Below are 72089 nucleotides of genomic sequence, written 5' to 3' on the forward strand. Positions count from 1 at the left end.
TGGCAGTGGCTCAGGGGTAGAGTGGCTGCTTGGCAACCAGAAGGTTCTCAGTTCGATCCTGGGCTCCCCCAAAGTTACTGTTGAAGCATCCTTGAGCTGGTTGGTGCCTTGCATGGTTTTCCCTGTCATTGGTGTATGAATGTACAGTATGTGTGAATGGTTGGATATAATGCACAATCTCTGTAAAGCTCCTTGGATAAAGGAGATACACAAATTTACCATTTACCACTACATCTCAGATCCAATTATCATACTTTTACTCCACTACATTTATTTGAAAACTTAAGTTTATTGGTTACTTTGCAGATATACATTATTATATTATTATAAAACATACATAAACCACTTTAGCCCTATTTTATACCTTTACTATTTGAAATTAGCCGATTGTCGCATCGCGACACATTGTGAGCTTATAGATTTTCTATTTTCATACATTTTGTACTTTTACTTTTGGTACTTTTAAGTACATTTTGATGACAAAACTTTCATACTTTTACTCAAGTACATTTTGAATTCTGGATCTTTACTTGTAACAGAGTATTTCTATATTGCAGTATTGAAACTTTTACTTAAGTAAAATATGTGAGTACCTTTTCCACCACTGCAGTTTGGATTCATTCATCCAAAATGGGCCAGATGAATCTTTAGGTGCACACACCATGTAGGATAAGTGCATTCTGCAGCACACTATAGACTTCACGTCCTGGAGCAGTGAGACAGGTATTGATGATGTGATGTATTTAACGAATGCTTAGTCACTTTGTCCAGACAACTTGAGCATCTATGTCACACTGTGTTACATTTAAGGCGTGTGAAAGTTTGCTATACAATTAATGCGTTATGTTTATGTCTGTGTTTTTGATATTTAAATTACGTGGAAAAATTTAGAATAGTGATGTTACCCCCTCACCTCCTGACATTAGGGCCTGTTGTAGCGATAAGAAAATGTTCTCCGTAGTGGATAGGGCCTGTAGACAAATGCAAAGAAACAGGCTGTGATTAAAAAATGTTTTCACTGTAATGTTTACTTTTCTTAAATGATTTCAATGAGTGGTATTTATGCTCAAACCTTGTGATCTACATGGCGTCACTGGCATGCAAAAGAATTTGTCTCCAGTTACTAATTTTGAAAGGATGCTCAGTGGAGCGCAAAACTCCACCAGGAGGCATGACCCTGCCAAGCTCCATCATTGTCTGGGTGGTGCATGACAATGTCTTGGCATTGTGTGAGTTAGTGAGTATATGAAAAGGCACAAGATAAGCAAGGGAGGCGGGGTGCTATGAAAAAGGATGCTGATCGTTAATATCCTGTGTCAATTATGTTTGTACAGGGACAAACTGGGGAAACAAATCAGGGTGGGAATGTAAATGACAGCTCCCTGCTCCCCCCATGTCAATGTACAAACCGTAACGTACTTGCACGGTCTGCAAGTAATAATAATGATGTTTCCACTGGGGACTGAATTCCGTCTTACCATTTATATTACAATTTATATTATAGTAATAAAAATGGTATGGAGCACTGGCGCTTTGGCATGGGATCAACTTTCCCTCTGCGTCCTAAAATAAATCTTGGCACTTTGGCTAGAGTGTGTGCGGCCGCTTCTTTGTCTTTTAAAGACTATTAATGGGATCAACTTTGACCAAAAAATGCACAGTTGGACAAAATGTGTCCATATTTTCCCAAATATGGAGATGACTCACATCTGACATCATAGATGTTTGATGTCATAGACCACATGAGACTGACACAGTATGTCCATATATGGGCATTCCCAGATATGGGCTTATATTGATGACATTGTCCCAGCTCATCCATATTTGGGAAAATATGTCCATATTTTGACCAACTTAAACAACTAACCACAACACGAGTCACACTTGCAAAGAGGTACATGTGATGATGATGTACAGGTGTCACGCACTGTGACGTACATGGGCTTAATATTGATGACATCAGGGATCTCCATATATGGGCATAAAAGAGACAAGGATGGAATTCATTTGCAACATCATTGTGATGTCAGAACAGGTCAGCTGTATCCTTCTAGTGAGCTGGGATGATAGTGATGACATCAGGGATCTCTATATATGAGCTTAAAAGGGACAAGGACCGAATTAATTTGCAACATCATTGTGTGACATCTGGGATGACGTAATAATAATATAAATGGTATGACGGTATATATTATTATAATATCTCCTAATTTCTGACGTCATAAAATCTCTTGCAGGGATTTTGATGACGTAAACGGCTGAATATCTATTAACCATCTTTGCAATGCAAGCTGGAAATAAGTACTGTCCTAAGTACTCTTACAACAAGTCTTGTATAGACTATAATGGGGAGGGCATGCGTTCCCTTCGGGCAAACTGCCAGGGCATGGTTTCCATTCCAAAGAGCATCGTTCCCAACTGGCATTGGGATAGTTCTTAATGCTACACTGGCCCTGCACTTAGGTCAGGGCAGGCTGAAAGACTCACAGCCTTCCTGCAGGGCAGGGCCACTGAGAATCTACTCATTGGCAAAATATTGGCCCCTCAACACTGGCCTTGCACTCCTTAGCCTACTTACTTATACTTAGCCCTCACTATTCACTGTACATATATCTTTCTGTATATATCCTGCAGTGAATAGTTCAGAAGTTATTAATGCAGGCCTACCATTTGTTAATTCACATTGACCTTCTCGACCTTGACCAATTTCATGACCAATAAAGTTTCATGCGTTCAAATGATGATAGGCCTACTGACATTTCCAACAGTCAACAGTCAGTGACACACAAAAAGCCTCATTACAAATAAAAGCAAACTACTTGTACTGTAAGTAAAACATGAACAAACAAAAATGAATTGTCCCTTGCTCCATGGAATTCGCACGCGCGCGCGCACGCACGCACGCACGCACACACACACACACACACACACTCGCGAGGCGGAGTTACGGCGGTTTACAGCTGTGTGTGTGGGGTCTGCTCTCAGCTCAGCTCTGCAATAGTGCGCTCACACTGCATACTGCATAGCTGAACACACTCAAGTCGAAGAGGAGGAGGAGGAGGGCAACTTCTACCTGAAATAGTCGATTAAATGACCGGAATCTCTAGTAAAAACAAATCCGTAAATATGTAACTATACTGGACTACAGACTTAGTAGTATTTTGACGCGTAAAAATATGGAATCGCTTTTGAAAACCACAAAGAAGTTGTTTTTGTACGGTCTGCTTTGGTGGTCGCTAAGCGAACTGGCATTAGCAGGTAAGAAGAATACTTTTTTGTTCATCTGAAAAGTTGTAGGCCTTATCTGCCAATGATGATAGCTAAAAACATCTTACAGAATTGATAATGCGACGACGTTCCTTTTCATGTTCTTTGCGTAGCCTACATGCTGCACAGATTTAAAATGAGCTTCGAACGGTGTATTTGTGTCCTGTATCCCCCCAGGGCAGGCTACGACCACTGTATCAAGTGGAACCATTGCTATTTTAGGTTTTGGTTAGTTAGGCCAGTGATTCTCAACCATTATAATTTCAAGGACCCCCAGTTTGACATGCATCTTAGGCTACGGACCACCCTGTTATTTCTATCTCTGAGACCCAAATTTATATTGTAAAATAAATGTTACTTTAACTCAGAGAGTGTACAAAACTACAAATGGAACCAAATGGACCTGCTACAATGATTGAATTGATTTTGAATAAAAAAACAAAAAACGCAAAAGTTAAAGTCACTTAACTATGCAAAGGTTTGTCAGTTATCCTGTATTACATGGTAGTCTATAATTGTCATTGTGTACACAGGTAGAAGATGCAATCTCCTCCTCCTCTCTTCCTTATAAAATAGCCATCTACAGAAAAACATTCTATGATGCTCAATGCTTTAAAACTACCTGGCCATCATAGTAGCAGGAAAAATTGAATTTGACAACATTTTGAATAACTTGTATTTTTAAAGTGACATACAACCTTATGTTTGTTATTTACTTTTATGTAAACAAGTTTTCTCCTGGGTCTGATATTGGGACAATGACATCTAGGCTGTATTTATTGTTCTATTCATAGCTGTTTCTGGGGTCTTTGAATTATAAAACACGTATTTCATGTTGTCACATCTATAGGCCTATATGTTCTTCAGTCCAAGTACATTTTCTTTTTGTTTTGTATAAATAATTTGATGTACCTACCTGCCCATGGCTTGAACCACTGTACTGTCATTTGTTGTACAAGGTCAAAACCACTAATTATGTCCCTCAAATTAACCGTGTAACTGTCAGTTTACTAAAAGGTCACAAGCTTTGTTCTTTGAGGAATCTCTCAAGGTCTTTATCACAGAGACACTGTTTGTACCAACATGTAAATGCAGGACCCCAGGTCAAATACCACCCTGTTTCTGTGTCGGAACACAGGTGTACATGGGTATACTATACTTATGGTGAGGGTGTTACTTTTTTCGTGCTGATTGCTGTCACAGAATGTTCCATTTCAGAACTGAGATGTCTAAAAAAAAAAAGCAGATATAGTTGAGATATTCTTTTTAAAGCAGTCCTTTCATTGCATATAATGAACAATTAGGAAAGTTTTGCTTGGTTCCTATTCTTTTTTCTGACCCATTCTGGATTGTTTTGGTATGATACAGATGGGTTTAGGACATTTTACTGTGCAACAATAAACTATATTGTCCAAAATGATATCAGTGTTCTGAAATGTTAAACTTCACTGGGGTGTAAGATTTATAAATAAAATAGGACAATTTCCAAGTTATCCCAACAAAAAAAGTTTTCTGTATTATGTTCTATGTAAAGGTTTTCATATCAGTACATACAGAATAATCTGTGATAGGACAATATTTCCTATTTTGATCAATTTGGTGGACTCTTGATTATTTTGTGAAAAAAAATATTACATAATCATCCATATTCTTATAACTCATCTGTCTCATACAAATGTTATTTTTTCCAACACAGAACCCATTACCTTAGGGCAAATCCCTCAACATATCCTGATTGCTATTTTTAAACTGCTCTCTAAGAACACGGTTGCAGGCAAATACATAACAGAGGAAAGACTGAAGTTGAACAGCCAGCCATGAGAAGGCAATTGATATGAAAGGCAATGGGGGGTCATGCCAAAATACGTCTGGTTGCCACAAACGTTTGTACCTCGGTGTGCATTGCAACGACTCAAATCACATTCGCGATAGTCTTGCTTTGATGGTTGCTAAACGGCGTACACACCGATAAACCAAAAAGACCATGATTTCACTCTGATATTGCCAAAATCGATATGCATAAGCTACATCGCTTTTGATAAATGGCCAGCCTTAGTTTGACCTGGATCGACCACTCTGCTGATCAGGTATTGATGGTTGACCATACAATTGATCTTGCAGACTTAAATGACATGGTATGGGGTTGACACTAAGGTCTCAGAGGCACCTGTCCTTCGGGCAAGTACAGGACATGTTCTACTTGCCCAAAGGTCATGCCCACTTACCAGAAAAGTACATTTTCCATTATAAAATTGTAGGTAAAATGTGCGCTCGTAGAAAAAGTTAAATCCAATCAATAACTGCCGAGTGGCAACAGTCACTTTGAAAAACCAGAATGAGTGCAATTGCTTGTTGTAATAGGTTAGCGTTAGCCTTAGCCTATAATAATGAATGAAGACAGAATGCTCTTGCCCGTTGGGCAACCTGAAAGCAAACTCCACTTGCCCAAACGTTTTATTTACTTGCCACCCTTAGTGCAACCCGTTAGTGTCAACCCTCCTGCCCATTATGGGGGTTTAATGTTTTTATTTACACTTCACTAGTAGTTTCCGTAGGTCAATTCTTTGATTTGGTAAAACAAATGATCCCTCAGTCAGTACATTTACTCTTTTAAGAAGTGCATCTGGCTTTATCAATGGTCTGGTCAACAATCAGTAATATCATTATTAACCAACCATTACCGTTTTGACTTTCTTTTTCTTTTAGTTTGTACATACTGTACGTAACATAGCCCCCTTTGGAAGGAAATAAGAGTCTTGTTTGTCGCCCTCAGAAAAGAGGACGTTGTTTAAAATCTAAATCTCATTAGAAACATTGGAGTGGTGGTGCTCAGGTTTTTTGGCTCCACAGTCCAGATTACAGGGTAATGTGAAATGGCAGGGACTGGCGGTAGAAGCAACAGCTGGGTCCGGCCACCACAGTGTTTCTGGAACATCGCGGCCTCAGACAATGTGAGGATGTCAGAGCCTTTCATGTTCAGGTTGAAGGTTCCTGTCAGGGCAGGGCAGGTCCCAACGTGTCTCACTCCTTCTCGTCACCTTCTCATCCTCTGCCTTTGTACGCTCCAATTAGTGCCATTAAAGGGACCTCTCCTTTAAAAAAATTCAAACCGGGTGTTTCTACAGTCAACAGTGTACATCTAACTATAATCACGATGTGAAGTGTGAAGCATTTTTTGAAAATGGGATGACCTTGCCTCACAGAACTACAGTATTAGGCATCCTGCCTCAACCAATATAATGGAGCCTATTCCACTATAGTAAAGAGCAACCAGGCTGATAATGAGTTCAGCCTCTAGATGTAAATGTCACATGTTGGCTATTGGCTAATGGCTATATAAAGACCACAATGCTTGTTGGCTTGACTTGTTCCGTATCTCATCTGCAAATGTATTCGTGTTTTTTGGTATGTATTTTTCATCCCTTTTCTTATCCTTAACGAAAATGAACTGGGCTCCATATTGAACCAGATTCATAACTCGACGTATGATGGTATTGAGTGCTGAAGATAGTTGATCTACAAATTTCACAGTGCGTCCCATTCAGTACACATTGTGAGCTTGTAGTTTGCCTAGTATTTATATATGACGGAGCATAAATTAAGCATTGTGCACAAAACACTGTAAATGCCAAATGTGTACATCATCTCTGTCTCTCTTCTCACGTTTTCTGTTCCTACCCCACCCCCCACTTTCTCCAGCTTCCTTCTACGGCGATGGCTTCGTACAGCTCAAGGCAACGGAGGCGTCCGACCGTAACTCGCTCCGCGTTCGCTTCCGAACCTCGAGCGCTGACGGCCTGCTGTTCCTAGCTGCTGGTCAGACTGACTACTTCATGGTGGAACTTCATGCTGGTCGCCTGCAGGTGGGTACACTGGTAGCCTCAGCACACGGACATATGTGCACAACATGTCGTCGTTGACGGGTGAAAACCTTGTATGTCCAAAACCGTTTGTTTTGTATTTATCATTTTTAAAATGATTTAAACCAGTGAAAACCGCCGATCTACAAGCACACAACGTCTCGCACCGCGAGGTGTTGTGTGCTTGTAGATCAGCTGTTTTCACTACTTTTGTGCGATGGCCATATGATGAAGCAGTGCTTTACTTTGCAAAAAAATGTACACATTTGAAACTTGGAGATACGAGGTTTCTGCCCGACAGTGACGATGTGTGAGTGAGTATCAGTGGTGGAAAAGGGTTACTCACATTCTTTACTGAAGTAAAAATATCAATACTGCAATGTAGAAGTACTGTGTTACAAGTAATAGTCTGGAATTAAAAGTATCAAAATGAACTTAAAGTACCAATGGTAGAAAGAGAACCCATTATGCTGAATGTCCCATTTCACAAGTTTTCAAATGTATAACAATCGTTTGAAAACAGCAGATCTACAAGCTCGCAATGCGACTCATTGTGAGCTTGTAGATCTGATATTTTCAAATGGCTGAAATGTATGGCTGAAGTGGTTAATGTTTGTTTTGTAATAATAATCAAAAGTAACTACAGTAGTAACTAAAGTCTTCAAATAATTGTAGTGGAGTAAAAGTACAATATTTGCCTCCTGAGATGTAGTGGAGTAGAAGTAAAAGTGTTGATAATTGAAAATACTCCAGTAAAGTAAAAGTACCTAAAATTTTTACTTACATGTAAGTACAGTACTTGAATAAATGTGCTTAGTTACTTTCCACCACTGTGTGTGTGTGTGTGTGTGTGTGTGTGTGTGTGTGTGTGTGTGTGTGTGTGTGTGTGTGTGTGTGGGGGTGTACATTTGGTAGCATGTACCCACATACAGACAGATGCATACTACGCTGAACACGTGCAGTGATAATTGCACCTTAAGCTATATCTGTATCTCAGCTGTCAGTCACTCAGCAGAACAGAAACCATCTGACAGACCAGCTCACTTGATGTGATTGAACGCCATGCCAGCTGTGTTTTGTCACACTAGGGCATTTAAAAAAAAAGAAAATGGAATTAGACAAGTAGACAGATCATCATGCAACTGCAACACATCCCCAGCCTTATGCATAGAACCTGAGCGATGCAGATGTTTGGGTGGGTTGAATTGGAATTTCTTCCAGCTAGGACTCAGAGAGTGCCTATTTACTAATTAGACGCCTCATGGCGACATGGGCGAGGTCGTGCCATGTCTTGGCCATCTGCCCAGTGATGTATATCGGACCAGTTACCCATATATGGAGACCCCTGGTACCCATATATGGAGATCCATGCACAGTATATGGAGATAGAATATATATCGCATATATATAGATCGCAACAATTATGACATTGTTGCCACCAGCCTTCTACAGTACCTAGAGGACGGCTCTAGCGGGTCTGTCTGTCACTTATCCTTCATGCATTCTTCCCTGCTGAGGCCAGTTATCATCATGATAAATATCTATATACTGTAGATCAATTAAAAAAAACTGTTTTTTGCTGTAGTCATATTGTTCTCTCCCTTTAATGCCTTTATCATTATCCCTTATTCCAAAACAAATGCAAAAAAAAAACTTGAAGAAACTGTTCGCTCCAAACATAATATTACTGTACTTGTATAATGAATACCAGTAAGACTCCCTAAATTGGGAGATAAGTGACCGTCAGATCGCATACACAAACTTTGGAAGGCAATGGTAGCCAATCAGGAGGGAATATGGGAAATGGGACATATCCATGTTGATGACATGGTGTGATTTTAGGGCAAAATCTGTAGGAGCAGTGTCTAAAAATGTGTTTTTCAAAGATCGGCCAGATGGTGGAGCTAGATGGGACAGATACATTTTGATGGCATGACTGTAGAGATAAGGTGAATATCATACAGTAGGTATTTTGGAGATAACTGAAGTTAGTCCCTTGCTGTGTCGTACATACAGTACATTTACATTGCTTTGACAATGTAATGATTTTTCGCCTTCCAATAAAGCTCCTTTAAATTTAATTGAATTGTGTCACCATGGTTTCACACAATACAAACTCATAATCAATAGCAGAGAGTATTTTTAACCATTAATTATGTTTATGATTCTGAATTCTGGCATGAGATCCAAAGGCTGTTATAATTACTTTGGGCTCACCTAGGAAGACTGACCTCAGTGTTTACTAAGGGTGTTCCAAGCAGGATGCCTGCACTAATTTAGGGCATAGCAGAGGAGCTGTGCTGACAGGGTTCCTTCAAGACTGCTATGAAAGCCCTCTGCAAGCAGCTTTGTCAGGCTAAATCAACACACAAATGGACAAATGTTGTAATGCACAGACATATTGAGGAGAAACATTTCAGAAAGTCATGGCTGAGATATGTATACTTTTAGTTCAGTTACACTCAGCATCACACTGAAGGAACATTTGACGTCATTCCTGAGGTGAATCACACTGACTATTTTGCTTCAGTGAGCATGATTGAATCCCTTATCGCTTTTTGACACTTTTGATCGATAGATGCTAGTTTACTATGGAGATATATCTTGGTCACTTGTTCTTGAGTTTTTGTTACTTAGATTAGTTTTTTCTTGACCACATACGTTGAGAATGCTATTGAGATCGCAGATAATAGGTTCATTGTTTACCTGGCTGCAATCCTATTTTCTTTGAGCCACTATATTGTTCTCCCTGCACTGTACTTTTTACCTTGTTGTTTATTGACTAGAGTTCATTCTACTCTGCTTATTCCGATCTCACACTTGAAGGCGCTGTCGATAAGAGTGTCTGCCTATAATGCCTAAAATGTAACTCTCATTTGTTGCCCAGTCCCCCACCTCCCTAAACTGGCATACTGTATTACTGTAGGTCACCAAATAAACCTCCCCACTAAAGTTTGTCCTCAGGCTTAGGATCTCATTCCAAATGAGTTAGACATGTGCACTATTGCCCTGAAAGCCTTGCTTGAAATGCCGAGACACAACAGCAAGCCTTGACAAGTGTGTCGTCTAAATGCCGGATTACCCTGGGATGGTGACATGATGCTCCAAGAATATAGCTAAAGGCTAAAAGATAATCGCGGCCTTCCTGCTGGAAGACACACACAAAGCTCACTGTTCTAACATCAGGTGACATTGTGGAATGTAAGCATAGCACTCTGTATTTCAGACACACTTTTTTCAGAGTTTGCAAAAATAATCATAACGTCATTGTCAGACGGAAACCGTACAAATTTAGTCACAAGCTCTTGTTTTTTAATACTTTCCATTGGTTTAACAGTTATAAAACCGACAGACAGACTCATCCACTTCCAACCCGGTGTCCCTATTTTGAGCATGTGTAGGTGAAACTTTTCAAAAAGATTTTAAAAAAAAACGTCAAAGATTTTGAACTTGTAGATTTTGACTAATTTTGCGCAACATTATCATAAGATTAAGTATAAAATAGGCTGTTCGTTTACGAAGAAAACAAATGAAAAAAGAAATATGGAGTTACAAGGTTTCTGCCCCACAGCGACGATATGCTGTGTCAACCGATTTATTGGCATGGCTAATAATTAGGGCTGATTAGAGCTTTTATTATTGGTATTTGTCACGTTGATTGCTGATTATTGCAAAACAATGTTTTGTGGCGATGAAAATGAATACCCTGTTTCCATCTGTTCCTGGTTGCAAACTGTTTGTTTTTGTTAGGATCCTTCCTGTGCTATCACTATTGTATGGGAAGACATTCGGGTGACCACTATTATATCAATCTTTATTTTTATGTTTGCAGTTTGTTTACTTGTACAGTCCATGAAGACATGGCTTAAATTGCAATTATTCTATTATGGTGTCCTCACTTAACAGTAAACCATGAGAAAAACAGTGGGTACTAGATAGAAGTGCACAGATAGCACATTTGACAGACTTGGCCACATTTACACTAGCATTGAGATATTGTATGACAGAGAAGGCAGAGTCTCGGGAGGAGGACTCAGTGCTTTTCTGTTGTATTAATAATGTTTAACTTTTTTGAAAACAAGGCGCTTCAACTACATTTTGCTCTATTCTTGCCTTTAGTGAGTGGAAAATGTTCAAATATTGACACCATTTCCGTATGACAAATACACAGGTGTAATTAATTACATGTAATTGTTGACTTGTATTATACCCCTATTCAAGTGCAACTTGTAACCCTATGGTTTTGTTTCTGCCCTCAGGTGAAATTGGAACTTGGATCAGGGGAGCGACTGTTGCATTCAGAGAGAAGCACCCAGCTCAATGACCTGGCCTGGCATTCTGTGGAGGTCCACCATGAGAAGTACAATGTCACTCTAACCGTGGACAAGAATTCCCAAACAAGTTTGAAGATGCCAGGGCACCAGTTTGATCTCAATACAGAGGATGGTCTCTATGTTGGGGGCTCAGGAGGTCTAGACAAACTTTACCTGCCAAGTGACTTGACTGGCTTCCGTGGCTGTATGGATGAAGTGACCTTCAATGAGCATGACATCTTGTCATCTTTGAGGCCTTACACAGGATTCAAGAGCATCCATGAAGTCTCTCTAGGCTGTAGTCCGCAGTTCTTTGCCAGTGAGGAGGACCCCATTAGCTTCTTCAGTTCGAGGGCCTATATTTCTCTACCACCTTGGAGTGCACAGCAAGAAGGAGTGTTTGAGTGTGTTGTGCACACTTCAGCAAAAGAGGGGATTATCCTGTACAACTCTGCCAGAGAAGGGGATTTTGTGGCAGTGGAGATCCAGGAAGGTTTGCCGGTGGCATTGGTGGGGAAAGGCGGAACCAAAACGGAGCTTCGGTCACTCACCTTCATCAATGATAAGAAATGGCACTCTGTCAAATTGCTCTTCAATTCAAGAAGCCTCCAGCTGACTGTGGATGAAGAGATGGTGAAAACCAATATTGGCTCTCGCTCCAAGGGCATTCAGCTTCGAGGTCCTCTTTTTGTCGGAGGTATTGATGATAGCACAAGGTCAGAGGTCAGAAAGATGGGGCTACTCTCTGTGTCTGGAAAGCGTGTGCGAGGAGGGTCACTGAAGGGGTGTTTAAGGAACATCAGAGTCAATGACGTTACGATGGGTCTCCCCGCCACTGTAGTCACCAAAGATATCTCAGTTGGCTGTGAACCAGAGAAGGACCCGGAGCCATCAACCACTATGAGTCCAACCGCTCTTCCGCGATTCCAGTTCCATCCAGTGACCCCAACACCAGCACTTTACACGTCCACACTGGCAAGGGGCTTGGACAAGAGGTACGGGTCTAACTTTGTGCATCTAAGGAACCTCGTGGTCCCAGAAGGTGGTCGAGCATCCCTTGAGTCTAAACATATCAAGGTTCTATTGGACTTCAAGAAACTTGGCATTCGGCAGTCTCAAATCATGTTCAGAATTAATGAACAGCCAGTGCATGGTCAGATAAGACTTGACGTTGACCAGGACCAGGAAGAGAACACCTTCAGCATGTTGGACCTCTGGCATGGACGCGTCATGTATATCCATGGAGGCTCGGAGGACCCAGGTGATGCCTTCATGTTTTCAATATATTCAAGTAGTAGGAAGCAAGTTCCGGATTACTTAAAGGGGAATGTATTGTACTGCTTCAACATTACTGTAACTCCCACCAATGATGCGCCAGAGTTGAGTCTCCCGGAAGGGAATCTCTTTGTCCTGTTGGAGAACACAAGGAAACACCTAACCACAGAAGTTCTGAAGGCCACAGACATTGACAGCAACCAGACCAAACTCATCTTCTCTGTGCTGGGAAACCTGAATGCAGATGCAGGATATCTGGAGGTTGAAACCAACCCTGGCTCTGCAGTGACGACGTTCTCTTATTCTGAGTTAGAGGAAATTAAGGTATACTATGTTCACACTGGAGTGAGAAACTCAAGGATCGTCCTAAGGGTTAGCGATGGGGAAAGGGTTAGCAATACTGTGGTTCTTCGGGTCATGGCCGTAGCTCTGGAGTACAAGATCTCCAACAATACAGGCCTTGAGGTCACTCAAGGAGAGTCTGCTGTTATTGGCTCAAAGCAATTGGCCGTGCAAGCCAATGCAGTGAAACAGGCCATAGATGTCCGTTATGATGTCATCGAACCCCCTCAATACGGAGAACTTCAGAGGCTTCACTCAAGTGGTGAATGGAGGTCCACTGACTCGTTTTCCCAAAGGCTTCTTGACAAAGAGCGTCTAAGGTATATCAACACTTTCCAAGAAATCCAGACATCCAATACAACTGATTACTTCAAGTGCAAAGTTACTGTGGCTAACAGAGCGACCACTGAAGTGTTTTTCCTAATCACTGTGAAGTGGGTGAAGTACAACCTGGAGCGGAATGTGATGGCGGACATGGACAAAGAGAGGAAAATTACACTGGACTCCGAGCATCTTCATGTCACAGCTGAAGGCGCAGCACTCTCAGAGGATGAGCTCTTCTTCAGGGTTCTCACTATACCAAAGAAAGGCAAACTCCTGCTTGATACTAAAGTATTAGGGAAGAACTCGACCTTCAGCCAAAGAAATGTTACAGATCTACATGTACATTATGTGCTTGTTGACAGGCCTCACGAAGATACGAGTGACAAGTTCAAATTTCACATGTTTTCCAAACATGCTCAGTCGCAGAACTACGACTTCCAGATCTCCATAAAAGCTGACATCAATAGCGTGTTCATGACAAGTAACGGACTCTCACTTCTGGAAGGGGAAAGTAAATTGATTACAAAAGATGAACTATTTGCAGAGACTTTGAGTACAAAGGATATGTTTTACACTGTAATAAGCAGTCCGAAACATGGAAAACTAGCCCGAATTAGTCAATCCAACTCTAATGCTAGTTATAGCAACATCCTCACATTCAATAACAAGGACATATTAGATGAACGTATCATGTACATTCATGACGACAGTGAATCGACTCAAGATGAATTCACGTTCATAGCCTCCACCAGTCAAGAGTTCAAAACGTCAATTGCTGAGGATGAAATTGGGTCCAAAGAAGGAGTGTTCAACATATCCATCCAGCTAGTCAATGACCAAAAGCCAGTACGTGTTATTGACAAAGTTTTCCATGTAGTAAGAGATGGACAGAGATTACTTACAAGAGAGGATCTGTGTTACCATGACGCAGACACTGATTTTGACGATGGCCAATTAATTTACACCCGCCGCGGAATCCCGATGGGAGACCTGGTTCTGGTTAATGACACTTCTCACCGGCTGTTCCAGTTTCATCAGAAGGACTTGGATGAGAAACGAGTGTTGTTCGTCCACAATGGTGTAAGCACTGGACGGTTTGTGCTCTTTGTCTCAGATGGGAAACATTTTGTGTCAAGCCTCTTGGATGTCAGCGCTCATGAGCCATTCTTGAAAGTTGGCAACAACACCGGCCTATTGGTTCAGAAGGGCAGATCTTTCCACCTTTCCACCAGTAACTTCAGCGTCTTTTCAAACTTGGACATCAGAGATGATCGCGAGGTCATCTTCAAAGTGCATGAAGCCCCCAAGCATGGGGGACTGTATCTCCAAGACACAAAGATAGAATCATTCACACTGTCCGACTTAAAGAAGAGTTTGATTTCCTATCAGCATGATGACAGCAAATACTTGTCGGACTCCTTCAATTTGACAGTGACAGCCAAAGGCATGGACCTGACTGCAAGAGTCAGTGTGAAGGTTTACTTGGAAAGCCACCAGAGGCCACCCATTGTGCAGCACAGCAATACTCTACTGGTAGAGGAAGGGAAACCGGTTAAGATTGATGAAACTAAACTGGAGGTAAGTGTTTGCCAAAGACACTGAACATTTATTGGTAGTGTTGAATGTTGATATTGACTGCAAATGTTTGATTTAGTCTTTTATAGTAAATACATTTCCATTTAGTTTTATACTAGTCATATTTTAATCAGTTTTAGTTTTAGTCTAGTTTTTTTCCCTGCCTGATTTTACACTTGGTTGCATGCTGAAAATAGCCCATCTCAAGCTCACATGTCGCTGTGCGACACATTGTGAGCTTGTAGATCTGCTATTTTCAGAGCGCAACACCCGAGCCCAACCAAACACATAAGATTTATGTCATTTAATGACTTGTCTTAGTTCCACTAGATCTCTTCTCCAGACCCTAGACCCTCCCTAACATTTTAGTCTAGTTTTTATTTGTTGATGAAATTGTCAATATATTTAGTCATAGTTTTAGTCATAGCTTAGTTTTTATTTTGTTTTTGTCTGTGAAAAAAGATAGTCGACGAACATTTTTCATTATAGCTTTAGTCGACGTATTCAACACTAGTTTTTGGTAAGTAACAGTTGGGGTTTGTCGGTTACTTTTCCAGGTCACTCATGAGGACAACCTGCCGTCTGAGATCGTATTCACAGTTAAGACTTCCCCTTCTCACGGCTTTCTCCGGAGGTTTGTCGAAGCCGAAGAGCGCTACGCGGGAACTAAACAGTCTCCCGTTCGGACATTTTCGCAGGCTGACATAAACGCTGGAAACATCCAGTATGTGCAGTCGGAACCCAACAAGGTCAACGACACCTTTACCCTGGACGCCACCAACGGGGTCACGAGCGTCAACAGCATCAAGATTTCAATTGACATCATCCCACGCCTCATACCACTACAGGTGTCCAATTTCACAGTGAACGAGGGTGCCTCCAAAGCATTAACACAGGAAGTGCTAAAGGTCACCAACCGACACTTTGCTGGAGTCAATTTCCTGTATGGTTTGACCGGGCTCCCACAACATGGCCACATTGAGCACTCTCGTTACCCAGGTGTGGCCATAACCTCTTTCTCCAGGAGGCAGGTGAGATATTCTTAATGCATCTAATGCATATATGATGACAACATTTTCATTGATGTTTTTTTTTATTTTTTATAATAGTACAACTACATTTAAAAATGATTTACGCTTTTAATTAGGGTATGTTTCATTTTTGTCTGTGAATATAAAGGGATTTGTTTTTGAAAACGTACAGTGCTTGCTTATCAATAGGTGAATTTCTGATCTGCAACACATTACGTCTCTACAGGTCAACACAGGTCCGTCCGTCTTAATGATTTGCACCTCATTTCACAATCACAGGTGGAGCATGAGTTTATCTACTACGTCCATGACAGCAGTGAGACCTTGAATGACAGCTTCACTGTTGTGGCCAATGACACCGGCCTGAGAAAACAGAGCATGACAAGGACTCTGTACGTCCAAGTTACAGCCGTCAACGATGAACCTCCTGTCATTATAGCCAACAGGGTCCTTAGGGTGAGTACTGAGTATGTGATGCTGGCCTATATTTAAACCACAGGCTATTTTACTTCTGGCCCCATGGCTTCATGTCAGACTAGCTTCATGTGGGTAGATCTCTAAATTGCCACGGCTGACTAGCTGGGGTAAAGTATGTTAGCTATGGATTCAGTCAGGCTGGCAATGCAGAACAGGCATGGAAGTACATTGTGAGAGGCCCCAGCCTGCTTCACATAATCACAGGGAGGAGACAAAGCATTAATGGTTAATTTATCACCTTTGGGGCGGTCTGTTAAATGGCCCATTTAATTGAAATACTGGTTTGTTTGGGTTGTCTGGAAGTTACTTAGTTACAGTGTCATGCTTCTTGTTAAAATAAAAATCTGCACATGGAAACTTATGTTGAGACTCATTTGGACCCATTTGCTTGAATTCCACATACTCATAGATGTCCTGGTGTTGAGTGACCTGCTGATATATCTTGGACATACCACACTCATGCTTCGTGGCCCCCTTTGCAGTTGTCTGCTCTCTATTTTCTCTCTCTCCCCCTCACTACTACAAGACGCAGTCGAAACCAAGTACAGTATATAGCTGGACTGTGTATGAAACACTGGAGAGATTCAAACTATGACCACCATTACAGGAATGGTGATCTATAAATAACAATGATTGAATGGCATCCGTGGTGAAAGGTTTAATTTAAGTCAGCGCATTCCTTGTCATTACCACAATACCATTGCCTTTGCTTATAATTTATATTGTCCTTATTGAATAGCATGCCCCCACCTGACCATCAGTTCTGTCTTGTGTGTAAATATTGCAGCTGCATGCCATGTACAGTGTATTTCATATGGCTGGAGGAGGGTTTTCGTGCAGCCAGTTCTCAAGATTTGATCCATATGGAAGATGTTGTAGTTGTTCACTTTTGGTTAGCACATTCAAATGTCTGCCTAATAGTCCACTTGGTTTAGCCCAAGGATCCCATGCAATTATGTGCATAGTTCACTGCTGGGAGAAATTTAAAACTAATCTTTTTAGTTTGATAATACAAAGTTTATCCTTTGCCCATTACAGTTGTTAAAATAATGAAAACTGCATTTTGTGATTATTTAAATACTATGAAAACCAAAAAATATCAAATAAATCTTACCAAAATTATAGCTACAAACACAACCTATTTCTGATTTTCAATAAGACACCTGGCCTTTATCCTATTTGAATCTGGGTTTGATTGGGAGTTGGGACACTATATTCTGGACGCTGTATATTAGCCATACTGTACATGGCTGAATTCACAACAAGTGTCAAAACATAGATGGTGATTTCCCCTGGAGGTTTAACAAAGGTCTCCCTTCCCTACCTGTAATATACAGTATATAGCCTACCGTAGGTCATCCCCTGTTGGATAGGATTTTACCTTCACTCTGTTGGGCCAGATGGCTAGAGCTATTAGAGTGGCTGAAGTACAGAGCACTACTCAAAAGCATGTTCTTTTGACTAAAGGCCATAAATTCCTTTGGGCACCCACATACCGGGTGTAGGCTGTGCTGAAGAGGAGAGCCCTGTACAAAAACTTGACCTAATCCTAAATCCTAACTTGGTTTGATATACTGTACATCTAGAAGTGGAGTAGGTCAGGTGCATTTCCTCTGCTTTCCTTATTTGGCCATGGGTGCTCAGCGAACAGTTAATACTCGGATAAGAAAACCACTAAGGTGGAAAAAAACTGCACTCCAAAATAAGATTGCAAGATGAATAGCTCCGTTGGCCATTTCCTTTATTCCTCCACCTGCTAACGTGAAGGCTACATGCATGCAAGCATTTTGTCAATTTAATTATCAGTATGCATCCTCAATCAGTCTTGTCATAAGAGAAGGTGACACCAGTGAACTAGGTAGTTAATGTATTGTTTTGACCTGGGACACAATTGACTTGTCCCTTGGGAACTGTCCACAAGGTGGCTCTCTACCACCACACCTTTTGTGTAACATCCTTTTTTCTTTATTGTTATTTCTTTACATTCTCAGTTGCAACCAATCATATAGTAATTTGCTACAGACACTATGGTTTTTGTTCCATATTTACCAACTGTTTGATCAAATCGTTTTCATGCAATTACGTACATTGACATGTGATGAAGTGTTAATTGAGTGACAAATGATAGCCTTTGCCGTTCTTAGGATAAATTATGAGATCTAGACCAGAGTGACACATGGCTTCTCTGTGGATGCATTATACAATAGTGTCAACAGTGTCCCCTCCAATCATAGTCATGCTGTGCTTTATGGGTCCTTCCTTTCAGGCGCATGCACACCATGCAATGGAATACACTAATGAGCAGGAAATACAGTACATAATATGTAAATATATTGTAGTCAGACACATTTTTGCTTCAAATACCACACACTACTACTGAGTAAAATACCGGTACTTAGTGTTAATCTAACCATTTGTAACTCAGAGGCTGTATAAATGTAACCAAATGGATCCGTCCACTTGGTTTCATTTGTATTACACACAGATTTTTCTGTTTCTGCTATCAGATCTGTTTAATGTTTGTTTTATTACCATGCACACAAACTGTGGATAAGTTTATGGACGTGACTGTTATCTGCAGCCACTTACCAAAAAAAAAGAAGGGAAACAAGAATTGACACACAGTCAATATAAAATCTGGTGGATTGGTGTGTTGAAGTTAGTGTAAAAAAAGTTTGAAAAAAAAATTTTGAAAAAAAAAAAAGTTTGAATTTTTTTTTTTTTTTTTTTTTTTTAACTCATTTAGTGCCACCCCTTTCACCACTAGAGGGCGCCCAGTGGCCATAGAAAATCCCATAGAGATATGCTGGTATATGCAGAAGCCCTGCAGCCATGACTTGCCTGAACACTTTCCTTTGTGCATGTACAGGAAGAGGATGAAGTTAGCTTGAAGTTAGCTATTGGCTACCAAGCATTTTAGAAGCCTTATTTTCGTCAACTTAGCCATGATTAAACCTTGCACACCTCATGCATGGGAAAAAAACAGAGAAGAATGAGCTCTAAAAAATCCAATGCAATCCTGGATTGCATTGGAGTGGATTTGTGCAGTTTGTTCACAGCTTTCAAACAAAAAAATCCGATTGGAAATCCGTTCAGGCATTCTTGAGATAATCGCCATTATGTTTTACATGTTATGTAAACAAACATGGCTGCCCTGTATGTTAGATGGGGTTGTATGGGGGTGGAACATGCAAAATCGCGATTGAAATCATGTTCACCAGATTTGATGGGGTCCAAAAAAAAAAAAAAAAAAAAAAAAAAAAATCAATTTTTTTTTTTTTTTTTTTTTTTTTTTTAAAGCCGAACTTGTTCGGGATCGGCACTCTGCGATACGATAATAAAGCCGAACTAGTTCGGGATTGGCACTCAATGAGTTAAAAAGGTTGAAAAAAAAAAATTTTTTTAGGGGGGGCCCTTTTTTAGGGGGGCCCCTCGCGGGGGTTAATCCGTCCCTGGGCTCGGCCCTCGCGGGGGTTAATCCGTCCCTGGGCTCGGCTGACACAAACACACTACGTTGTCAATTCACCATACAGTAAAGGAGGGGAGCGCACTTTTTATGATCTATATACCACTTTGCTTGTTTCTCTCCCATAAGTCTGGCAACACGCTTCCTTCCTCCTCTCTCCACTGTCCACAGTTTGGCTAATGGCTAATGCTAGCTCCGGTAGAACTGGTCGTTTTAAACTCTATTGAGGGAATTAACAAGAAAGAGAAGAGAAAACGCTGCAATTTTTCCAGTGGTGGAAAAAAGCGTGGAAAACGCTAGCCCTTTCTGGTTTTACATTGGTGTGTAAAGTTTTACTCAATTTACTCAAGTACTGTACTTATAAGTACACTTGAGGTATTTGTACTTTACTTGAGTGTTTCCAATTTCCAATACTTTTACTTCACTACATCTCGGATCCAAATATTGTACTTTTACTCCACTGCATTTACAGAGTAGTTCTATATTGCAGTATTGATACTTTTACTTAAGTAAAACAATTGAGTACTTTTTGCGAGAACAGGACAGGAGGAGAGAAACATGAGCCTGTCTTCCATGCGGAGAATAACACAGCGTTTTTGAAACTATTCATTTCATCAATATATATATCCTCCTTCAAATCACTTACTTACCCCAAAGTCGTCCATAAAAAGTTGTTTTTGTATCCTTCTACTTTGAAACTATTACGCTACGGCGACGGGCGCTGATTCATAACCAGCTCTGATCCATAATGAGTTCTCCTTGACGCTATGTCACCAATGAGCCCTTGCGAGGCAGGAAAGGCTGCGCACCCTCTCATCCGTAGTAAAAATAAAATATACAGTTTTGCTACTCAGCAAAACAAAGACGGATTTAAGGAGTTGAAAGCCTACTTTCCTTAGTGGGAATCCTCAGATCCCCCCACCCCACGTCTAAAATACACTTTTTGGCCAGAGAAAAAAAAACTTTTACCGGAGGTTTTAGTTACTCCACACCGCCCTCTACAGATCTTGTCAATAGAAATGTCCATTGACCAGATTTTGCCTTCCGGTGAAATATTATCTTCTCTGGATAAAAAGTGTATTTTAGACGTGACGTGGGGGGCTTTGAATGTTCCCACTAAGTAAAGTAGGCTTTCAACTCTCTAAATCCGTCTTTGTTTTGGTGAGTAGCGAAACTGTATCTTTTATTTTAACCACAGACGAGTGGGCACACCGCCGCTAATGCGAGCACAAGGGCTCATTACAGTCATTAGTGACATAGCGATCTGTAATCTCTACTCTTATCTGTACGTTAGCACGTTAGCTGCTAACGGCTAGCTAACACTTGAAATGAATGAAGACAAGTAATGTACAAATTGATGAAGAAGGGGGGAGTGTTTCTTACCTCTGCCTTGTCTGATGACGTTTTCCACACTTCTCATATTATATCCCCAACCATGGTCGCCGTTACATTAGCTTAGTGCCAATATGGACAGAATAGCACATCTTCGTCCCCCCGACTTTCGAGTTAAAAAAAAAGAGTCACATGGCTTCACGTTGTTCTGTTTTATTTATCACAAGCAGGCTAGCCAGCTGCAGGCCTACTGTACATACTACGTTTCAATGAAGGTGTATGATTCTCTCTGTATCATAAACATTTGGTTGCATAACACAAAGAATGATAGCCGATCTACAGCTGCAGAGTCTTTTCTCACTGGCTCCCGTTGCCGTTTGTAACCCATAGTCTGGAGGAGCGTTAAACTCGCCTGCGATTGGCTCTAATGCAGTTCTTTTCCCCCCTTCCCCCCCATTGTCTGGGGGGCCGCGACAGCCAATAGGCAAATAGGTCCCCTGTATGTGGCGCCAGAACAACAAGGAAATGTTGAAATCTGTTTCCAGATTTAAAAACTGTATCCGGGTGACCAGTAGAGCCCTGCAGTGTTGAGAATTGAAAGGGAGTCTTAATGAGCTGTGGAAATGGATCCTGTGTGTTTATACTTTGAAATGGATGAGTCACACTGTTGTTTGTCTGAGTAATATACCGCTGGGATGTCCTGTGAGGAGACTGATTAGCAGAGGTGTAGTCATTCATAGGAACCCAGACACATACAGTAAAATCCACAGTGTTACTTAAACTCTGAGACAGTAAGAATGTAAACAAACAGAACCGCAATTGTCCATGTATACACAACGTGGAGTTACAACTGGTTTTATTAGCACCGTGGATTTTACTGTGTATGCTTACAAGCTGGCACACAGACACAGCCGACATACTGATACAGCTCAAAGGGGGCTTGAGCCCCGGCTGTTTTACCTGTCTGTAAAAAGTGTCCTCTCCAGACCATGAATGCGGTTTTTACTATGGCGAAAGAAATGCAAATGCCCTCTTTCCATGCCATACCTGAAGGCAGCATTGAAGAGAATTGCCTTGTCCAAACTCTCTGAACTTGAATGCAGCATTTTATGTTGAAAGAATTCCACTCTCTGTGTAGAAATCCATGCTGTTACGCCACATCTCCAGTACTGACTTGATTATGCTTAGTTCAGTTTGTTATTAAGCACCGAAAATAGCCGACCTCCAAGCTCACACCGCTTGGAGGTCTGCTATTTTCGATATTTTCACTAAAAGGCCCTTTTAGAAATTTCAGCCCCTGCCTCTCTAAAGCCCCTTTTCGACTGCAGCTTTAGCACCACACCACACCACACCACACTACACCACACCACATAAAAATACCTACATTTTCCATTACACAAAAATACCCCTATCGGTAAGAAACAAATTGACCCTTTTAACTGTAATTATAATACAATATAAATTAGTATTACATCTATCCTAAATCATAATACACTATAATGGATTATAACTGTGATTATAATACACTATAAAGTATTAATGTATTACTATGATAATTATAATACACTATAATAGATTATAATAGTGGTTATAACACAATAGAATCTATTATCATGTATTACAACTATATCCTGGTGGTCTAAATGAAAAGTCAGTGAGTGATCAGTCATTATGAAGTGTTTGGCCCTGTTTGGCCCAGCTCAGACCTACTCCAGAGTGGATACTTTTTAGTACCACGTTTAGTACCACCTTCACACCACTCTACCCAGGTCCTTGTAGTGGAAAACCTGGCACAAGTGGGCGGTGTGGTGTGGAGTGGTGTGGTGCTGGGCCTGTGGAAAATGGGCTTAACATTCTCTGCAGGTCCCTGCACACACACACACACACACACACACACACACACCCACCCACATAAACATGAAAGATGTCTGTTCTCCCATGTGCACGGTGGATGTGGGTGGCCGGGTGCTAATGGATGAAGGACTCCATGCGGTGAAGTCATAGGAAGTCAACACTAATGCGTTTTATTTGTGATGCATTCAGAAGAAAGCGTGTTGCTTGAGGTTTGATATAATTGTAATGTAGTAGATTTGTAAAGGAAAGAGACACACGTGCACAGCAGATAACTTCATCATTCATCTTAAAGCACTTCATACTTTGTTGGCTGGCGTCCCCCTGAGGGCCTGTTCTTTGGACCCTCTTTTTTTCCCCCTCTACAACAAATCTCTTTGAGGAAAATAGACAATCCACAAGCTCACAACACTTTGCATCGCGAGGCATTGTGATGTTGTTGATCTGATATTTTTGCAGAATGGTTGCCTATTATGACATGCCCTAGAATAGTGATGCTGGGGTTCCTTCCATTTGGTTATTATGAGAATGTGTCTATGTGACCTTCCTGTGACCAACCATAGGAGCGTGTCATTTGATGTCTACTGCTTTACGGTTCGGTGCTCCTGCGTCCTATGTGTCGATCCAGTGGACAAGCTAGACAGACGTGCTCGCCTCGAGGCTTTTGGATATACTTGGGAGGAGGCCATAATTGTGTCTCAGCGTTGCTGCGTCCGCGTTGTCTTGTTTACAGTGCACAGCATCTTGTCATGTACAGTGTGGTGGGTCCACTTCTTGTTTACAGTGCAGGGCTATATTTAGTTGTGTCATGTTCAGTGCAGTGTGTGTCCGTGTTTTTGAGTATGATGCCTAAAGAGATGCAGCCAGATGCATTTCCTCCAGGTTATCCTTTGATTTAGTTGCGTGAGCATTTCTCGCTACATCTTTTACTGGTTAGGTAATTTTTTGGGGGTATTTATTTTTGTGGAGACGAGGCTGTCCGCTTTGTATTTAATTGTATTATTTATTTATCAAGAGAGATAATTCACTTACAGTAGCTTTGCGAGAATCTTTCGGAAGGATTACAGGATTAGAAACTTTAGGTAACCAATCGAGGGGCATCTGTTTCTGTTCTCTACTCTGTTCCATCTTTACAAACCAGATTTGAAATATGTGTGAAACTGTCAAATAAAAGTGTGAAAATCAGTGAAAGGACTGTTTGAGGCGCCATGATGAGTTTGTCAGACATAAACAAAGACAACATTTTGACCTCTGAACCTCCCTTTGTCAGGGTTAAATACTCAAATACATTCTACCAATATCGGGCCATATATCATAAACCCTCAAGGACAGGAGGCCTTTGGTTTGTTTTAATCGTGGATTATGGATTATGGATTTTCCATGTCTTCCCTGTGTTCAGGTGTGGGTGGCTTCTGTGACGGAGATCAGACCAGAGGACCTGGGTGTTCAGGACTTGGACACTCCAGCAGAGGAACTGCACTTCATGGTGACTCCACCCAGTAATGGCCACCTGGCCCTGAAGAGTGCCCCGATGAAGCCCCTGCTCAACTTCACACAGGCCCATATAGACCAGGGACAGCTGCTGTTCGTTCACAAAGGTAAAGTCTGTCTCCTCTTTGCTGGTTGGTGTGTGTCGGTTCCCAAGTTGTCTGATTGATTGGCATGAGATTATTTTCTCATGTCAATAAAGCTACTTTGAATTGATTGGGGAAAGTGTTGTACATCTGTTGTGTGTGCAGTTGATTTATTTTTCTGATGTTGAGATTCATTGCTATTCCTCTTAACTCCACTAGAGCATGCTGTTTAGATTTGCAAAGAAGTGTTGGCCTTGCAGAAGCTTGTCCATTTATGAACTGTACTTCATATGACTATGAGGTATCGAATAACTATGTCTAGCAATGCACCTAAATTACTTGTTGGTCCGAGTCAGGTTGAGGTGTTTAATAGCCTGGCACTGTTGATGTATGATACCAGATAGGCTCTGCAAACATTTTATGGTGTTGGCCTTAAATAGGCTTCTGCTTACTGTTCTGATGTTAATCTGCTTCAGCTTTGCCTGAACATGCACCGTCACCAAAGGTTGTGAAGTTTATTTGCTAGATCAAGACTTGCCCTTACAGTAAAGGATGTGTCTTTCACACATTGCTCCCCCGCAAGCCTTGCACACTTCACACATAATCTTTCTCCCTCCGTGTGTGTGTGTGTGTGTGTGTGTGTGTGTGTGTGTGTGTGTGTGTGTGTGTGTGTGTGTGTGTGTGTGTGTGTGTGTGTGTGTGTGTGTGTGTGGTGTGTGTGTGTGTGTGTGTGTGTGTGTGTGTGTGTGTGCACCCATGCTGAAATTGTCATTGGCAAAAAGTAACAAATATCACAAAACGTAACATCCATAACATTTACAATTTATCCAGAGTGACTCACAACAGCTTGTGCTAAAAGAAAGTATGCTCTATGTAGTAACTACTAGTATAGCAGGTAGACATTAAACCTGCAACATTTAGTTGAATATGCTTACAAGGGAAGGCTGGCCGGGGGTCTTTGAAAAGTATGGGCTTCAATTCGTCCTTTTGTTTGTTTGTGTTTTTCCTCACAAAGGAGCCATGTCTGGAGGGTTCAACTTCCAGGTCAACGATGGGGTGAACTTTACCCCCAGGCAGATCTTCAGCATCACTGCCAGTGCCTTGGTCCTCAGCCTGGAGAGCAACCGCCCTCTCAAAGTGTTTCCGGTAAAAACCTCTCCTTTCTTTTTTTTAATCAACTGTTGGGCATCAGAGCTAGGGATGGGACAATAAGCGATATTATCGTTTATCGTGTTAAAAAACACTCATGATAATCGTATCATGGAGATTTAATTCATCGTGAAATCGTCCTGTCATGGCACTGGGTACAACTTAAACCCTCTATTGGTAAAACGTACTTATAATATGCGTATTCTTTTCACTCTCTACCAAATCTCTTTGCCAAAAAACACTGTTTCAAAATTTTCAGGCCAAGGACCCCTTAGTTGAGAGAGAGATGAAGCAGGGACCCCCACAACTTTTCTCATATATTCCATATAGTTTAATCGTTTGACAGCACAATCATCAGTGTAGAGTGTGTGTGTGTGTGTGTGTGTGTGTGTGTGTGTGTGTGTGTGTGTGTGTGTGTGTGTGTGTGTGTGTGTGTGTGTGTGTGTGTGTGTGTATACTGTGTATATACTGTATATATACTGTATATTTATAGTATGCTTTGGAAAATGGTTATCATTGGGCCTAACATGGACATCACATTGGCAAGAGACAGGAAAGAGAGGGTGGTTTTTGTTTTCTCCAGATTACACCACATACAGGAACTTGATAGTTCCTCTTTAATCAGTTCTCTTCCTTTTCAGGTCGGAGAAACTTTTCTCAGTAAAAATGTGTGTGTGTGTGTGTGTGTGTGTGTGTGTGTGTGTGTGTGTGTGTGTGTAGGGCTGTCACAATTATTACATAATCGTCTAATGGCAATTATTTGAGGTAATCGCAATTATTTTGCATAATCGTCATAATCATTTCCATGTTGAGAAATGTTAATATAGTTACTGTGTGTGTGTGTGTGTGTGTGTGTGTGTGTGTGTGTGTGTGTGTGTGTGTGTGTGTGTGTGTGTGTGTGTGTGTGTGTGTGTGTGTGTCCGTCCAATATATTTCAACCCATATAAGGGCAGCTAGTGGGTAATCACCTTTTGTGTCGCTGAGCCAGACTCAACATTTTCAGGCCAAGGACCCCTTAGTTGAGGGAGAGAGATGAAGCAGGGACCCCAACAACTTTTTCATATATTCCATATAGTTTAATCGTTTGACAGCACAATCATCAGTATATTTTGGATTCATGTCAATTTGTGTTTTCAGATATTTAAGCACTTGAACCGTCAACACATAATAAACTTGACCTTTCACTCTGTACTTATGTGCTCTTTTTGGAGCTGTGTGGAACACAAGCTCCCTATACGTGGCCGTGTGTGTAGGTATGTGGGTGGGTATGTGGGTGGGTGGGTCTGTGGGTCTGTATGTAGCCTGTATGTAGTAACCCTGGGTGACCAGAGAGGTGCTGTTGAGTCTAGCCTGCCCTGAGCATCAACTGCAATACACACACACACACACACACACACACACACACACACACACAGCTCCACTTCGAACAGAGGTTCGATTTTTCCCCTCTACACCAAACCTCTTTGCCGAAAAATAGCTGATCCACTAGCTGCCCTTATATAGGCTGAAGTTCTATATGAACACTAGTTCCATATTAAACTAGAATATGGACACTAGGGTTCAAATGGTTTATATAAAAATCGAACCTCTGTTCGAAGTGGAGCTGTGTGTGTGTGTGTGTGTGTGTGTGTGTGTGTGTGTGTGTGTGTGTGTGTGTGTGTGTGTGTGTGTGTGTGTGTGTGTGTGTGTGTGTGCAACAGCGCCCCTCCCTTAACATGTGTGGCCAGAAAAGGTTACTGCAGGCTACATACCCGGAGACAGACAGACAGACAAACAGACAGACAGACAGACAGACCCACACACACGGCCACGTATAGGGAGCTCCACACAGCTCCAAAAAGGAGAAAAAAAGTCCACACTGTGACACTGTGACAGCTTCCTACAGAAGCTAAAGAAATACCCAAATGTCTGCTTCTTACTCTTCATCAGAAAGGATGTCTCCCTTTTCAGGAGCTCAGGAGTGTGTTTCACTGTACTAGCCTGACACTGTCTATTTTTTTTTCCTTTTAATTTTTATCCCACAATTTTGTAACCCATTTTTTCACCCAGTGCCAATTGCCTATGTAATCCTGGGCTCTGCTCTCCCTCTGCCGCGCCTGGGGAGACAACGGACTGACCTCATGCCTCCTTCTATGCATGAGGAGTCCAAGTTGCTTCTTTTCACCTGACAGTGGGGATTTCCCTGGTTTGGACGTAGCGCGTGGAAGGAACACGTTATTCCAACCAGTTCCTTTCCCCTCCATCAGGCGCCCCGGCTGGCCAGGGGGAGGCATTATTGAGACCAGGATTACGTGCATGTTTTTGTGAGGTTATCAACCCTAGGAGACACGGGGAGAACATGCAAACTCCACACAGAAAGGCCCTATCGCCAACCCCACCTAAGGTGTGGGCGCTGATGATGCGGAGGAGGAACACGCCGCCAGCGCCCACAGCGTCCCCCGGCGGGAATCGAACCCAGGACCTTCTAGCTGTGAGGCGAAACGCTAACCACTGCGCCACCGTGCCCCCCTGACACTGTCTATTAAGGCTTGAAAAATAATTTGGTACTTTTAACTGGAACACTTAGTTCCAAAATATGACTTCACCCAAATCCCAGACTGGTGCATCACAAGCTGCAGTCATTGCTTTATTTAGGGAGCTTAGTCATTTCCCCCTTTTAAAATACTTGAGGTCTAAAAATAACCGGAACATTTTTTTAGTTTTTTGGAGTTTAATTTTGGTCTGTATTCTGACTGGTTCGTGAGTTAGATAGCGAGGCATGCAAACAGCCAACTGGCACGCGGTCCACTGAGGTTTCCAGTCACTGAGTGAGTGGGTACTTGAAGACTTGCGACTGAGTGGCAGCTTTCTTTTCCCCCTGCACCACCAGTGTGCCTGGCAGGGAACAGAGGTTGGTGGAACGGGAGGGTTTTGACAATGAGTGTCTTTGATGCTAGGAGAGGAGAAGGGTGACAAAGGGAAGGAAGCCGCTCTCACATTTTCGCGGGGAGAGAAGCGTTTCCTATTTACCACATGAACACAGACAGTTTTTAGGGGCCTTGAAGGGTGCCTTGGCATTGGTCCGAAGGTTCATTAGTCCGAATTTGTTAAGAATACTATGCCTAACCCTAACCTCAGTAACCCTAACTAAATTCGGACTAATGAACCTTTGGACTAATGAACCTTCGGACTAATGAACCTTCGGACTTATGAACCTTCAGACTTATGGGCAGTCCCCCCTGAAGAAATTACTTCACTGTAAATGGCTGCGTTAGCACAAACGAGGAAGCACAAATGAGGAAGCCTGTTTATCCCAATAAACATTCTGATATAGAGTATACTCACAAATAGCATTTTAAATTAACATCCTCATTACTGATAAAGTAGTTTTCATAATAATTGATGAAACGATTTTATGTGATCTTTTACAAGTTGCTTACTTTGAGAAAGGGCGTGGGCTCTTTGCGATGGTGTTCTTATAAGCATTTAAATCAGTCAGTTGAACAGTTCCACAATGGAAACAAAATCGTATTAAATAGTTTACAAATCCACACCACACTAATACAATTTTCTACAACTCAACTTTGCTAAATGAATCAGCAAATTTGTCATAATTAGTGTTTTCTGTTAACGTCTCTCTTGATAAAAGAGCAAGCTGTGACAGACACTCATAGCTGTTGAGCGCAGATAGCCAGGTACATTTGTGTGTGAGTGTCGTTCATATGGTGAGATTGTAATCTCTGCAGGTCAGTACAACAGAGTAGTTCTGCCTGAATACTTCTCTCATGTCTCCCTTTGAATGAGTGGTAGATGTATGGTTTTCAATGTGCGAGGACCCAGGTTTGAATCCAGGTACCTAATAGCTATACCGGCACTTTATGTTAAATGCTGTCAAGCACCACAGTGTGAGGCAAAGTTTGCGAAATGTCAAAATGTCTCTGTTGCTTTCTCCCTCCTACACTAAGGAGGAGAGAGAGAGAGAGAGAGAGAGAGAGAGAGAGAGAGAGAGAGAGAGAGAGAGAATGTATGTTATTCACTTGTTGTCTCTGCATAGATAATGTTGTGACTTGTTTTATGTTATACTATGCAATGTAAAACCTATTAATAATAGGTTCCGTCTTAATTTATTTCAAAATGTGTTATTTGCATGATATAATTGGCTATTATATCATGCAAATAACACATTTTGAAATGAATTGAGAAAGAGACAGATTGAACCTGTAAATCCCCAATTTTTACATTGTTCATCAGCACACTTAAATTCATCTTCAGAATGAGAAGCACCTCATTCCTGTTTGTCTTCATTATTCCATGGCAGTGTTTCCCCTGTACTCTCCCCATTTGCCAAGCATTGTGAGACCAGTGCTCGAAGGGAGCTCATCCATTCTAACGTGTTGTTTGTATTTTATGCAACACACTCAAATGTAGTTGGGTTTTGCTATAAAAGTGTCTGTGTTGTCTGCAGTATAACTTTAATTTGTCACATCAAAGAGGTTTTGCCCGCCTATTCCACATTGTTTAGCATAATGTTCCGTTGGAAGATGTGAAATGCTTCCAGAGAGAATGTTTTCCTTTGCTCAACTCAAAGCAGCCACACTCAAACGTTAACGTGGCCATAATAAGCACAATGACAGATATAAAGCTATGTTGTTGTCAGTGTGAAATTATATGTGTGGGACTGACCTCTAATGACTCTGTTTTATAATTTTTAACTACTCTATTTTTATTAAAGTATTGTCCAGTGCCAGCCATTGCTTTGTTCATATTCTTTTGTTGATATTTTCTACAGTAAATGTATTGAAGATATTTTGTGCCAAATGATCCCCACAGCTAATGTGAAATGACAGAATCATAGATGTTACTTTACCATGCTATTAATTTCTTTACCCTCAACTCCTTCCCTTCTTCACCCCCAGGCTCCTCAACACCAATCACAAGAGAAGATTTGCAAGCAGTGACCAATGACAACAGCGGCACCTCCAATCGCACAATAACATTCAGTGTGATTCGTCGTCCTAAACTGGGGAGACTGGTGACCATACAGCCTGATAATTCCACTCTGGACATCTCCACCTTTACACAGTCTATGGTAAGGCATGGCATGATGGACATCCACATTAAAAATGGTTAGAATTTCTTGAGTAACTGAAAAGTAATTAAATAAATTGAAGTCAGCTTTAGAAACATCAAGCATTTTCATTAATTGGGTTTGATTTGAAGTGAATCTAAACTAGAAAAGTGGACTTCCCTGTGTGCAGTTCTCCACCAGGCTCGATTGCCTACCCAGCACATGACATGTTATGTTTACCGAATTATGTGCATTTTGGACATAATCTGTACAAGTTTTAGCAAAAAGTGTGTCTTGAAGAAAATGCTAATTGGCCGGGCCGTTCACTGACATCCTTTCTTTTGGTAAGATTTACAATGGACATTTACAATGTTTTTGTGCATTTTTATCAGTGTGAGCTTTTCTTGGATTGTGCTGTGTATACCTCAGGTGGACAAGAAAGAAGTGGTGTACATTCAAAGTCCCATAGAATCAGTGGGATGGGCAGCCATGGACTCTATGACGTTCTCTGTGGCATCACCTCCTGCATCTCTGGACACTCAAACCTTCAAAATAGACATTTCCTATGAGAATGCTGGACCCGACTGCAAGACACTGCTACTAGCAAACACAGGTGTGGATAACCACTGAATGTTTTCCCTCATATTTAACCCAGACCTGGGAAGTATCTATCTCTGTCACTTTATATTATAACCACTTTAACCACTTTATAACCTTATAATCTTTGCTTCTGGGGGGGTCCCTGGAACAACATATTTTGAGATGGGTGTCCGCTGCCAAATACATATCTTTTAGGGGTCCTTGGTTTTCAAAAAGTTTGAGCACCACTGATGTAGCAACATACGTTTTCCAGAAAACTGTTAGGATTTAGAAAACATTGGTAGAATCGGGTCCTCAGGTCTTAACTGGGTTAAAGGAATATTTGCTGGTGTTGTCTTTGGTGATAAAGCTTTTCTTTCTTGATGTTTTGAAAATGTCATCATCAGGTGCCGTGGTAACAGAAGGGGAGAGTGTTGTGATTGATGAAACAAAGCTGGACGCCTCCAACCTCATGTCCAAGCTGCCGACGCCACAGCGGAGCTCCCACGAGGTCTGGTTCCAGGTCAAATCTCTGCCACAGCATGGTGTCATCGTGGTCGGCGAGAGAAACCTCACCAGAGAGAAACCTAACTTCTCCCAGTTCATCGTCAACAAGTACGGCATCACCTACAAGCATGACAATTCAGAGAGCACTGTGGATTTCTTCGTCTTTGACACGTGGGTGAATTCCAAGGGGAAACCGGCCCAGCGCCCCGCAGAGGACAGCGACGTCGTGGAGGAGCGCTTCAACATCACCATCACCCCTGTGAATGACCAGCCGCCCGTTCTGAAGACCAAATCCCCAAGCTTGCGCGTTGTTCAGGGAGACACGGCGGTCCTGAGGCCAGAGAACCTCAAGGTGGAAGATTTGGACAACCCTCCCGATGACATCATGTTTTCTGTGATTAGCAAGCCCAGCAATGGGTACTTGGCTCTCGAAGGGAATATGAATGAACCCGTGGTGGCCTTCACGCAAGCCCAAATCAATAATGGAAGTGTGCACTTCATCCACGATGGAAGCCCTGCCTCCGGTGTTTTTTATTTTAGTGTTACTGATGGACATCACAAGCCAGTCTACAAGCTCTTTAATCTAGAGGTGACGGAGATCATTATTTCATTGGTTAACAACACTGGATTGATAATTGAGCAAGGTGAGACATCGGTTTCACTAAACCAAAACAACTTGGCTGCAGTTTCCAATGGGAGAAACACTACCATTCACTACCAGATTACAAAGCCTCCAGATTTTGGCAAGATTTTAAGGGACCACAAAGAGGTCACACAGTTTGAACAGGAGGACCTACAAACTGGAATGCTGACCTACCATATGGTGACCCTTTCCTCCACCGAGGACAGCTTTGAGTTCATCGCCCTCACTTCAGAAGCTAACCTAACCGGCCAAGTGCTCAACATTACTGTTAAACCTTTGATACAGTTTGGCAAAGATGTGAGGATTCCCAGTGGGATTCCGGTCAAAGTAAACACCGACTTCTTCAATGCCGCCAAACTTGCTAACATAAGTGACAGTGATCCTGTTTTTGATATCGTTTTCCAGCCAAAGTACGGGAAAGTGGTTTGGACAAAGTCTAAAACGTCCAGGCATGCTGTACCAGTTGAATCATTCTCCTTTCAGGACATGAGGCAGGGAAAAGTCACCTTAGATGTTAACGCAAACATGACAGGAATTCAAGAGCTAAATGACTCACTGGTGTTTGTCCTGAAAGCTGAGAACATCCAACCTGCAAAAGCAGTGTTCCATTTCACTGTTGTGCCATATGACCCGACACTTTTCCCCACCACAAAGAGTCCAATCCCACCCACCACACCTTTCCGTCAAACTTCGAACCAGACGGTCGGGATCGGAACAGCTTCACCGAACTTATCATCAACCTTTGTTGGCACAAAACGGCCGAACAAAAGCCAGCCGAAGCTTAAAGGACGCAACCGCTGGGGTAACTCCAACCGGACTGACACTTTCAGTACAACTCTCGGTAGACCGACGACTATCGGCACGGTGGACATTCCCTACAGGAACACGCCGGTTCGGGTGGAGTCCTACCCCCAGAAAAGCTCAAACCCCCTCCTGGTCATCTTGCCTCTGCTGGCGCTGCTGCTGCTTGTAATCATCTTTGTGGTGCTGGTCGTCCTGCTTCGGCGCCACAGGCAGAGGAAGCAGAAACCCGTCGCTCCAAAGCCCCCACTGTCACCACCAGTTCTACAGAGCAGTCAGTCGTATCAGGGCCAACCACAGAGAAGCACAACAGTTCCCACAGTGACCGTCACCCCACTGAGCCCAAGTTGCCCAAGCAGCCCTCTCCTTGAGAGGCTATTGACACCGAATCAGGGCATGGTTTTCAGCACCCTCGAATCATCCATTCCCACAGGTTCCTGGAGCAACACCGACTCAGTGGCTTCTTCGCAACTTATCAGAACCACCACGCCGCCTCTTCAGAAGAATCAGTATTGGGTATGATCTTGAGTAAACATTTTGTTAGAGTTTGGGGAATTCTGCTGATCATTGACTACAATTATTCAAAAAGTGTTTGTATATTACATTTTAGTGAAGCTGGATGAAGTGCAATAGAACAATCAGCAGTGTTGGGGTTAGCCGACATTATTATCCAGTTATATACTGGTTATTAAGGCTGACATGTTGACCCACTTACACTACCCCAAATGAAAATCTAGCAGAAAGGTATTTATACAGGTATTTATGAAATGCAACATTCAACATGACAAATAAAAAGTTGTAGGCCTAATAATAATAATAGCCTAAATTGTGCCATAATCTCTGCAGGTCATCAAAACACAGTTAAACATTGGAGGTGATTTAGAATGTTCATGACATGTTCATTAACTTTTTAGTCAAGCAGTTCTCTGTGCACCTAGCAGCTTTAGGTGCACAAAGAGTGAACCAGAGATTCAGGACAACCAGCTGTGAGTGTGAAACCACTATTCTTGTGCCTGCCCGAGTGTATTTCAAATGACATCTCCCCCATTATTTAACCAAATAACATTGTCCACAATATGTGGAGCATTTATCATGATAAAATATGCAAATTAACCATAAGCCATTAAGCATGTTCTTCTTATTTTTGTGTTGGCTAACTGTTGACATCCCTTTTGAAAACTGTTAACTATTGCACCGATCGCTCAGTTTTCTGGACACAGTTTGATACTCAAGTTTAGTCAAGGTGCTAATGCTTGCTTGTCACTTGTTCCTCATGCACATTGAAATCTTGCGGGCAATGATAGTCATGTTTGCCTGAGTATAAAAGAAAAGGTTAAGACCAACTTGAAACTGTGAATTGATAAGAAGACTGGTGCATAGATTTATTTTTAAGAATTTTTATTGATTGTGCACATTTTGTATTTTTGTTATGTATTATACTTATATTCTAGCAGCTCATTTTGTAAACTCAGGTATGTTGTTAATTGTATTACACCCACACATTACTGTAATTGATTGCACAAGCTGTAATATATTGAGTCTTTAAGCGTCAGTACCTCTTTTAGAGTCCTAATCACTGTCGTTAAGGGTCTTTGAAGTCCCTTCAAATGAACTTAACTGCTGTAGCTGGTTTTGTACCAGCATTAATCTGTTGTATATTTATTTCTGTATCTTTTAATCAAAATCAACCTATTTTTTAAATGTCAATTCTGTAATTTTTTATCATTACCACTTTTTATTATCGTTTTATTACGCACAGTATTTTATTCAGAACTTGCTCAAGTGTATAAGAAAATTCAAACCATTGAGGGTAAATATGTTACTTAGCATAGAAAATAAACTATATTCTGACCTGATGTATCTCAGTCGTAAAGATTTACAGAATTTAACTTTGAGAAACACTGTTGTAATGCATACCGCGGTTTTGAACTTGAAACCGCGATTATTTGTATAACTAAATATATTATTTAAAAACACTTTCTAGCTTAAGTTGATGACACCAGAACTTATGACGAGAGTTATCGTGCTGCTGCTGGGTGTGAATTTCCCCTGAGGCCAGTCCACACCAATGCAACCAATCGCAACTCTTTGCAACACAACTGTTGCATGCAACTACTTGCAACCATTATCCCCAATGGCTGTTGCAAGAAGTTTCATTTGTGCAGTCTAGACTGGGTGCAATAACTTCAATACAGCCGTTGTGTAATGCACAATCTTTTTTGTTTTTTCTTTGGAACTGAGAAACCAGTTTGCATCATTTTCTGTGATATTTAGGTTTTTAAGGACACACATGCATTCATCTGCCAGTAAAGATATGAACATGCTCATGTCTAAATACAACCTGAATATCTGGTTTGGTAACTAATATTGGCTTAGTATGGGTATTGTTTACTCTACAGACTGAAACATATAATACTCAGCATTGTGCATGTAGTAGTCGCAGTTAAAGAAATAACGTGATAAGCCTACTCAGTAGACTATTCACTGAAAAGTACCAACACCCTAAACAAACCCCTGAAAATGATTCCTTGTATTGTCAGTAGGCCCTACTGTATGACAATACAGGGAATCATTTTCAGGTGGTTATTCGAGTACAGATTACTGTTCCATGCAGTTCCATCTCAGAGAAATAACATATTTCCTCCTCTGGTTTCTATTTTGGATATTTTGTTATGTTCAATGTCACTGATAGCTCTGCTAGCACATAGACCGTAGGAACTATCACATTCTTAAATGGAGTAGTATTTCCTCCTGGCTAAAGTGTTGCTGCACCTTTTATTTTATTTTTTTGTAATTGACAAGCCTGTTTGGCCTGCATCCTCAAGGTGCTTGCCATGGTCTCCTGTGGTCATGTACAGAGGTAGCTTTTACTCTACTGTTCGCAGGTTCTGACACTGTATCTGAATCTGTATGCTGTAAATCAAAGGTACTACTTACGTTAGTTATGTATATTTTCTTTATTTTTTTCCTCCTTTCTTTTATTATATATATTTTTTTTTACGAAATGTGTCTATAGGGTCGGTGATGGGTGATTTTAAGCAGTCACACCGTGACTGCGTCAAACTAATTTGACTATGTTGGGTGTGATACCTACCATTAAACAGTGCATCAAGCTAAACACAGGACAAAGCAGTCATCCCCACACTCACACTTGGGGAGAGCCTCTGTCTTCGGCTGTCACGATTACAAGTTTAAGTTGATGATTAATTGTCACACAAATAATTGCCATTACCAATCTAATCGTGTTTTTGGCATTGCACTTTGTATCATGAATACAAAATTAATTTCAGTTTGCCCTTTTAGGCTTAGCAAATAATGTAAATATATAAAGACATTACTGACATAGGCTTTTTAATCATTTTATACTTTCCAAAAAATTGAAAATAGCGTTTGTGGATCTGTTATTTTTAAAATTTTGGAAAATGTTTGAGAATGTATGAATATTTTTCAACATGGAAACAATTATGACAACAGGTGTGCAGTCACACCCAGCTCAAGTCTAATTATTTTGCCCCATGCTGTAACTGCTTAAATCAGCCATCACCCACCTTATAGTGTACATCCTGCATATGATGTAATCTGAGTTCCCAGAAGTTCTCACATAAAAACGGGAGGGACGAGAATCAGAATATGATGTAACCCATATGTCACTGAAGTGTCATATTTATTTATACCATAGATTTTTAATAAATCGCTATTAAGTGTGTCTAAGTTTGATGATTTTTGGACCATATGACAGTATTTTCTTCCCTCACTCCTGCCAACTTTATTGTTTTGCTCTCGAAAAATGCTTTAAAGTAAGATACACATTGTGTGTAGACTAGTTGGCTTAGAAACTGCTGATCATTGCCTATCTAAAAAAATACCTTTATTTAATTATTTTTCTGGTCAGTTATCGTCTTTGGAATGCATCCCTCTCACACTGTTGTAGACTAATTGTAGCCTTTTCTTTCAAAACAAAAGAAGTAGTGGAGGAACCATTCAGTTGGCAAAGGATTAATTGCCATTATCACACTCTTTTGGGTTCCCTTAATTACAATGATTTCTGTATCTTTGCCTTGCAAAACACACACACACACACACACACACACACACACACACACACACACACACACACATTTGCAAGAGTTTTTTATTTTATTTATATTAAAATCTTGAACTAGTTTGAGCTTGGCACAAAACACAATCTTTGAACATCTCAACAGCTGTTGAGGTAAAAGTCTGTTAAGAAAGTAAATGAATATGCTCAAGACAAACAAGTAATTTAAAGGGGGGAAAAAACTGAATGACCTTATTCTTCTGTTAAAGAGATAAGAGATGATTCAGTCAGTTCACATGACTATGATGCACAAAATCAAGCCTATCTCATTTACTGGAATCAGACACAAGGGGCAGCAGTCTTATTTACACTTGCTGTTTATTAAAGCCCTGGCCTACACAGTCTATACTTTATCATATGACAAAACAACAAAGATTCCTGAAAGATAGTCTTGTCGAAAGGCAATTTTGGAAAAGGGAATTGAAAATGTGAAAGATTTAGGCAATTTAGACGCCAAGGTCAGTGTAGTCCGAGCGTTTCAGGCAAAAATCGTGCACTTTATGAAAGAAGCATGAAATTTGGCACACAGTTAGAACATGCCATATGGAAAATCTTTGGCTATAGGGGCATCGCAGATTTGTCTTGGGAAACTTGTGGGAGCCAATCAAAGTTGCTCTCATAGACTTTACTATAGAGTATATACTTTTACTTAAGTAAAACAATTGAGTACTTTTTCCACCACTACTCATACCTAAAATAGAAAGAAATCTTTGTAGAGCACAAACAGTCACACGTGGTGAGCTGAATGCTCCCCTTGACAGTAAATGCTTTAATTGGAATAGTGTGTAATTATGTCACAGCTGAACTGCAAACCAAGCACACTGGTGTCAAACCACAGGGTCCAGAAGAACGTCATGGGGTTACACAAGTTCAACGTATCACAACATTCTTTCAGTAAGAGGAAACAGCAGGACAACATAAATAACATTAATAATTTTAAATAATAAAGCGTTATTTATATAGCACCTTACAAAGTGCTTTTACACACAAGGGCAAGGCAAGGTGCACAGAAGCAACAAAAACCAAAACAAGAGCAACAAGATACATTATCAATTTCCGGCTTTTGAGTTTGAGCTCCATGCATTTTATTTGAATGTGTATTTCACTTTTTTTTTACTCTGCTGTCATGTAAGTTTCCATGCCATATTTTGTGATGTTACTTACCATTAGTAGCCATAGCCCTTCATTTATTTAAAAAAAATAATATGAAAAACATTGCCAGAAGCCACACAGAGAACAGCACGTGACCTGGTATAATTAGAGTAATTACACCAATTGGCCTTCACAATCTCCATGTTGGATATCTGTGTCCTAAGGCACAGTGAGATGAAGTTCTTGCTATGATAACCTGCATTTTTCTCCTCACGTCTGTTCAATTCAGCAGACCTTTTCAGCAGCTCTACTAGAAAGATGAAATGATAATGATAGTGGTATCAGGTTGAGGCAGCACTGGAATTTCACAGCATACAATATTTGAACTACATGGTGCATGGAAAGGGCCTGTGGGAGAGTATCTGTATCTGTCTTAGGGGTTCAAAGAGTCTCTTATACAGTACATGAAAATAATAACTTATTCAAATAACTTATCTGATGTACTGTATAGTTATGTTTGAGCAAATGACAATGTCACACAATACACTTTGTCATACCAAACCAAAGGTCCTTAGACAAAGATACAAGTATAGGAACACTACTGTACATGTTGTTTTTGAGTGTTAACACCATGACTCACAGTCAGAACATGTAAGTACTTATTTGATTATAACAGATTGTCTATGAGCTGGGTCTTCATGTTCTTATTTATGAATGCTGAATTATGTAAATCCCAGTACTAAAACTCCATATGACGTGCACCAATTTCAACAAGCCACTCCACATTCTAGTTATTGTCTGATAACAATGTTGCCTGGGGTGCGTGCATGGCCTGTTTGACCTGTTTGGCACAATGCGAGATTTACTGTCTTTGTGTAGTGTAAAAAGAATTAGATCCATCAACATTTACAGGTGTTCAATGTCACGGTGTAGTTCAAATATCCTCAACTAACCGAGTAGAAGTAGATCATCTTTTAAAGGGGCGCAAAACCCATAGGTTGATTTTGTAGTTTGTTTTCCACGTCAGGTTAAAAACTACAGCAGGCTAAAAACATGGCACTAGTACACAGTGATGTAAGCAACATGGCTGCAGCTAATGAAATTAATAATGGGCGTGTTGTCGATTGATGTGTTTAACCTGAGCTGGGAAAGAAACTACAAAATCAGGCTGGGGTTTTATCAAAATGTTTTTCAAGCAACTTATTAGAACGACACTGCAAAGAATTTAAACAAGCTTCTGTAAAGTCTTTCAGTGAAATGTCAAAATGTGATGTCATTCATTCAGGAATGCTGTCTTAGATTACCATAGGCTTGGATAGTCTGGAGTGGAACTGAATGTAGGGAATGCAAAGCATGAAGTATCTGGGCCTTCCAAGACTCTGTGGTCTACTGGCCCAAAAATAATAAAAAATAAATCAAGTTCAGTTAAAGGTTCATAATTTAGGTGCAATCTATATAAAAAAAATGCCTTCATCAATGTGCTTGGTTTGAAGTCACATTGCAAAACGTTTTGTCTTGTGATTATACATTTATCACAACTGCTGAATCAGCACATTATAGTGAAACCTCATTCCTGAACTAGCCACTGACATTATACCGTACTTAACACACAAAAAAAACAGTTGTGTCCCATAGAGGAAACTGAGGAAGGGAGAAACTGCTGACATCAGGGTTTGTGAAGTTCCTAAATGGGGTTGTCTGGAGACGGTCACACACTCACTTGATGACACTATATAGCAGTCTGGAATGCTGCTTATGGATGTTTCGGCACACTGCCTTCCTTAGCGTGGTTGCAAGGCTTTACTACATAGATATAACATGAGTGCCCAGCCCAAGCTTCTAGCCCAAGATACAAAAATATAGACTTGGGATGATTTTTCTGCACTGTACATTCTGAGCTGCGAACAAAGGACAATGGTATTGCTGCACGATACTTGATTTGTTGTTCAGCAATCAGCATACAGTGTATATACAAGCCTCTGCCCCATGTTATTGTGCTTTCCATAACATTGAGAAGACATGGTTTACAAAATATGCCTCCATTTAGAACACAATGCACTGTAGGACCTGTATGTTACTCAATCGTGGGTGGGTCACGACACGTACACATTATGTGTCCCTTAATTTTTTTGTTCCTACATTTTCTTTTGAATTATTTCAAATCATTTTCAAAAAACATTACCAAAAATCATTTTCATGAATACAAAAAGAAAATATGCAATGGTCTTTTTGTAAGTAATTTCATGAATAAATAACATTTAAATCTAAGAAATTCCATAAATTAGAAAACAAATGTTTAAGAAGTAGTGAAAATAGCCAATCTACAAGCCCACAACGTGACTCGAAGCGACGCGTTGTGAGCTTGTAGATCTGCTTTTTTCACTAGTTTGGGTCCCAGGCAAATGTCTTATCTCTCTTTTGGGTCCCAGGCTAAAAGGTTTGGGAACCACTGATCTATAGTAACCCCACAATACAATGGAGGAGTGGTGCCCTCCATTCATCTCCACTGAAACCATGTCCCTGCATAGGCCTAATGGATTTGAGGATTGGTCAAGCTTCACGTGACATCGCATGTATATATAGCCACAACCACACTTGCAATTTCCCAGACTTGCACCTTTCTAGTTTCAATGTAAGGTTCTGATACTTCATTTGTTGTTTGAAAATTGTGGAAGTGGTCCACCTACAAACCATTGCTTTTCCCATGGTTGTCTAGCTGTTCTGGTATATATTACTTCTTCTAAAACGGCTAGTTCCATTCCTTGATTCTGATTGGCTGGTTTCCCTTTAATTGCTGTGGTATATGAGACTATAACCTACACCTCTAATCAGTTTATATCAAACCCAAGTGTGTTATTTCAGCCGGTGTAAAATACCAGGTAACCACTCGCCTCTTGTGGCTTATTGCTTCAATACGCTCTGACAACTGAGATCTACTCATCGTGGTCATTTTGTTTGAGAGGACCTGTGTGTGTGTGTGTGTGTGTGTGTGTGTGTGTGTGTGTGTGTGTGTTACAACATGTTTACACACTATCAGCCTCCTACACAGTCCTACACTTTGAACCTGTGTGTGTGTGTGTGTGTGTGTGTAATAATAATATAACTGGATTGAAATGAAATATAAAGAAAAGAAAGACAGACAGACAGAAAGAGAGAGAGATGGAAAGGAAAAATGAGGGAAAATATGCAGCAATGTCCTGTTAGCTGTCATTGGCAGGTGACCTAATAGACAGATGATTCACATTCTTATGATCCTTGGAGTGGCCACATCCCTCCGTTTATTAAGAAACCATGCAGCATTGTGATGTGTAATGTTGGAGAGTGTGGGTGAAAGCTGCAGCAATAGCAGCATGTATGGTGAGAGTCATAGTGTTGAACCCAATACATCATGAGTTAAGGACGTCATTCATCCATACAGTAGTTCCACTTCTCAGCCCAGGATGAGTGTTCATAGGCGGGGATGAGTAGCGAGGAGGGTTCTATTTAGCTCATGAACGGTATATTGTATCCTTTAATTTTGAATTATTGATTGATTGATTGATATTTGCACAGCATAATTTACACAACCATATCATTACTAAGAATTTATTGAAAATGTACAGAACATTTAAGTTTGTTCCCTGTCTAGCTGAATTGATCACTCAGCCCTGATGGGTTCCACCTGAGAATAACAAACGTTTCAAATGTTTAGTGACTGTGAATCATGATGAGTAAGTGCAATACATTGTAAGTGCAATGTGTATGGGTGCAATATAGGTGTTAGGTTTGATTGATTGGTTGCTTAACATTTACCTGTTGCTGTTGTGTCATTTTCCAGTGTGATTGGGCTGGACCATATAGAATGGCAGAGGGAGGTTTTGATGTGTTTATGGAATTTCCAAGGATATTTATTGTAGTAGTGTGAAGAGGCCCCCTCAAGTAAAATGTTACCCGTTTTGAATCAACGATTTTTTTTGAATTAACCAAAAACAATTGCCTACTCAATGTGAAAGAGTGATGCATCAGGCATGCCTGCTCAGAAAGAGCGATGCATGCATGTCTACTCAGAAAGAATGATCTATAGGTACTCAAAGCGAAAGAGTGATGCATGTTCAAAGCAAAAGAGTAATGTGTGAAATTGGAGGTTGAACTTGAGGTTAAAGGATAAGACAATTTCCTCCATGGGGTATTTTTAAGGAAATACATAAAACGTCCAGCCACAAGGAAGTGAACTATGCAACAACAAAAAGGCCTGGCTGCCATTGAAAAACTGAAATGCCCATAAAGTAGTTTAAAATGCCAGTCTTCTGCATGAGAGACAGGATAGTTAAGGTTAACATTTGTGAATGACCACTTAAACAGCGTATGGTTAAGCGCAGTCTGACTCTATGCTAGTGTCTTTTTAGTTTTCTGTTATTCCGGGATAAAATGCTATTTTATGCAAAAGCTTTTCCATGCATGCTGGGGTTTAAGTGGTTAACTGTACCTTTAATATTTGCTTCCTTGTGAGATCTCCATTATCTCCTTTATGTGGACTCGAATAAATTGTTAAAATGTGTGTGTGTGTGTGTGTGTGTGTGTGTGTGTGTGTGTGTGTGTGTGTGTGTGTGTGTGTGTGTGTGTGTGTGTGTGTGTGTGTAGTGTCCCCGTGTCCCCATATCTGGCCACTGAGGAAGTTAGTGTCTTGGTGCAGGGGGTTGTTGGCTGGACTGGTGCGCCCAGGGACGTGCAGAGAATGTTAGAGAGGCAGGGGCTGACATTTCTAAAAGGGCCTTTTGGTGAAAATATCGAAAATAGCAGACCTCCAAGCTCACAACGCGTAGCAGAGGTAGGCTATTTTCGGTACTTGATACCACACTAAACTAAGCATAATAAAGTGAATACTGCATGAGATGTGGCATACAGCATGGATTTCTACACAGAGAAGGCAATTCATTCAACATAAAGTGCACTTTTAACCAAACCGGTTCGGCCATGAATCGGCGGCGGAAAGCGCCTGTTGCCGACAGGGAGCTCATCGGCAGGTTTTCGGCAGCGGGTCGGGAACGCTATCAACCAGTATCGACAGAAAACTGGAAGACTGGACTGCTCAGTTTTGTTGAGTCACCCCTGGCCGTCGGTAGGATTGAGGGAGTTGTAGAATGGACTATTAGTTTGCTACTGCTGCAAAACCAAGCCAAAATAAGCCAGAGACATTTTCCCGTCCCACATTTTTACTCAATAGCATATTCACAATCTCAACTCTCAATTTCCTATACTAATCAACTCCAAAGCAACGCTAGTAATAGTGATGTGTGTTGTATTGGTAAGAGCAGAAAAAAACACCGCACAGAGTAAAATCTCCGCTTCCCCCGTCCGGTTGCCAGATTCTGTGAGTGAAAAAAGCGACCAGGTCTATGAAAAGAAGCCCAAAAGAAAACAACCTTAAGTAGCTTATAACGAGCAGACCTGGCAACACAGTGCGCATGCGCACAACTGCGTACAGTAACTACAGTCTGCGTGCAGTCGGCTGGAAAAGAATTTGCTTTGTTTTTTGCAGTTCTTTGCAGTCTGTGAACAGTTAGAAAGAGTCTCCGTAGTATTTTCGGTGTGGAGGCCTTAAGATGCTGCATTCAAGTTCAGGAGAGTTTGGACAAGGCTATTCTTTTGAATGCTGCCTTCAAGTATGGCATGGAAAGGGGACATTTGCTATTATTTCACCACAGTAAATAACTGCATTCATGGTCTGGAGGGGGCACTTTTTACAGACTGATAAAAGGGCAGGGGCTCAAGCCCCCTTTGATGTCTATGTGTGCACGTGCCTGGGTGACTCATGGGGTCATGGGTTCGATCCCAGCTTGGGGTGCTGCACTTCTCGTCCACGTGTGTGTGTGTGTCTGTTGGTTTTGATCAGGGTGGTCTCAATGCCTAACACTGCAGGTTCGCCCACTGCCCAGCTTTATGAAAGTGCACAAACATAACAGTAACAGACTAACAGCAGCACCGTGAGCCACGGCGACCAACAAGGCCTGGACAATTGCCCGGTCCATGAGAGCTTGACTCACTGCTGAGGAAATGACACCAGGTTCACATGAGTACAGTCAGCTCTTTGCAATGTTAAAAACACACCAGCGAGCTGCAATGGCCACTTATCATGTGACTGAGGTGAAGCAGATGTTTATAGATTTTGGGTTCCTATCTCTGGTCACAGTATTCATATACAAAAATGACCATCAAACACATTTCACAGACAGTTCTATTATTAGTTTTGACCCGTTTAATTCCTGTTTTATGAGTTTATTTAAGTCCTAAATCGTAGTCGTAAAACCGCTCTTTACCTTCGGACCCCATACAGTTTATTTCGAAAACATCCAATGTGACAAAACTATTATGACCAATGGGAATAAGGTAGAGCCACACTGTGAGAATATCAGTCTGTTACAAAGAGGGAAGTGGCCTCTTCCCTGGTCGTTCCTGGTTGTTTGTTGTAATTAGAGCTGTACACAAAACTGTCCCAAAGCTGGTAGGGGGATGGGAGAACCCACACACGCTCCCCGAATACAAAGACAAAAACGTGTGTTTGTGTGTGGGTATGTGTGTCTTGGAAAGCAGCCAGTGGACAGGGAGGGAGGGGGGCAGTCAGCATTTTTCAGGCAACATGAATGAGGCCCTGCCAGAGAGGGCTTCCTGTGTGAGGGCTATAAAAACAAAAAACCCAGGCTACAGAATGCTTGGTGCTCCCACATTCCAGAACCAGAACCTGCTGCCAGGTACAGACACTGACCCCCGACCCACCCCCACACTACCAGAGAGGGAGAATACACATTCTAGGGGAGAGGTCCCCTGGAATGAACTCTCACTGTTGAATAACAAGAATTGACACAGTCAATATATAAGCTGGTCAGATGGAAAAAAAAAGTTTTTTGAAAAAAAAAAAAAAAAAATGTTTTTTGAAAAAAAAAAAGTTTTGGAAAAAAAAGTTTTTTGGAAAAAAAAAGTTTTGAAAAAACTCGGGCGTGCTCAAACAACAGTAATAACTGCGTATTACCTTACTGTACTTTACTGTACTGTATACTGTACCTCACTGTACTGTACTGTACATATTCTGTGTTCTATATCTATGAAGTCTGTGTTCTAGATCTATGAATTTTGTCACTCCCCCCCCCCGTGTATGTGTGTGTGTGTGTGTGTGTGTGTGTGTGTGTGTGTGTGTGTGTGTGTGTGTGTGTGTGACTTTTACTTATAACTGAGTACATCTACAGTGCAGTATTGATACTTTTAAGATACTTTAAAAAAAACAAGTGTAAAACATTTGAGTACTTTTTCCAACAGCTACTTTCCCCCATAGCCTGGAGGACTCCTGCTAAGTTTGCAGTTGCCTTAGAGCCTATTACTCTATAAATCTATCTGTGATGTCTGATTGTACTAAAACTAGCATGCTTATTAGGCAGTAGTGGGAAAAGTACTCGCATTCTTTACTTAAGTATCATGCAATACTGCAATGTCAGTGGAAGTCTTGTATTCAAAATGTAGGATACTAGTACAAGTATAAAAAGTATTTGTATTAAAATGTACCAAAAGCAGAAAGTACGCATTATGCAGAACTTAATGTAACCAAGGTGTTCAAATAAGTGTATTGATTGTAGGCATTTTCCAAAATCTTGTGGTATTTCACTGCTACATATCGTTCTAAATATATGCTTTCTTGTCATTTAGTACAATGAATGTGTTACCGTGTCTCTAGAAATGTGCTCATTATTGGTGAAGATACTAACTGTAATTCTCAAAGACTCGCATTGGTTCATTCAGCACATCGTTTTTGCTCTGTTTCATTTGATATTAAAATGCAACTCGAATTAATCTACTGTGTGGACACTGATCAGATGACAGGAAGAAGCAGCTCATCAATGAATGTACTTTGTGTTGCTTTTGTAAATTGTGTAGGGTACGATATTTTCATGACTTCACACCAAAGCCCATATCATGGTCATAGAGTTAAATCATTGACAACTTGCATACTCGTTCAGTTCATATGTTAATGCAGATGGTATGCAGATGGTGTGACACATCACCTACTACAGCCTACAACGATGCCCAGGGCAACACTGCATATTGTCTATAAATGGCTCACAGTTTAAATAACGTACGGTTTATTTGGACAATCATCTGTAACAGATGAAGTATAATTAAATACGACGTGATTAACGTTTGTTTGACATCCTCATCACAATTACATTGGATGCATCGCGTTGATTAAAGTGAATGGCTGCTATAGTTTTGCTAGTTTTCATCACCTAATCACCTTCCTTTCATAACCTAATCTCTACGTTTAGAATTGAAAGAAAAATAATGTTAATGTTAGTATGAAGCTAATTATAAAGCTTAAATGGATGATGATGTCAACAATGACTTGTGAAAATCAAAGAATGATAACCGATCTACAAGCAATCATACAAACATTTTGTACTTTGATGCCAATACTTTTGTACTTTTACTCAAGTATAGACCTCTCTTTTCTTCTGTTTCATTTATCACAAGCAGGCTGGCCACAGGCACCGGCTCAGTGTGAAGGAATGGTGCTCCCTGCTGGACAAAATATTTCATTACAGCAGTACAGGTCTGGCTCCCAATCATGAGCTCGGTGACCATGTGACATGGACAGCCAATCGGCAAATAGGTCCCCTAGGTCCCCTGAATGTCTCAGGACAATGTAATCTGTTTAAAGAGCTGGTCCTGCTGACCAGCTAAAAACCACAGTATCACTGGATAGGTTACTTTATGGAAATTAAAGAAGAAAAACATACCTAATTCTCAAACAGAAAAAGGGATATGAACACGTGGAGCTTAATGTATGTATCGTATAATCAAGAAAGAGTCTGGAGCTGATGTAAAATTGGCTTTTGAGAGAGGATCTTCCAGGAAGAGTGGATCACACATCTTTAGTTGTCATTTTGACGATCTCAACACACAAATGTTAAGCCATTAGTCACTTGACCAGCAGAGGTAAAATCATCAATAAATCCATCCATCCATCCATCCATCTTCAACCGCTTATCCGGAATCGGGTCGCGGGGCTAACAGTTCCAACTGAGACCTCCAGAAATTGTTCTCCATAATCCAGTTGACATTTAAAAAGGGAAATAGTTCAGTAATGTAAAGTGCAGTCCCCAGTGGCTGGAGATGTGCCAGAAACGTTTTAAATAAGCGTAGCGGGACAAACAGGGTAGATCATTCTATTCTGATTCTAAAAACACTGACTCTGGGTGCAGCAGGATGTTGCTCTCAACCCACCAGTACCATGCAAACCCAATGACAACATCCTCGCAGCATGCATTCTGTGATTTCAACTATTACCCACTAATAAACTCCCATATAATTTCTTAAATTAAACCCAAGCCAAATGTGCTAATAGACGCACTTGGTGATTACATTTGTCACCTAAAAATAATGTTTTATAACTTGGGGTGTGCCTTTAAACTCTTCCGTGTCTTGTTCTGGGTAGCACTCAGGGAGTGGGTGGGTATTGGGTAACACCACCGCTTCCATCATTTTGAGCCACTCTGCTTGGGTCAACAGATGACCTCATGGGAGCTGCCGAACCACTTGTTTTGGCTTGTGTACCATGCATGCAGTGTAAAGCTTCCAAGAACTGTTTGTTTGGGAGAACAAATTCATACAATGGAAAAAAGATTGGGCTTGTTTCACACACATTAAATGTGGGGGAAGAGGCTGGCGGAATAGTTTAAGGCAAAGTTAAACACTGGGCTGGGCTGGTAAGGCAATCTGGTGGTTAGGTGACACATAACTGTATTATCACCTGTTCCACTAGCAATGGTTTGGGCTGCTCTGATTTATACTTTGTCATACAACAGAGCAAAGCGCATAGGCGATCTACAAGCTCACAATGTGTGGCGGATGCGACACATTGTGAGCTTGTAGTCCGCCTATTTTGTGTGTTGGAGTGACACACACAACATGTATACATCCGAGTCCACTGGGGAATATTCAAAGCACATTGTTCACTGCAGAACTGTTATCTGAACACTGCTATCTTTGGTCAAGATCTTGCATGATGAAAGTGACTCAGGTTGAATACCGGGACGTGGTCCTGATGGCGCCATCAATCCGAGACCTTCAGCTCCCACTGGATCGTTTCGCAGTAGAGTGTGCGGTGGCCGGAATGAGGATTAGCATCTCTAAATCTGAGGCCGAGAACGGAGAAGGAGATCAGCCAGAGAATCGGAGCAGCAGGTACGGTTTTGCAGTCGCTAAATAGCACTGTGGTGAAGAAAAAAAGAGTTGAGTCGGAAGGCAAAGCTCTCTGTATACCGAGCAATCTTTGTTCCTACTCTCGCCTATGTAGTGTGGGTCATGACCCAAAGTATAAGGTTGCGGGTGCAAGCAGCCGAAATGGGTTTCCTCAGACGGGTGGCTGGTATCTCCCATAAAGATAGGGTGAGAAGTTCAGTCACCCGAGAGAGACTTGGAGTAGAACCGCTGCTCTTACACTTGGAAAGGAGTCAGCTTAGGTGGTTCGGGCATCTAGTACGCATGCCCCCCTAGCGCCTTCTTAGGAAGGTCCTCGATGCATGTCCCACTGGGAGGAGACCCCGTGGCAGACCAAAGACCAGATGGAAGGATTATATCTCCAAACTGACTTGGGATCGCCTCGGTATACTCCCTGAGGGAGTGGAGGAAGTTGCTTGGGATAAGGAAAAAAACTTACCCCCGCGACCCGATTCCGGATAAGCGGTTGAAGATGGATGGATGGATGCACTCACACAACATAGAGGGATGTGTAGTGTTTATGCCAGGATATCTACTGTCTATTTGTCACTTTATATTAATGAGGAATCTGTTTGTCTCTGGCAAAGCCACTGATAGGCACAGACAGAGGTTTAACAGTCAGTTAATATCAGCATTGCTAACAACTGGAACAGTGGTAGCAGTAATGGGAAGAGTGCTTTGTGGCAAGGGCGAGGGTGGTTCCCATTACACACTACATGGATTTAAACCCCAGCACTGAGAATGGAGAGGGTGGGGGCTGTCTGCGGTCTTGTGCAGGATGAACTAAGAACAGCAAGGTATTTCGAGTTTGAGAAGCAACATTGCGATATAAAAAGTATAAAAATCAACGTAAAAAACACGTCTTACTGTTAATTAAAAAAACTAAAGGACATACTGTATGTATACACAGACACACACATACATGAAGACTGACAGACAGACAGACAGACAGACAGACAGACAGACAGACAGACAGACACACACACACACACACACACACACACACACACACACACACACACACACACACACACACACACACACACACACACAAAGGGATTGTGCATTTGTACAATTACCCTTGAACTGTAATGCGAATCCGTGGGGTGTGGTTCTGGGATTTTCCACAAAAGAATGAAAGTCCATTCAACCGGAGGCCTCGCTCTGTAGCTCATAGCTCTATGTAGATCTGTACCTGTGTGGCTCATAGCTCTATGTCAGGGATGTGCAGAGAATGTTAGAGGCAGGGGTTGAAATGTCTAAAAGGGCCTTTGGTTGAAAATATCGAAAATAGCAGACTTCCAAGCTCACAACGCGTCGCACTGAGCTTGGAGGTTGGCTATTTTCGGTACTTATTCATGGTCCGGAGAGGGCACTTACTGGAGAGGGCTCATAGCTCTATGTAGATCTGTAGCCTACCTGTGTAGCTCGGTGTAGTTCTGCACCAGTGTAGCTCTAGCTCTGTACCGCTGTGGCCTCTGTATATTGATTGATTGATTGATTGAAGACTTTATTAGAAGTTTGCATAGGAAAAGGTACAGTTTCATGACGGTACAGTTCACTGGTACAAGGTCTACTAAAAGGAGATCCATGAAAAGACTAAGCTTATTTCCACAGGAAACCATTTAAGTATCTCATATAACATTGAATGACAGACGAATAGAACACAGTACTATGCAGTAGATATGTAAAGAAAAGAAAAATTAGAGAACAAAAAAAAAGAGTCTAAACAAACAGTAAGTATATACAAAGAAGGGGCAGGGGAGGGGAGGGTTGGGCTCTAGGTTCGTTTTTTTACCAGTTGCGAACGGCTGCTGCCTGTAAGTGGTTTTTCAGGGCAATTTTAAAGGATGCTAGTGATCCACACTCCTTTATGGCTTTCGGTAAGGCTTTCCACATTTTGGTGGTATAGCAGAAAAAAGAGTTTGACCCTTTGTTGGTTTTGACTCTGGGTTGAAAGTGATCTGTGGCGCTGCCTCTGGTGTTGTAATTATGGACATCCTTAATGTTTATAAAGTATTTTGACAGGTACTTGGGTATCATAGTGGTGTAGTGTATCTTGTACACCAGGCCCATTGCAAGTTGCTGTACTCTGTCATCTACTCTGAGCCACCCCACTCTTAACAGGCTTTGCTGAATTGGACATTTCTCCCCAAACCCCAGAAATGTTGATTGTTCACACGTTCTCTAAAATAGTGAGAATAGCAAATCTGCGGGCTCACATCGCGCCAAGATGTTGTGACGCGTAATGAGTTTGAAGATTCTTGAAATTCATCAGGTTTTTTTATTCGGGTCCCCTCCTAGAAATGTGCAGTCAAAAGTATAATATTTGTCTTTGAAATTGAAAATACAGATATACTCTGGTAATTAAGTAAATACAGTGCTGTGCTCTCTCATATTGTGTTCTTTGTGACTGTCCACCACCGATCAAAGGTCAGCAGTGGCCCGACTGTATGATCTGTCTCTCCAGCTTTTTAGTAAACAGAAAATTCATTTTCAGGTGGGTTGCCAATTTCATCCAATCAGGACCCAGAAGCCATTTATCAGCTTAAAATAATATATTGTACCAGTACCAAATGTGTCTGCAATATTTTGTTTTGTTTCATCACTTACAATTGCACTTGTTTATCCTCTATTATGTTCTCTCTGAGTTCTCTCTCCTGATTTGATTGTGTGTATTGTGACCTGAAAATGAGTTTTTTGTTTACTAAAATTAGATGAGATGAGGAAGCCCCTGTTACTGAACAAACACTCTATACCATACAGCATGATCACTATCAGAATATAGAGCTATTTAGCTATTTATTTATATAGATAGATATTTAACAAAGAATATCACTTACTGTACCTAACCCAGTTACTTTAGATACAAGGATGAATGTGTGGGGAGGTATATTTTTTAATTGACCTGAAGTCAATAAACCACTGTTTCAGCAGCTGTATAAACCTAACCTGTGAGAGCAAACTCGTCCTCATCATTAGTCAAATTGGATTTATAGTGGATTTGACTTGATCAACTACAGTACGTGATTTCACAGGCGACTTCTTGCTTCTCAAGATGGGGGAACTGACTGACATACAGTACATGCTACAGTTGTATAGCGCTGACATACCATGTCAGCGCTTGGTTTAACACCTCAATGGTTTAACACCTCAATCTGAAATAAGGTATTGCCATTTAAAACAAACCACTTCCTCTCAACAGAAATCCTGTGTTTGGCTTTACACTTCCCATTTCAATATAGGAATAATACATGAAGAAATATGAGAGATGAAATCTTTTGTGTGCTCCCCTGAGGACATTTCCTGCCATTATAACGTGAGATTTGGGAGGCCTTAATCGACTGTGGGGGCAATGGCAGGAAACAGGGGTCGAGCTATCACAAAGGCAGTTCTGTGCAAATCATTCAAAGTTCAAGTGCAAGTGCAAGACCCCTTGAGAGGGAAGTGATGCAGATGTGGTTTATTTTGTGGGCAAAATGATTGCAGCAGCACTTGATGCAAAATATGCTACCGGTGTCAAGCAGTCAACACAACAAAAGGTAGAGCAATTGGAAATGGAGTAAAACCGGTTACTTTAAGCGTTCCTGTTGTGAGCGACAAGCTTGCGTGTCAGGCAGAAATTATCACGATGGAGAATGACCTCCTGACACACTGAGATACAGCAATTATAAAAAAAGTCACATTTGCGTACACAAAAGAGGAGTCAGTCAGAGTCCCACATGCCGTTTTTTCCCCCTCCAATGTGCTTCACAGTGGAACCACTGTGGGATGCTGGAGGGTGGAGCAGCAATTTAGCTTAATCAAGAAGGATCTCGAGACATTGATTCATCCATTATGGAAGTTATGCAGTACAATGAATCCTCAGTATCAATGTAACGCCTCGTTTAGGCTCTGTCGTACGACGGTGTCATGCTCCGGAAATGGCTGATCTACAAGCTCACAGCGCCTTGTGGATGCAACCCGTTGTGAGTTTGTAGATCGGCTATTTTAGGCACGCAACTTCATCGCATCGACTAAGTATTCAGGCTTAAGGTTGCAAAGCAAAACCTTCTCACAACAACAACCACTACACTTTGCCTGAGTCGTTATAATAAATGTAAATGATGGTGATGAACAGCTAAACTTTGATGATGGAAAAGAAGATCTAGGCTACAACAGAAAATGCACCGGAAGGGCAAAGATGTGGAGTGAAAAGAAAACTGTTTGCTTTTGTCAGATGTAGGCATGGTGACCCAGCAAACTCCCAGATCAGTAAATGAAAGTAACAGCTGTTGGTCAGGGGGGTCTAGTTATGGCACAAGGAGCTGACCAAAGAAAAGCTCACTTCTTTGGGTCAGCGAGCCTTATGCTCACAACAAAATCTGAAAAAAACCTTTTTAGAGGCACTGATGATAACTGAAAACGGAAGCTATTTCTATCCGTGAACATAACCCTTCTCTTCAGTATGTAAATGAGCGGCCGACATACAGTTCCTGGAGGGCCTGGTCTGTAAAGCCTACAACAGGGGTTTTCAAAGTGGGTGACGGGGCACCCTGGGGTGCCGTGACGGCAGTCCAAGGTTGCCGCGAGATAATTTGATAATATTTGGAATTTATTTGGACAAATATTTAGTATCATTTTAAACTTGAAGTACAAATTATTTTCAGTCAGTTTTAACCAAAATGGCTATTATCTCAACGTTTTCCTCGCAACATAATCACTAAAATATCGTCACTGTCGTGCAGAAACCTCGTATCTCCAAGTTTCAAATGTGTAGTCTTTTGGTAAAGACTGTCGCACAAAACTAGTAGCCGATCTACAAGCACACAACGCCTCGCAATGCGTTGTGTGCTTGTAGATCTGCTGTTTTCACTAGTTTAGTACATTTTATAGATGATAAATACAAAACTATGGTTTTGAACATACAAGGTTTCCATCCGACAACGACGATATGCTATAAATATAAGGTGCTGGGAGTGAAAATTATAATGTAGGGGTGCCTCGGATTAAAAAAAATATATTTATGGGGTGCCCCGAGACAAAAAAGTTTGGGAACCCCTGGCCTACAATACAAACACGGTTCTCTCTCCTGCTCCTGCAGTATTGTATTGTTGCCGTTATCTTGCTCACTGGCCACATCTGGAAGGAATCACTGTCATAATACACTCGTAGGTCTTCCATCTGACAAACTTGACATCTGTCCCTTTGGAATGTTGGAGCGTGTCTTGACTATTATGACTCCAAAATATTCTACTGTTAAAAGCCTGGAACAATAGCAATTATTGCCCATGTTTCACTCTGAGTACTAGAATCTTGCTTGCATGTTTACATACATATTATAATAGTGGGGCACGGTGTCCCCAGTGGCCCTTGAGGGGGTTCCAGGGGGTCCCCAGCAAAATCTGCTAATACAGCATCAAGCAGTTTAACCCATTTAACTCTAGTACATCAGCTATTTGAAAATATATAATCTACAAGCTCACTATGCATTGTGATGCACCACAACAAACAGTGAGCTTATATACAGCCAAGCTTGTAGACCTGGAAAAATATTTTGAACACACACATTTTGCCATGGCACAATATATGTTCAAATACATATTAATTTGGGGGTCCTTGACATACAAAGATGTGTGTGTGTGTGTGTGTGTGTGTGTGTGTGTGTGTGTGTGTGTGTGTGTGTGTGTGTGTGTGTGTGTGTGTGTGTGTGTGTGTGTGCACAAAAAATCTCCACCAATGGCACCGGATGTCAAGCCATTGCGCCACATGTATCAACTTTACTCATTTAAAAGGACCAAGTTGTGAGGCCTGGAAGTGCAAAGTGTAAGAACAGGGGCACCCATTTCCTCAGGCATCAACAGCACTTCATGTCAACACTGACATGAGGCCTGAGGGCACCCGTCTTGACTGTTGAGCTAATGTCAAGTGTAAAGAATAAACTGTCAGAAGGAGAGAGATGAAGAAGGAAAAGAGAAAGGAGATGGAGGAATAGAGTCCACACTGCAAAGGAGGCTCAGTTTCAACATGACAAGAAAGTGTTGGAATTAAACAGCATATGCTGAGTCCTCAGGCATACAGTACAACCCATTAAGCAATACATCAATAATTTAGACTGAATGCTTGCACGTTCATGGAATGTATTTACATCTACATAAGAGCAACTCACAATTCCTATTATGTCTTTCAGTATTCATCTCTCTAGTTTAAATGAGTATCAGTAAATTAAATTACCTGAACACCTCAATAGAATTGAAATAATAGAAGCAACAAAATACAAATAACAACATTCCTTCAATGGAGTACATAAATGACAGATGTGAACTTGAAGATGGCTGCAGGGGATTTTCTTTAAGAAAAAGAAAATATATCTGTTAAATATAGTGTGGTACGTACAATTATTCCCTATATTATGTTGTTCCTCAAATACAATGTACTTTGCTATCTACAGTATATTCCCCTCCACCACACCCACACATCCTTTAAACATGGAGTCTCGTCCAACCAAAACAGGCTCACTCCTGTGAAGATGAAAACAGTGGTGTGCAGTCAGTCTACTATAGAAAACTTTGAAGCAGGTTAGGGTCGGGATCTATGCCTCTGCTTTTGATATCTCCCCTCTGGTCATTCCTTTTTATCAGCAGTGTTTTAACCCTTAACCCACATTTCTGTTTGGGAAAAGTAGGCTGATGTTTGATATTTATGTTGGATATAAATATATCACACATCTAAGGGCTGTCCATATACTGTCTCTCTGACCACCGAACCTTCTGTAAAGCTTTCTGACTCTAATTCGGCTTAATTGCGACCGCCAGGCAGCAAGAGCCGCTGATACAAACGACCTACGGCCTGGTCGCGACTTAGGCCACGACTTGGAGGTCGTAGGTCCCGGTTCTGGAGGTTTTGCGCGATCTCGGTCGTAATTCAGCGACCTGGGAAGTCCGCGATCGAAACTCTACGCTTGCTAAGGGAAGGGACGCGAGTTTAGAAACTCTACGCTTGCTAAGGGAAGGAGCGCCGCGATCGAAACTCTACGCTTGCTAAGGGAAGGGACGCGAGTTTAGAAACTCTACGCTTGCTAAGGGAAGGAGCGCTCGTTTTCAACAGCGTCGGCAGGTTAGCTACTCAGTGTCGGCAGGTTAGGGTTAGGGTTAGGGTTAGGGTTAGGGTTAGGGTTAGGGTTAGAGTTGGGGTTAGGGTTAAGGTTAGGGTTAGAGTTAGAGTTGGGGTTAGGGTTAGGGTTAAGGATAGGTTTTGGTGCACCTCGCGCGGTCCAAGTGACTACAATGGAGCGCTTCCTACCTCCGGTTCAGCCAATCACAAGCTTCAAAAGGTTGAATAGCGCTGCTGCTCTAGAATATTCTGCAAAAAGACCTTTTAAATACGACCGCGGACTTCCCAGGTCGCTGAACAACGGCCCGATCGCGCAACAACGGCCCGGGGACGACCGAGGTGTCGCAACCACGGCCGGGGGTCGCGAAACTAGACCGGCCGCGACCTAACAAGTATGTACCGCGAACTACGACCTCCAGAACCGGGACCTACGACCTCCAGGTCGTGGCCTAGGTCGCGACCAGGCCGTAGGTCGTTCGTATCAGCGGCTGTCTCTCCCGCCAGGTCGCAGTTACTATGAAAAGCTCCACCGACTGTCAGTCTGTCTGTCTGTCTGTCCGTCACGTCACACTTTTGCCCTGTATCTCTGCCACCATTGGCCCTATCAATGCCAAACTTTGCACACACACACACTCCTTGTATGGCAAATCACAACCTCCACATTTCTCACATGGCCCTCTTCTAGCGCCACCATCAGGCCAATTGTAGCAAAACACATTTTTGGACACTGCTCCTACAGATTTTGGCCTAAAATCACACAAAGTAGTACATACTATCTCTAAAGTCATGTCATCAACATGGATCTGTCCCGTTTCCCATATTCCCTCCTGATTGGCTACGATTGCCTTCTAAAGTTTGTGTATGCGACCTGATAGTCGCTTATCTCCCGATTAGGGACTCTTACTGGTGCTTTTCAGAAGTTGTGAATGACATCATTTTGTAGTTAAACCGGACCTTTCTGACGAGTTTGGTGGTCGGACAGCCCTTAAGAATTTAATGGGAGTAAATTATATTGACCACATTCAAGGCTGGTGTCCCTAATTTAGGCAATCCTAAATAATAAATAATGAAATAATAATAATATCAATGTATCATAACATCATTATGATACATTATTACATCTATCATTATTAGTCCGAACCCGATTTGTCTGAACCCGTTTTCACAAGTAAAAGTTTTTTTCTCAACTGATTCTTGTAGCTTGGGGTCACCTCTTAAGAATTCAAGAGTGTGCCCAGTGAAATCCCCTGGCCTTTTTAGATACCGTATTAACCCCTTAATGCCCTGCCCTCAATCAAAACCATAAAATGTACTTTCTCCAAGTTGTATTCATACTTGTGGCATGTTAATTGTTTTTCATTCCAAATTGATGAATATTAACCCTTTCATGGGAATTGGCAGAGTACTTTAACCCAATTAAATAAATACCAGTAAGACTCCCTAATCGGGAGATACTTTAGAAGGCAATCGTAGCCAATCAGGAGGGAATATGGGCCATGTTGATGACATGACTTTAGAGATACTGTGTACCACTTTGCGTGATTTTAGGCGAAAATCTGTAGGAGCAGTGTCCAAAAATGTGTTTTGCAAAAACAAAATCTAGGGGCAACATGTTGAGCTTGTTGAACAACTTTTATGAACGTGTAGTGTGGTGAAGTAAGTATGTATGTACATTTCATTTGTATGGCACTTCTCACAGAGAGAAAGTGCTTACATACAACAGAAATAAAGACACAGCCTGAAACATTCAAATTAATAAAAACAACAACAAAATCCTAATATATTACATACTGGTACCTTTTTGTTTTTGGGAGCAGTTAGGAGTTAAATATCTTGCTCAGCGCCACTTCGAACCTTAGGCTTCCTATAAGCGGGCTCACTAGCCATTTATCTAACAACATTTAAGTCATTCCACAAATGGTTGTTTAAAAGGTAGAGTTTTTAAGTGGTTCTTAAAAATGTCCAGGGAGGCTGCAGCTCTCAAGACCTGTGGAGGGGCATTCCATAAATGTTTTGTTTTTGGGAGCAGTTAGGGGTTAAGTATCTTGCTCAGGGACAACATTTGTAGCTCATCTGGTTCAATAGTTGTAGCTAAATCTATTTTGAGATGGTTGCTATATTGGATTTGACCACAATGTTGACCCAGAAAAGTCTCTGGGCACACTACCGTAATTATTAGAGCATGCCCTGGGTTACATGCATTTGGAATGCATTTGGTGCTTATACACTGATTAGTGCAAAAACATTCCCTAAGGCCCTGGACAATAATAAGTTGACAATTTGCAACGTTTCTTAGTTGTTTTGTCATAAAATATTGAAATTAGAAATATTACAAATGTTTATATCCCCTAAACATTGGTATTCTGAACATTTTGAGCACCTTGGAAAATGTGTCGCTCCAACGGTTTAGAAGATAGAGCCATGTTGGACGTTGTGTTAATTTTTAAAAGGGCGTGGTCATTTTGGGATATTTCGTCCTGGATAGAGAATTTCTCACAGTTCTTAAGTTGTTCCTTGGGGTCATATTAGCCAAGAACAGTTGAGATATTCTCTCCTAAATTAAGTGCATACATATCTTAGTCAGGTCCTAGACTATGACCTTGACCTGTTCAGTTCATGTGTGTGTGTTGTCATCCAACTTTTAACAGCGGCCCAGATGTCTCATATGGCTCTCCAGACTTGCCTGTCAGCAGTTCTGTGGGCCTGGCGTCTGGGAGGAAGGAGTGAAACACTGACGCAGCACACATCTCTGGGGATGTGCAGCAGCAATAGCGATGGGATTTATGGCTCTTCGAAATGAGCTGGATCTCTGGGATCCGTTCCTTTCAAAGAGCCGTTCAAAAGACTAATTTTAGTTACTGGTTACTACTTAGGAGATTTTGATTAGAATTACAAATCAATTCAACCCTATGTACATTTCTGCCATTTGAAAATAGCTGAGCTTGTAGATCTGCTATTTTCAAAGGATTTTTCTACATTTTATTCATTGGCAAACCTGTGAAACGGGACATTCTGCATAATGAGTACTTTCTACTATTGGTACTTTAAGTACATTTTGATACCACTTTTACTCAAGTACATTTTGAATTCCAGACGTTTACTTGTAAGCTAGTATTTCTACATTGCAGTATTGATACTTTTACATATAAGTAAAAAGAAAAAGAAAAAAAGGAACCCTATAATGCGAATCGAATCCCACCGTTCATTTCAAAGAGCCGTTCAAAAGACTTGATTCGTTGGCGAACATCCCACCTCTATGCAGCAGGGTAACCAGGGAACCCTGTGGAGCAAAACAGCTTGCTCTCTTCTTCGCTTTGCTCAGCCTAACTGCTCATTAAACACTACACCTGGTTGACCGTCATCCCCCACGGCTCTATACATGGTCGCTTCCTTTTTTCACTTTATGCCATATACACTTGGTCAAAAATAGGCAATCGACAAGCTTGTATGGCATTGTGAGCTTGTAGATCTGCTATTTTTACAGAATGTTCTCCCCCCAGATCAGGGACGTGAGGGTTTGTGTGCTTATACTGTATTTAAACCACATAACATCAGTCTCAGAGAAGCTTTTGAAGGGGATATTCAAACAAATCTGGAGACAATGCCTATTGAATTAGATTGCTAGACTAAACACTAACTTCCTGTCCAATGTTTAAATATTCAGACTAGTTTACTACTTACAAAAATGTAGCCTACCAGCAGACCTTCAGCATATTCACTGTGGAAAGTAGAATCATACTACTTAATATCTTTGAATCATCGCACAATGGTATCACCCCCTGAAAATAATGGAATTTAAAGCTAACAACGTGACGCATTAACCTGAAGTGACACTATTGTGTGACGAAGTATACAGTAAATAGGCTTTACTGATGGAAAATACTGTATGATTTTCAGATCCATCATAATTCAGTTTGAAACCAGAACATTGTCTTCAATCGAATTAAACGCTTACAGCACCAGCAGAAGAGCAATGCTGGCGCCACCGTTTTATCTAGGATCTACAATCAGACTGGGCCTTTGACAAAGATTTGATCATTAATGAAATATCCAAATACAGGACAATGAAACACAACCAACTGCGTTATCTGTGAAGGAGGGTTTTTATTACTCTAATCTCTAAACGAAGCAACCAGCACATAAAGGTTAAAAACAGCAGCACAGTTTGACTTGACTGTCTGGCACTGTGCTATTAACAATAGATACGACTGCATGAAAACAGCCACAAAAACTAAACCTGATATTGAAGATTTGTCACTTGACCTTTTTGTTTGTGTTAAAGTTTCCGTCTGGGAGTGGCAGTTAAGGTGTCCTACTGTCAAAGCAGGTGAGGCTCGATTTGTACTTGGTTGCGCGGCAGTGTTGCACACTGAAAATAAGCCAATCTCACAACGCATCACGCTGTGGCTCTTTGTGAGCTTCTAGGTCGCATATTTTCAGTGGCACCGGCACGCAATCATATATAAAGGCTTAAGCCTCTTATGATCGTGGCATCAGAGCACCATCTCTGTTGAACTGGATATCAGAGTGAGTAAATATTTTACTATAACAAAATGACCAGAGAGACATTATCAGAAGGCACAACATGACAACGGCTGCTCGGCTAGGAGACTGTAAACATCTTCTCCTAAGTGTCTGGAGAGCGCGACTAGGGAAGCATCAAGTGTTTCCCAGAAGGCAGTGGGTCCAGTGGCGTTGGAAGTCACTTAAAAAAAAGTCTGTTAAAAAGAAATTTGATAATGGCACGATAAGGCTAAGAACACAATACCTTCTGTGAATATATTACATTGGAAAGTAGAAGCAGCATTGGATGGATAATGTTCTCTCTGGTTGTGAGTTGTGATTCAGCTACTCACTGACTAGACCATGTGAGGAACAGTGTGTCATCACCATCCACTCCCCGCCATCGACCAGTGAAAGGTTGAAGCGGTACAATCCTTTCCATCGCCTCAGTGTTAAGAATTCATAAATTGGCTTATGTTGAGAGCAACCACAAAAGCCTCTTCGTATTACCATTCTCTTCTAAAAAAAGAAGGAAAAAGCAAACATTCTGCCCTCCAAAAGAAATGTAGGCAACAAACACAACCCTGGGTTTTGGTTAGAATTGCCAACGTTATTGGAGTGTTATATCCCTGTGTCTCTCTCACTGCGGGTCAGGTGGTGGTGGCAGCTATCAGCGATGTGCCACACTGGCTATTTAGTCTGCCAAGGCTCCGCCAGGCTGGCTGAGGGAGGTGCACGGCCACATTGGTCACCAAAGTCCAATCCAAACAGATTGTTGTCAGGTCGCCGTCCATTAACCCATTTAGACCGGGAACGCATTATTACTTTAACCATTATTTTATGCTTTAACTATTAAAAAATAGATTTCTGAAAAATCGTGAAAATGAGTGCAAGTCTTTGAATATTTTGACCTGATTCTATAAATGTCTCCTAAATCCGAATCCTGTTTCTATGTCAGTGGTGCTCAAACATTTTCATGTCAAGGACCCCCAAAATGTATTTGGCCATGGACCCCCCCCATCTAAAAATATTTAGTTCCGGGGACCCCCAGAAGCAAAATCTTAGTTACAAATGTTTGCTTTAAAAATACACATATTTGCACACATTTTCATGCCTTTTCAAAAATAGCAGTTCTACAAGCTCGCAGATCTACGAGCTTGTATATCTGCTATTTTTCAATAGTTAAAAGCATAAAATAATTCTGGGTCTAAGCATTGTCGTATTTCTGCAGGGCCTCCTCCAGCTTGCCCGTGATGTTTTGGAAGAAGCTGATCTGCTGCTGTAGGTAGTGCTGCATCTGGGCCTTGAAGTCGCGCACGCGGATCTGGTGGAAGTGCTGGATCTCGGCCAGCGTGGCGAAGGAGATGATGTTGCAGCGCTCGTTGATGCCTTGGGCCTGAGGCGCGTCCATCTTGCCCTCCTCCACGTGCTTCTGGCTCTCCTTCACCTTGGTCAGAGCTCCTGTTTGGGGACAGCACAGGTTGTAGGGGTTAAAACATCAGGGCAGATGTGGAAAAAGTACTCCCATTTTATACTCAAGTAAAAGTATCAATACTGCTATGTAGATTTACTCTGTTAAAAGTCTGGAATTCTAAATGTACTCGAATAAAAGTATGAAAGTATTGGCATCAAAAAGGACTTAAAGCACAAAAAAAAAATCTTCACGGCATACTCTGTATAGCCGCGTGACAGGTAGAACACAGCACTGTTTAATTACAGTACTTAAGTAAATGTACTTAGTTACTTTACACCACTGCATCAGAGGTTCAAAAGATCCATATCAAGGGCCCTGGATGTGGGCCCCTATTGAAAAGTGGTTAAAGTGGAAAAATAAATGATACATATTTTTTATGATCATTTATTCACTTTCATTTTCCTATCCTTTCCAATTGTCCCCATTGGCCTCCACTTTGAACACCTGCGATTTTCATAACCCTCTCCAATTATTGCTTATTTGCTTCCAATTTCTTTCCCTTTAATTATCAACAGCCCCCAACTTAAAAAGACTGTCCAATAATATTACCCTCTGCCAAGGTGGATGATACAATGTATGAATTAACACTTTATGAGAGAGGATTTCTTTTTTTAAGTAACTAGCAAGCTCTTTGCCAAATAAGACTCATGCCATGTCTACAATTAACAGCAAATCAGCATGGTTTAACCTCTGAACTTGACCAAAGTACTGACACAGTGCTTGGCATGAGCTGTGTTGTAAAGTCCATGAGAACCGCAACTGTGAGCACAGTTAAAAAGAATGTGTGTGCGTGTGTGTATGGGGGCGAGATCTAAATATACCCACAGATAGATCATCACAAACGATACAAAAACAAAACAAAGGCATCCCCATTTAAGGGGATTTTGCTGCTGACGGAGCAGATTGAAACTTAAATTAGCTGGTCTGTCTGTCAGCCTAAATATTGTTTTATCATCCGAAAACCCATAGTCCTTTGTGCTTATAGACAATTCTTGCGCAAGACTATATCGGTAACATGTCCAGTCACTCAACTGAAAAACTTCCTTGCCAAACCGGAAATTTATGATAATTATTTTTTTACCTGGCAATACTCCAAAAGAAACACAGCTTGAGGCCACATTCTTTTGAACTATAAAGAAGGTACCAGCTGTTTTTCTGTTAATGCTAGGAAACCTCTTGTGGCTGCCACTGTCTATCACAGAGCCCTGAGATTTATAACCTCTCTCACACACCACTGTATGGTCAGCATAATCCATGCACAGAACTGTACACCGTTATCTTTTAATTTATAAATCACTCTTTGGACTGACCAGTTATCTATCCACTTACATACTACAGTACGTAAACAACAATGTGGCTAATATAGCCTCCAGTCCCAGGGCTTCATCAGTCTATCCGTCCATACTGAACTATGTCAAAGATATAGGCCTTCTCCTACTCTGCCCTCGGTTCTCAACCTGTAACACACGAGGCAGGAACTGAAGCTATCCAGCTTCATTCCCCTTGAACCTTTAAAAAAAAGTTCATTTGCACCAAGCGGTAATACGTTGCTTAGCATTTTTACACTTAACATTTTTTTATCCTTTTATGATCTCGTCTTTGTACTGGATGTCCTGTATGTCTGCAACTTCTTTTTTGACACACTTGACCACATCACATTCAGAAAGCTCTTGGAAATTGCAGCACACCCCAAGAGGAAACCAGTAGGAGGTGTACCATAATGTTCAGTGTGACTGACTCCTCCATGTGTGTCATGGTAGGGCTGTCACAATATGATATTTTACATGGCGATTAATTGTCACTCAAATAATTGCGATTAACGATTTAATTGTTTTTTTTTCAAAATGAAAACGGCGATTATGACAAAATAATTGCGATTACGACAAATAATTGCAATTAGACGATTATGTAATAATTGTGCCAGGCCTATGTCATGGTATTCTCTCCAACTTCTTTCCTTTTTAAATGTATTCAAATCTTTTCCACCTCATTCCAATCATTATTAGCGTTCCGCAAACACCTGGGGATTCAGCTTAAAAAAGACTAAAAGTTATTTATTGCACCCATGGGCTGTAGCACCTGCCCATAACTGGACGGCACTATTTTCAACTCTTTAGCCGAGTTTGGCTAGAGAAGATAAGTTTAACCCAGTGGCTTTTCACAGTGGAACAGGATGAACGTCATGCTTTGTCGTTACCGTGGTGCTTTATTGTGGTGTAGGAAGGGAAAGACATTCACACGTACAACGTACATGTATCAGTCATGCGCCACAGACATTCTTACTGCACTAGTGAAGAACAAACCTGTTATACAACTTGGGATCCTTTTGCATTGTGTTGAATAAAGAACATGAGACTGACAGATGAGAATCGATCTAACAGTATTTCATTTCTTACATTTACATTTGTTATATTGCTGTGCATTTGTTATATTGCTGTTGATGTACTGACATATTATCTTGGTTATTATTGTGATGTTTTATCTGCTTATTGTAAGTCGTCTAAACTGTAAAATGTACATTATGGAGACTTTAGGTAGGGTCGACCTTATAACGCTGTAGAAATTTTCTGACTGAAAAAAGAGAGGACACTGGTGAAATAAGGGTTAAATGCAAATGTGTATGCACATAGGCAAAATTATAATCTTGGTTTGAATATAATAGAATATTTTCTCGTATACATTTTCCCCTAGATAAAAAAAATAACTAGCCATTTTGCAATTTATTATTTGCGAAATTGCAATGTTCTTCTTATGACAATGACAACGGGCAAACACGATCTCCTTCAATAAAGCAAACATAAAGAGTATCCCCAAAGTAGCCTACTGATGAAATGGTGTACACTATTTTCACTATTGCTATTCAATGACAAGGCCCAAATATTTCCTGACCTCTGTGGGCTGTATCCTACTCCCCTGGCTGTAAACGAGGTGAAGTATTAGCATATATCAACATCTGGCAACATTTACACAAACAAGGAGTGTTGACACAGAGGCTACCTATTTGCCTTCATTCAAAACAGATGAGAACAAACACAGGTGAGGCCTTTGGAACTATAAACCCAACCGAGAGTAAGCCTTCTGTTTTTTTTTAATACTTTATTAGTCAGAAATGTAAACAGCAAGGTAGCCATTAAGGCTAAAAGGATAAGCTTATACCAGGGGTTCTCAAACCTTTTTAGGCAAAAATAAACAAAATAAACATATTTGAACTGGGGACCTCCACCCTGACAAGCACTCGGAATTGTAGGTATTACATTTAATGTGACTCGGTTCCACAGATCAATTTTGTGAAAATAGCCGAACTACATGCTCACAAGCGTTGTGAGCATGTAGATCGGCTATTTTCACAATGTTCGCCTCTTGCTTACTTAATATTTGACAGTTTGGCCAGTTTGGTATTAAAACGGTCTTGAAAGTCCTTAAATTGTGACTTTATAAATGTGCAGATACACTGTATACACTTATACTGTATGTTGGTTTGTTTACCGTTGAAGTAAGAAAAATAAATTACATTAAGCTAATCATCTGGGGACCCCACAACATATTTTGGGGACCAACCCCAAGTTTGAGAACCACTGGCTTATACTCAGACAAGCAGACCCTTCAGAACTTCCTGCACTTCACTACAGTTCCGGAATTTTTCCTGCAAAATAATTAGCATAATCATTTTCAACTTGCCGGGAGTTTTGTTTTTTGGGTGTTTTCACATGAGCAAAAATGCTGGCATAGCAATAAAATACATCGTTTTCACTACTAAACCGTGGCGGTATGAAAGTCCGTGTTGCCAGACTTTGCGAGAGAAATAAGCAACCAGGTGTACGAAAATAAGCCCCAAAAAGTGATATTATCTAGGCCACACAAGCTCTTTAAAACTATAAGCATCGCCACATCAGCTACTTGACAATTGCCGATCTAAAAGATCACAACAAATAAAACGCAGCCAGAAACGATCAATATATACAAGCAACTTTACGGAAATCAAGACCATAGTCACTTATAATTAGCAGACATGGCAACGGAACCTGCAGCGTGCACCACACTGTCTGGACGCTTGCTAAAGCAGCAGCGACTCACTTCTGTTCGTCTCTCTTTTTCTCTCTCACCAATGGATTTAACAAGTTACAATAAATATTCTTCATGAAACAACACACGTGAACCGTATGTGTCACATAAGGTTCAGAATAAGGTTCAGAAAGGATCGCTTATGCAACGTGTTGTTTTTTCTTTTTTTCTTTTTACGCGTCACCGATGGATGACCAGACTGTATTCCTCGTCGCTCGCTGCTCAGTAAAACACTTTACGACGAGAAACTATTTGATGCAGATGCAGCTCTTTGAGTTGGTAGCTTCCAACTACCATCACATCACATGAGCGCATTGCGTCCCAATCAGACAAAAAATAGGCTATAGCACCGTAAAAAGAGTTGGTAAAGATTCCAGCTTTCATCACATTACGAGCGCATCCCGTCTCCCGTTCTCCAGACCGGACTTGTATCAAAACCCACACAGCTTAATTACAAATAGGCTATAGAATAGCCTACAAATAAGTTTGAACCATGAATTGAGCAAGCTTGCATTTATCAGCACCGCGGCCGTATAGGCTGGAGATTGTAGAAAGAAATATACTTCTGTCTTCTGTGTTTGGCAGGCTTACATAACATTCGAATGCAATATGGATTCTGAAGCTTTCAATCCCAATTACAATGCTTTAACTGTTAATATTGGCTCCTTGCATGCACCTGCTTGTCCGAAAAAAGTAAAAATCACGGTATGCCGTTTTCACTGTGGGGAAATCTCTATTCTCCCAGTACTTTAGGCAAAAATTACTAGGTATTTTCCCGTCAAATTTTGGACTACAAAACTCACGGAAGACAAAATAAGTGGCCGTTTTCACATGGCGTGAATTTCAAAATTGCCGTCATTTTGGAAAAAACTTCCAGAAGTTTGACTCAGTGAAAACGGGGCTTTAAGCCCCGTTTTCACTGAGCAAAACGTCTGGGAGTTTTTGGAGCGGTGAAAGCGCTCCCAATAGACAGGTATGTCCGTGGGTATGTCCGTGGGTGGCTGGGTGGGTGGCTGGGTGGCTGGCTGGCCGTGTCCGTAGCCTGGCAATACCTTGAGTGGCCACACACAACACACTAGTTAAAGGAGGGGCGCTGTTTTGTGCAGGCCAGGCACACTCACCACTCACTCACACAGACACACACACACACGCACGCACGCACGCACGCACGCGCACACACACGCACGCACGCACGCTCAGATTCACCGCTCCACTTCGAACCGAGGTTTGATTTTTTCAAAAATGACGGCAATTTTGAAATTCACGCCATGTGAAAACGGACACTTATTTTGTGTCCCGGCAGTATTGGGGGCCGAAATTTGACGGGAAAATACCTAGTAATTTTTGATGAAAGTACCGTGACAATACAAATTTCCCTCCAGTGAAAACGCATGCCGTGAATTTGCCGTTTTTTTGACAACCAGGTGCATGAAAGGAGCCAGTTAACAGTTTAAAACATTGTATCTGGGATTGAAAACGACGTGAATGTAAAGGAATATATAGAAATAAAGTAGGTCTACAGCTTCACCTTGAATAGGGGATTAATTATTTAGGCTAGAATCGCATTGACAAACACAGCAGAAGTCTATTTCTTTCTTTCTCTGGTCATCCATCGTTTATGGTGTCGCGTGAAGAAGAAAAAAAACACACCGCTAATAATCTACAAGCCCACAAGTGCAACATGTTGCATCATGCAGCGATCCTTTCTGAACCTTCTGAGCTTGCGCTCATGGTTCAAACTTATTTGTATTCTATAGCCTATTTTTAATTAAACTGTGTGGGTTTTGATACAAGTCCGGTCTGGAGAACAGGATGCAATGCGCTCGTAATGTTGTGATGAAAGCTGGAATCTTTACCAACTCAAAGAGCTGCATCATTAGTTAATAGTTTCTCCTCGTTGCATGATTAAAAGTGTTTTACAGAGCAGCGAGCATCGAGTCTGCATGGTCATCCATCGTTTACAGTGACGCGTGAAAAAAAAGCTAAATCTACAAGCCCACAAGCCACAAGTGCATGGGGGGAGCGTTTCGCTGTTAAGAGCGAGATTTCCCCCAACAGGTTGCATAACGCATGAGCGATCCTTTCTGAACCTTATGTGTTGTTGCATGAAGAATATTTTGTTAAATCCATTTGTAGCGTTCAGGGTGAGAGAGAGAAGAGACGCACCAAACCGAACTGGGGAGACTGTTTTTTGCAGGTCTTTCAGCCCGCGTGTGTTTTTTGCAGGTCTTTCAGTCCGTGTGTTGCCATGTCTGCTAATTATAAGCGACTCTGGGCTTGATTTCCGTAAAGTTGCTTGTATTGATAGTGGCTGGTTGCGGTTTATTTGTTGTGAGCTTGTAGATTGGCAATTTTCAAGTAGCTGATGCGGCGATGCGTATAGTTTTAAAGTGCTCGTGTGGCTAGATAATATTAGCCTAGTTCCAGACCCTGAATCGCTAGCCACACCCCTTTAATTTTTTTGTTTCGGCGATTCAGGTCTAGAATCGCTCTCAATGAGGAGGCCTGCCTCGGTTGAAAATCCAAACGGGCGAATCAGCGTCGTGAATCAGCGTCTTGTGATCAGCGTGGGTGGGGGTTTCCCAGAACTCATGTGTGTTTCCAAGTACACCAGCGCCGCCGCCGCCGTACCGTACCGCACATCGTGTCGCGGTAAAATGCGGTAAATTGCGGTAAAATGCGATCGTATCGATCTCGCTATGAAACACCAGTAGCAAGCATGTTATGTTGTGTTTGATTACTAGTTCGTAGTGCTCCTATTCTGACTGTTTCTTTGGTTAGCAAGTAGCACTAGCAAGCAACAGGTTAGCCACTAGCCATCCAGGCACACATAACAACACTATGTCATGTGTTGGTCGGTGAACCAATCGCTGAACAGTGCCTCATTTTGGCAACGCCCATCCCTGCAAACGCCGTGGGCGGAACTGACTTCAGACTGAATAATGAAGTGAAACGAAATGTCAATTCAGGCTGAGTGTCAGGCTAAGATAATATCACTTTTTGGGGCTTATTTTTGTACACCTGGTTGCTTATTTCTCTCGCAAAATCTGGCAACCCTGGTTTTCATGCCGTCACAATGGCAGTGAAAACGAGCGATACCAGTATTTTTGCTGCCGATGAGGGCATGTGAAAACACCCAAAAAACTAAACTCCCGGCAAGTTATGCTAATTATAATTCTTTATTTTGCCGGGAAAAATCCGGAACTGCAATGAAAACATGCCTTTAGTGGACTTAGTCAACAGTCACTGCGATTAACACCTTGTCAAAAGTATGATTGAGAGAGCTTGCTTCCTGTCAAGTGTCACCTCACCACTTCTTAGAAGATTTGTACTCTCTCTGCCTCAGTGTCTCCCTCCGGCACATTTTCAAAGAGCAATACTTTTATCCTGGAATCTGAGCCCATTTCTTTTTTTTCTTTTCTTTTTTTAAATGTGGCATATTTTCAAAGGTGCACATCTTTAATCTTGGAAACTGAGCTTTTGGTATTCACCAAAGCATCGCATAAATATCCCGGCCAAGTTCAACCAAATCCCTTCTGAGTTTCCTCTTTGGGGCTGCACACAACGTGGTCAGGCTGTAGATGGACTACACATTAGTACACAAAGCAAGAGAAACATGCTGACGATCTCTAAAAGAGACACTTTAGCCCCCCCCCCCCCCCCCCCCCCCACCACCACCATCTTCCTAAAATCTGCATAGTCTGGCAGTATTTTCCTCTGTTACAGTTTAACCTAGATCTGTGAAATTCCTCTAATGCACAACAGATTGAATAGGGGAAGAAAAGCAGGCCGACATGAAAGACAGAGAGAAACATTGGGAACAAACACAGCTGTCCAAAGAGTCGATTCCCAAGACATTTCATGACTACCATAACTACTCAAACCCTATATACTTAGTTGGCCGAGGGTCCCCCAGGCCTCTATACTCGGCCCACTTCTTTTTCCTTCTACACCAAATCTCATCGCCAAAAAGAGCCGATCTACAAACTCACGACAGAATGCAGAGATGTGCTATTTGTCACTGAATGTTCCCCTCAGGACAGCGACTCTAGGGTTCATGTGGTTAACCACTTCCAGCTCTATATACTTCATTGTCCGGCCACCTCAGGGCTCTATCCTTGGCCCGCTCCTTTTTCCCTCTACACCAAATCTCTTTGCCGAACAACATGGCACGCTGTGAGCTTGTAGATCAGCCATTTACGCTGAATGTTTGCCCCCAGAATAGGGAAGCAAAGTTGTTAAAGGGCTGTGTGTGGCTTCCTGTGTTTTAAAAGCCCACTAATGGACTGAGGTGGAAGCATGATTTATGTATTTATTTTATATTGCTGAGACTTTACAGGAAACAGGCAGGAGTTCAGTGATGAGTTCAGTGAGGCTATAATGTGGACCAAGTATAATGCACAGAGACCCCAGCAAATTCACAGCTGTCAAAAATGTGCTGTTGTGAGCATAGCATAACACATGCCATGAGGCAAGAGTAACAATGTATTTCACATAGAATAAACCTGATGATCTACAAGCTCACAACGCATCACGATGTGAGCTTGCTTTTTCCCCGGCATAATAGCCAGCAGCCCACAAGCTTTGACAACAAATGCCACTTTATAGCTGCAGCGCTTCAAGGCATCAGTTAGCGTTAAGTTAGACCAAATTCTAACTTAAATACTTTGTATGACAGTCAGTCTCTCATCAAAACAAAAAGTGACAAAGTGGAAATGAGGCTTAAATAAATAGGTCACCCCTGGTGACTGACTGACATGCCACCAGAGGAAACCTAACCATTCCTGGATGAATGCACGCTGGTGGCAGGGAGCTCTCCTGCTGTGGACAGGACGACGCTACCAGCACAACTGTTACGTAATCACTGGTTACACAACACTGTGCCTCTGCCAGCCTGTGGCATAGATAGGACTGGGCGATATGACTTCAAATCAATATCACGATTATTTTAAAACTTGTTTTGTGTCACCTGGGAGGAAAATGGACTAAAGGTGGTTGCACACTGCTGCGTTTTTCGTTGCAAAATGCATTTTTCAGGACAAGGAGAGAGAGGGAGATAGAGAGAGCAAGGGACTGAGTGGTGCGCGAAACGGGCGGCAGTGTGCAAACGTGACTGACACAACGTGAGGTTGATTTTTTTATTTGCGTGCTCCGAAATTCACTCCGATATTCGGCCCGAAAAACGCAGCAGTGTGCAACCACCTTAAGATAGGGGAGGAGGCCCGTTAATTTAAATCTGAGAGTGTACACTACAAAAGGAACCAAATGGGTCTATTGGGTTCCATAAAAAGGGTGTCGCTCTCCATTCCGACATGTCGCCACTCCGAAATTGACTTCTTATTGTCGGAGTGGCGACATTTCCATAGGGGTTAAGTTTAGGGTTAGAGATGGAGACATGTCGGAAAGGAAAAAGTCCATTTGGTTTCTTGTTACCTATCAATCATTTAGTTGGGACCGCCCTGAAACCCTCTACAAGACACATGGGGATCCCTGGCCCCCATGTTGAGCACTAGTGTTACTATAGTATATACTATGTACTACTATATTAAATGTTTTTGCAGTGACTGAATATTTAATGTCCTTCACTGAACGCTGACGTTGCAAGAAAACCTGACATGGTCTTTGAATCAAGTGTGTTTTCCCCTTGCTTGCCACTCAATGTCCCAAAGAGTTAGCACTGATGGGACAAAATACAACTTGCTGTTCAGTGACGTACGACCCACGACAACAGCCCTGATAACACGCTGTCGCCTGAGGTCAGCAGAAGTGTTCCTGTAAAAGCACTACATTGGCAGCATTAACCGTCTTCATCGCCAGCCGGCGTTTGAATGAGAACTTGCAGCAACAGAGATGGGTGAGGGCGGGGGAGACCATTTTGATGGGTAAAGGCTGTGTTTACACAAATAAATGTGCTGTGAACAGTATTTTAAAATGTGCTATCAAAGCATTTGTTAGCTTATGTGGTCACACTTTGAAATGTCCCGCTCCCACTTTCCTTTGGGATCAACGTCGAGTAAGGGAATTTAGGTTGGAGTTTTTACCCTCCCGGAAACATTCAGATACTATGACTAGGGATGCCCCGATCAGGGTTTTTTTGCTCCCGATCCGA

General features: G+C 41.4%; 2 protein-coding genes across 2 annotated transcripts in view; one reads left to right on the top strand and one right to left on the bottom strand.

Moving 5' to 3' along the window:
- Window positions 1-3176: 3176 nt before the first annotated feature.
- On the top strand, window positions 3177-33935 carry cspg4ba (chondroitin sulfate proteoglycan 4ba; the record flags this gene model as incomplete). The annotated part of the gene is made up of 11 exons (XM_080738695.1): window positions 3177-3258; window positions 6967-7130; window positions 11387-14959; window positions 15514-15987; window positions 16267-16443; window positions 24513-24711; window positions 25703-25833; window positions 29562-29565; window positions 30732-30904; window positions 31313-31496; window positions 31870-33935. 11 exons carry the CDS (start codon window positions 3177-3179, stop codon window positions 33933-33935), a joined length of 7227 nt encoding a protein of 2408 aa, XP_080594821.1.
- A 26118-nt stretch (window positions 33936-60053) lies between these two features.
- snx18a (sorting nexin 18a) overlaps window positions 60054-72089 on the bottom strand; it is a 19423-nt gene continuing 7387 nt past the window's right edge. The window contains exon 2 of the mRNA XM_080739277.1: window positions 60054-61905. Within this exon, the coding sequence (XP_080595403.1) occupies window positions 61652-61905 (254 nt within the window). The 3' untranslated portion in view covers window positions 60054-61651. The remainder of the gene's footprint in view (window positions 61906-72089) is intronic.

The sequence above is a fragment of the Nannobrachium achirus genome (assembly GCF_963921795.1).
Source record: "Nannobrachium achirus genome assembly, chromosome: 12".
NCBI classification, from domain to species: domain Eukaryota; kingdom Metazoa; phylum Chordata; class Actinopteri; order Myctophiformes; family Myctophidae; genus Nannobrachium; species Nannobrachium achirus.